This window comes from Hoplias malabaricus, chromosome 18 (genome assembly GCF_029633855.1).
Source record: "Hoplias malabaricus isolate fHopMal1 chromosome 18, fHopMal1.hap1, whole genome shotgun sequence".
In the NCBI taxonomy this organism is placed as follows: Eukaryota; Metazoa; Chordata; class Actinopteri; order Characiformes; family Erythrinidae; genus Hoplias; species Hoplias malabaricus.
In genome coordinates, this window is record NC_089817.1 from 19,021,166 (window position 1) to 19,093,254 (window position 72,089).

Genomic DNA, 72,089 nt, shown 5'->3' on the forward strand with positions numbered 1-72,089 from the left:
AAAATTCCGAGCTGGGCACGAGACTGTTTATTGAAGGCACAGAAGAACCGCGCGGGGATGATAAGTCTATGACGAGCCGCTTCTTACCAGAATATTTTCGAGTGGCAACGCCGATGGGGTTAATTCGGAAAGTAGAAAATGGGGGGGAAGAATAGGGGCCCATCATAAAACCCTCCTAGACTTCTTTGGCCAGAAGAGAAGTAACCACATCAGGCTCCGATTCGGCGGAGAGAAGGTTGGAGGCATGGAACGAGGAGACGGGCAGAACCACCAAACAATTGACCATCAAGGAGATAACATACGAATGCAGGGTCAGGGTGGCGCGAGAGGCAGCTTGCGAGCTCAGGAACGTTGACAGGGGTGGAGAGAAAACGGATCAGTCAGCTGTTACCGAACTTAGGCGGCCACTTGGGGCAGCTTGGCCGAGCGTGGGCTTGAGCGCAGTAGGTGCATACATGAAGGAACCTGCAGGAAGATGCAAAGCAGCCAGCGGAATTGAAATTATTGCAGATCATGGAGCCATTTAGAAAGAACAAGCGTCTACCGCGGGCATCACGGGAGCTAGAACTGGTGATGCGCTGACTGGGGGCCTGGTCAGGGATGAAAGAAAAGTTAGGGCCCGGAGTGGGCGCCGGGGTGACCTGGGAGCATGCAGAAGTGGGATGAGAAGGGTTGCCGCACAACCCACAGGAAAGTGCAGTTCGGCCAGCAAAAATGCGACAGTAGAGCTCCAAGTCGAGTGCACCCCTTTAGGATGGAATATTCCACTGTTGTAAGCGGGCGGCGGCCCGTGCAGAGAAGAGCCGATGGTAGTCATAAAAACCAGAGCCTCCAAAACGGACTGCGAGGTTGAGGACGATGGCGAGGTAATCGTCCAATTCCTGCCTGCGGGCAGGGAAGGAGGAGCACACCACATCGTGATAGAGGGAAAATGCGAGTGCAAATTCGGAAGTTGTGAGGAGCTTAGAAGCTCTGTGCTCTGAAGTCTTCAATGAAAGGGTCACGTCCCCCACGTCAATGGAGCGGGGTGCTGTACAGGAAGCTGAGGGAAGCAATAGAGAGGACAGGTCAACGTCCGCACCTTGGAGAATCTGCTGACGAAGGGTGGGCTGCACCAGGGGTGGATTGAAGACACGAGCATTGGGAGGAGGAGCTGGAGCAGTGGTGAAGAGAGAGAATGTGGCGTCTGGAGCTCGGGGCGCCGGAGCGAGAGGTTGACTTGCAAAACCTGCGGAGAGAGTATCGTTATGATAAAGAACGGGATACTGCAAGCCCGTGAGAGGTAGGGGTTGGGATGATAAGGGTAGGGGGTTGGGATGATAAGGGTAGGAGGTTGGGATGATAAGGGTAAGGGGTTGGGATGATAAGGGTAGGGGGTTGGGATGATAAGGGTAGGGGGTTGGGATGATAAGGGTAGGGGGTGGGATGATAAGGAAAAAACAGGGTAGGTGGAAGAAGTAGTAGCAGGGAGAGAGAGAGCAGGAAGATCAGAAGCACGTAAAAGGAGGGACAAACGAGAAAAAACGGAAGTCGGGGCAGGGTCGGGCCCAGTACTGCAGACAGGAGCCAGATTTGTGGCACCAGCAGGGGGCACTGAGCCGGGGAGGGAGGCCTTCGCGGGGCGTCCTCGGTGCCGTGTCGCAGGTGCAATGACGTCATGGCGCGATGGCGTAGGTTGAGCGGGAAAGACCTCATCCTCCGGGGTAGGAGCTGAAAACAGGGAAAAAAGGGGGTCCTCTTGTTGGCTGAACGAGCGAAGGGGATACCGCGGTCTCGCAGCGCTCTCTGGAGGCCCGCCACGGTCCAGTCGGAGATGGACGGAGAAGCAGGAGAAGCCGGATCGGGCCGTACTCGTCCGGCAGTGAAGGAGGGCTGCCGAACGCGCTGGTCGCGGCGATGAGGTTGCTGGGGAGGAGGAGTAATTGGAGAGGAGCGGCGTCCGCGCGCAGGACCCGTGAGTGTGGAGCGAGAATGACGAGAGCGTGCGGAGGAGCTTGGAGCAGCTGAAGTGGCAGGTGAGGCAGGCACGACGACTGCCGAACGCAGTCTCTTAGTGCTGATGCGGGGTGGCGTTGGGCGATCGAGTAGGGGAAGGAGAGAAGAGCTCGTGGTCATAGGCGAGCAGGTCGAGAGCCATGGTTGCAGTTGGCAATTCAGTGACGCAAGCAGGAAGCGCAAGACTAGCGACTTGATTGTCACGGAGATTACGTGAGGTTGAAGGGTATAAAAAGGCCTGGGGGGAGGAGCGTGGGCGTGGCCCAACTCCCAAAATTCTGTTATAGTATAACTTCAATTCATGTCAAAACTTTATCTTACCAGAATTCTTTGAAGCTGCTTTGTGACAACATCAGTTGTAAAAAGCACTTTACAAATAAATTTGATTTGATTTGATTTGTTGGTAATTTCACAGTCAGTGGGCAAGGCTCATGTTTTTATTAAATACTGAGACGAACAGCATTAGAAACATGTGTTAGTTGTTAAGCTGTAAACCTGAGAACTTCTGGCTGGTGGGTTTTGTATTTGGAAATTTACAGAAACACAGTGCCTTTTTAATTCAGTTTTCCACCAATTATATAACATGATGCAAATAATAAAAAAGTGAATAATAGTTTATTATTTAAATGCTCATTTAAATTATTTGTTTTTGCATAAATCATTTTGATGGTTCAAAATGTGCATGTAGGCTACACAAAAGGACATCATCTGTAACATTAAGAATGCCAACCCAGGAGTTGTGTTTATGGATGAAGTGCTTTATTCCTTCAGCGCACACAAGAAAACAGGCTTAAATAGCACAGGCTAAGACGCATATGGATATAGTGTTTTGTTCTTCAGCTTCTTCCATTATTCCATGCTCACTGTAGAAATCAGTTTAGAGTAGTGCATGTAACCAGGGAGCCAAACACTGACTGGCTAAATATACCAACTGGATTCCAAAAAAGTTGGGACACTAAACAAATTGTGAATAAAAACTGCAATGATGTGGAGGTGCCAACATCTAATATTTTATTCAGTATAGAACACAAATCACAGATCAAAAGTTTAAACTGAGAAAATGTATCATTTTAAGGGAAAAATATGTTGTTTCAAAATTTCATGGCGTCAACAAATCCCAAAAAATTTGGGACAAGGCCATTTTTTACCACTGTGTGGCATCCCCCCTTCTTACAACACTCAACAGACGTCTGGGGACAGAGGCAACAAGTTTCTCAAGTTTAGAAATAGTAATGCTCTCCCATTTATATCTAATACAGGCCTCTAACGATTCAATCATCTTGGGCCTTCTTTGTCACACCTTCCTCTTTATGATGTGCCAAATGTTCTCTATAGGTGAAAGATCTGGACTGCAGGCTGGTCATTTCAGTACCCGGATCCTTCTCCTACGTACCCATGATGTTGTGATTGCAGCAGAATGTGGTCTGGCATTATCTTGTTGAAAAATGCAGGGTCTTCCCTGAAAGAGAGGATGTCTAGATGGGAGCATACGATGTTCTAGAACCTGAACATAGTTCTCTGCATTATGCCTTTGCAGATATGGAAGCTGCCCATGCCACGAGCACTCATGCAACCCCATACCATCAGTGATGCAGGCTTCTGAATGGAGCGTTGATAACAACTTGGGTTATCCTTGTCCTCTCTGGTCCAGATGACATGGCGTCCCAGTGTTCCATAAAGAACTTCAAATCGTGACTCATCTGACCACAGAGCAGTCTTCCATTTTACCACACTCCATTTTAAAAGACCCCTGGCCCAGTGCAAACGTCTTGTGGAGCTTGCTTAGAAATGGCTTCCTCTTTGCACTGTAGAGTTTCAGCTGGCAACGGCGGATGGCACGGTGTATTGTGTTCACTGACAATGCTTTCTGGAAGTATTCCTGAGCTCATTCTGTTATTTCCTTGACAGTGGCATTCCTGTTTGAGGTGCAGTGACGTTTAAGGGCCTGGAGATCATGAGCATCCAGAAGAGTTTTACCTTGACCTTGACCCTTACGCACAGCAATTGTTCCAGATTCTCTGAATCTTTTGATGATGTTATGCACAGTTGATAATGATAACTTAAAAGTCTTTGCTATTTTACGCCGGGTAACACCATTCTGGTATTGTTGCACTATCTTTCTGCGCAACAATGGTGGAATTGGTGATCCTCTTACCATCTTGGCTTCAGAGAGACACTGACACTCTGAGAAGCTCTTTTTATACCAAATCATGTTGTCAATTGACCTAATTAGTGTTAATTGGTCTTCCAGCTGTTTGTTATATGCTCAATTTCCTTTTTCCAGCCACTTATTGCTACTTGTCCCACCTTTTTTGGGATTTGTTGACACTGTGAAATTTTGAATCAACATATTTTTCCTTTAAAATGTTACATTTACTCAGATTAAACTTTTGATATGTCATCTATGTTCTATTACGTATAAAATATTGACATTTGCCATCTCCACATCATTGCATTCAGTTTTTATTCACAATTTGTTTAGTGTCCCAACTTTTTTGGAATCTGGTTTGTATGTAAATATCTATTAAACATACAATTCATTATTGTATTTTCATTACATATTGCATGGCCTAAATATTGACCTACAGAAGATTAGGCACTTGTTTAATTAAAATCAATGCTTTCTGCTCTTAAAGAGCATATTCAAAAATCAGCTCTAGCACTCTATACAGCAGAGAACATTTGTGTATTTTGAGTCTTTAAGAAAAAATAATAAAAGGAAAAAGTGTAGACAAATTTGCCTAGCAGCAAAAACTGCAAAAAGTGTTTATTTACATTCATTGCATCCTTTTAATTTTTTTTCTGTCTAATACAAAAAACATAGCTTCTAAAGTTGCAGATTGTGGGAGTGTTGCTTGAATTGCTAAGGTCATGATTGAAATGCTATATGAATGAGTGGTATAAACTGTTTTTGTTCTCTGCTAGAATGTGTAAAAATCCTAGATATATTGTCCTATTAGATGTTTTATTTTACTGTAAATTATGCATGAGTAATTTTTTTGCACCAATTTAAACTCTTGGGAATCCATTTTTATATATTAAACTTTTGTAATACTAAATATGAGTGGTATGGGTACTCAGAAAAATTGTATACAACAAAATTTATATGGAAACACAACACAGAAAATTGATAAAACAGTCCTCAGAAATCACCAAAATGCTCTCATCAGACCTTTTGTCAGGGTATATAATGGTTTTCCTGTGTTGCTGTCCTTTGCCATGTTGTGAATCACATGTTCAGTTGTTTTCCCTGCCATGTGCCTTTTCTGTAGTTTCTAGCCAAAACCCTCACTAAGTGTTCACAGGTGTTTCCCCTCATGTTTCCCTATATAAGCCATCTCATGTTAGTTTGTCCTTGTCACTCATTTGGTATGTTCTTTGTCTTGTTTATTCTTACTCAGTGTTGTACTTTAATGTGTTTAGTTACTACCCATGTTTGTTTCTGTTTATTAAAAATGACTCATCTCAGCAAATGCTTCTTGTTCCTTGCACCCTTGCTGACACATCTCTGTAGATGGTATGGGTGTGGTCTAGATTCTGATGAACCTGTGTAACTGACAGCTCTGGCAAAAACATATTTGTTTGTTTGTTTTTAATTTTAACTTTATTATAGCAATGCATAGAGGCTTGAACGTTTTTATTTTTTTTTTAAGCTTTTTACTTTGAATTGTGATTGTGATTTTCACACATATTTAGGGTTATACACTGTAACTGAGTTACCAGCTCATTTATAGATATACAACATAATAGGGAATGCTGGGAGGACCAGAATGAACACCAAGGTTACTTGATGTGAGGCTTGGAATGAGAACTGGATTTACTTGATGTGAGGCTTGGAATGAGAGCTGGATTTACTTGATGTGAGGCTTGGAATGAGAGCTGGATTTACTTGATGTGAGGCTTGGAATGAGAGCTGGATTTACTTGATGTGAGGATTGGAATTAATCATGCACCAGGTTGCTCAGAGTGCCACAGTGTGTGGTGCCCTGTTAGCCTTGCATTAGTAGGGAAGACCAGAAACCCACACATACACAGGGAGGGGGACAGTCCTCCCACACAGATGGTAACTTGGAGTGGGACTTGACCCCACAACCGCCAGGTCCGTGGCTTCGTGTGTGGCTTCGACACTTCCTGCTGAGCCATCATGCCATCCCTGATTTCATCAATGATTTATAACTTTTGGATGACATTTATTTTTGTACAGATTATTAATCTCCATTCCTTTCATATTTCTGCATTTTTTTTTGTGTTTGATATTTGAAGCAGATTCCTCATAGTTGTCCAAATTTTACATAATAATACTACTCTGATGGAAAGAGGATAGTTCCAGCTTTCATTTGAGACCTTCATATGGTATCCGCCTTATAGAGTATGAAATTTATGAAGTGAAGAATGCAAGTCTGGAACCATAGAATCATTAACTTTCTGTTCAGTTTGAAACTGTGCATTTCACAGAAAGATAACTATATTCATGAAAATTATATATTTATTAAATGTAACATCATCTGAGTTTTATTTAATTTCCATCCATCCATCCATAACCGCTTATCCAATTTAGGGTCGCGGGGGGTCCAGAGCCTACCTGGAATCATTGGGCGGAAGGCGGGAATACACCCTGGAGGGGACGTCAGTCCTTCACAGGGCAACACAGACACACACACATTCACCCGGAGGAAACCCACGCGGACACGGGGAGAACACATCAACTCCTCACAGACAGTCACCCGGAGCGGGAATCGAACCCACAACCTCCAGGCCCCCGGAGCTGTGTGACTGCGATACTACCTGCTGCGCCACCGTGCCGCCTTTTATTTAATTTTACCTATGTTATTTTGTTTTGTTGTCATTTTACCTGCTTGTGGAATACGAAGCTTATGTGCCTGGAGTATTAATAATAATCTACAATGTAACATATAATGTATTTTTCTGTTGTTGAATCATAATGCCAGATAATATAAAAACATTCCCATGTTCATTATCTGTAATTATCTATATTAATAAACCATATTTTATTTCATGAAACTTAATTTAAAGTGTGGTGGAGAAAATAAGTACAAGTGTTAAGAATTTAAATCTAACAGAGCATTTGCAATCAGAAAGTAGTTTATTAACCTTAAGGTGGTCAACACACAATAGCACAGAGCACTATGTGAATGAGGACAAAGAAGATGTTTTCACAGAGAGTTTATAAAGGTAGTTTATATGTCATAAGCATAAGATAATTACAAAGTTTCTGCAAGCTTAGTTTCCTTAGAGACATCCCAGTCTGATAAACAAGATGTTTTGTTTCTGATAAAGCACTGACCTCAAAACTGACCTGACATACACTTTGTTTCTGAGTTCTGTTAGAAATGAATACACAGACAAAATAAGCAGACAGGGTCTTTCAACAGAGACATATAACAATTTCCATTACAATCCTCCACTTGTCTCTATGGACACTATGGACATACAGAAATTCTAGGATCTGCATACCAAAAAAAATTTGTATTACTACACATAGAGGTTAAAAGAGGAAAAAAAAAATAATATATGAAACGCTTACAGAATATGTAAAAAAAAAACAAGAATTGAATATCCACTATTACATGTTAGACTTTCTGCAACATTTTAATAAATTCTCATATTAAAAATAGTAGTAAAACATTGTAATATCATCACATTTAAACTGAGTTATTTGTTTGTTCAATTTCGATATAGGAGGTGGTTTTAAAGATTTCTGTCTCATATAGGAACCTCTTTGTAAAGTTAAGAAGATGGATTGAAAATGGAGAATGGGAATTAAAATGTTCCTGCATAAATTTACTAGTAAGATTATAACTAATTTGTGTCTAAACCCATCCAAGCTTTATTCACTTCATCATATGTATTTTCAGAAACTGAAGTTTCAAAAGGATCCATACTGGAATGTGGCATTAGTGAACATACAATGCATGTGTGTCATTTGCATTACCAGTTGTCTTCACTGTGAAGTTTGCATATTGCCAGTAAACATTTTTACTGTAGTCTATGAACCTTTCTGTAGTCTCAGGTTTTGCTTCCCTGCATATTTTCACTGTCATCCAGATGGACACTGTCAGAGTGATGCTGGCGAAGATGAATGTTGTCAAATCAAATCAAATCAAAATGAATGTTGTCACCTTGCAAAGGTTAAACAAGACGTAAAATTTTCCTGCCATGGTGATTTTGTTGTGTTTGTTCTGGGGCTGGGGCTCTTTTGCAGTGTGAGATGTGGACCCACGTGTCCCTCTTAGCAATCTTCACTGCGGTGTGAGTAGTCAGGAGCACCTGGAAATGTCCTTGTCAGCGATCTGCTTTCCAGTTCGCCCTCTTGTAGACTTTAGTCAGGATCCAATCCCCGGGCTTCACAGAGTGTCCTGTAACTGCTGGGCTTGGTAGAGATTCTTTCACCCTCCTGTGCACATCAGACAAAACAGAACACAATATTGCACAATATTTTTGTATGTGATCATCTTCCAAGGCCAGTGTTTCTATTTTGGGAACACGTCCTGTATTTGGCGGACAGCCAAACATTATCTCGAAAGGGGAGAGTTTCAACACTCTTTGTCTCATGCACACCAACGGCAGGGCTTCCACCCAATTTAGCCCTGTTTCTTGACACACTTTGATCAGTTTTTGTTTTATTGTGCCATTTGCTCTTTCTACTGCCCTTGCACTCATAGGGTGATAGGCACAGTGTTTGTGTAGTGGCATGTCAATTACTTTGCTGATGTGTGTTAAAATTTTGCTAACAAAGGATGGCCTATTGTCAGAAAAGCTTTTTCCAAGGAATACCAAACCTAGGGACAAATTCCCTCAACAGTATTTTTGCTACTGTTAGTGCATTGGTGAGAAGTGGGGAAAGCTTCTACCCATTTTGAAAACATGTCAACGATCACAAGCACATATTTATTTTTCTGACATGGTGTTAATTCAATAAAATCCATTTGTAGGTGATCAAAAGGCATGTCAGGTTCTGGATGTCCATGTGTGTGTTCATATGAAATGGCACCTGTTGAGTTTATCTTCAGACAGGTGAGACACTTTTTTGAAAAATTTTGTGAGTAATTTGAGAAGCCTTTTACAAACCACTGTTGTTTTACTGCGTCTACCAGTCCTCCCCTTGAACAATGGTCCACTCCATGGGTCTTTTTCGCGAAGTAAGGAAAGTAGCAGGAAGGTAGACATGGTTTGTTGTTTGGTCCCAACCAGATTTAACCATTAAACGTACACCCTGAGTTTCACCATGTTTTCACATCTTTAGCTGTTCTGGTTTTTTGAATTTCCTCAGGTCTAATATCCTGAGGTTCAACAATGATGGCTTGTATTAAAAACACCCCAGGGTCAGATGCTGCGTTCTTAGCTGCAGCATCTGCTCTCACGTTACCCAATGCTTCTGGGTTTTTATCACTTGTATGTGCGCGAACATTTACTACTGCCACCTGTTTTGGTAAAAGAATGGCATCCAGAAGTGTTGACATTAGTATGTGATGTGCAATTGCCTTACCTGATGATGTTAGGAAATTTCTTTGTTTCCACAAGGTCCCAAAGCTGTGAACAACCCCGTAACTGTACCTGGAGTCTGTGTAGATGGTGACTGCCTGTTCTTTGGCTAGTTTGCATGCCTCAGTCAGTGCAAATTGTTCAGCAGCCTGTGCAGAAAAACTGGAAGATAGGCTACCTCTAAGCAAAGTGTCTGTTAGTGTAACAATAGCAAACCCTGTTTTTGTCACGCCTTTGCAGTCTTTGTAGCTGGATCCATCTACATAGAGAATTAAATCAGGATTATCAAGTGGAACATCTTTTAGGTCAGGTCGTGGAGAGTAGACAAGGTCCAGTGTGTGCAGACAGTCATGGGGCTCCCCTTCCTGTTCTGTGGGAAGGAGAGTAGCTGGGTTCAACACTGTACTCCTTTTTACTGTAACATTTGGCATTTCTGTTAATAACGTGTGATATTTAAGCCACCTGGCTGCACTAAGATGTGATGTCTGTTTTTCCAGCAAGATCATGGACACTGCATGTGGAATGTGTAGGGTGATGGTTGCATACCCCACTATCTCTCTGGAAGCTGTGATAGCCTTCTCTGCTGCTGCTACAGCTCTTAAGCAGTAGGGATAGCCCTGAGCTGGAATTTGGCAGGGCTAACACTATTTTTAGATTTACAAACGCCTCCTCCCCTTTGGGGCTCCAGGTTACTTTGGACGAGGCTGTTAGATTCTTTTTATGTACCATGTCATGTAGTGGAGCAGAGGTTTGTGCATAATTTGGAATACAAATTCTGCAGTATCCAGTCATACCTAGAAAAAAGAAGTTGCTTTTTTGTAGTTGGTTTTGGTATGTGTGCAATTTCAGAGACTCTTTTTGCACACAGTGGCTTTCCCTTTGCTGACAAATCATGTTCCAGATATGTGACTGTTGATTGCACAAGCTGCATCTTGTCCCTGTCCACTTTGTGGCCATTCTGTGCTAGGAAATGAAGCAGAGAGACAGTGTCAGTTACACGGGTATTCTGTTCAGGGGAACATATCAAAAGATCATCTACGTGCTGTAGAAGTGTATAAGTACCTGGGAAAGAGAACTTAGCAAAGTTATCCCTTAGGGCTGTATTGAAAAAAGATGGTGACTCAGCGTATCCTTGTGGGACACGTGTGAATGTGTATGATTTCCCTTGAAAAGAGAAAGCAAACCAAATTTGAGTGTCTTTGTGCACTTTTACACTGAAAAAAGCATTTGCCAAATCAATCACTGAGAACCACTGTGAATTTTCTAGCACCTGACTCAGAATAGTGTGCGGGTTTGGAACTTCTAGTGCTCGAGCATTAATAGCCTTGTTTACTGCTTGCAAGTCTTGAACAAAGCACCACTGCTCTGGTTTTCCTGGAGCTGTGGATTTTTTTACAGGCCAAATTGGAGATCTACATGGTGAGTCCAGACATTCTATAATAAACCCTCTTTCCAACAAACTGTTAAAAACAGGGGTTATTCCATCGATGGCCTCCTTTTTCAGAGGATATTGAGTTGTGCACGGCCTGTAATCACTTTTTGGAGTGATTATTAATTCTGGAGCTCCTTTCATATGACCAACATCATATTTGCCTTTGGACCACAGCCAAGGTTCAATGGCGTCTTGAAAATCTGCTTCATGCTGATTTGTTGAGACAAAAGTGACACTTCATCTTGGGCTGAGAATGGCAAATGTACTGTTGTTCTATATGTTTTGATGTCTTTGAATATTCCCAATTTTTAATTTCACTAGGCTGCCAATCAGTGATTTTTAAACAAGCTGAAATGAAATTTGAAATGTCTTTTCATTGTTTATGCAGCCTGCCCATTGCTCTCCAGCAAATAGGGTGGTTGCAGAGACTAACACATTGTCTCTACCTTGGAACACACACATTTGTTCCATATCAACAGGCCAGGTTTCCACACTAGCAGAGCAATGTAAATCCCCTGAGCTTTTGACATTATCATAAATAAATTTTGCCGTAAATTATTTAAAAAGGGTAAACATAGGTTAGATTTTTCTAAACGTCTGTGTCTCTCTTGCTAGCTGGTTCTCAGGACAATTAACAGCAATGTGTCCTATTTCATTACTGTTGTAACACTTGTATTGAGAGAAGTCTCTGAAGCCAGTGACACCTCTTCCACATCCATCTACTCTGAAACCAGCTTTTGCCGCCTCCAGCACAGCACACTGCAGTTGGTGCTGCTCCTTTTCTGTCTTCTGTTGTCCTGTCTTCACGTTCTCATTCATTCTTTTTTCAACATGCAAAGACCAGGACGGTCTGTAGCCTTCCTGTGTCCACTTCCACACAATCATCTCTCACCTTTGTCTGAATGTCGGATTTCAAACCACTTAGGAAGTGTTCTTTTAAGTGGCTTTCCCACGGGCTCATGTTGTTTCCGGGATAGTCAGCGGGTTTCTGAAGTCTGGAGTGAGCTTCGTGGAATTGTTCCGGTTCATGTAGATAATCAACGACAGTCTGTCCTTCTTTCTGCTTGCACTGGGAGTTTGTCCAGATTCAGTCTAACTGGAAACGCTGCTTCGATTCTCTTATAGAGGGCAGTCACTGCGACTTGGTAGGGTGATCCAGGGTGCCCCCCCATGTCTTTGGGAAAAGGAAGATTCCCTTGTACTTTTGGTGGAGAAAATAAGTACAAGTGTTAAGAATTGTAATCTAACAGAGCATTTGCAATCAGAAAGTAGTTTATTAACCTTAAGGTGGTCAACACACAATAGCACAGAGCACTATGTGAATGAGATCAAAGAAGATGTTTTCACAGAGAGTTTATAAAAGTAGTTTATATGTCATAAGCATAAGATAACCACAAAGTTTCTGCAAGCTTAGTTTCCTTAGAGACATCCCAGTCTGATAAACAAGATGTAGGACAAAATGGTTCTGATAAAGCACTGACCACGAAACTGACCTGACATACACTTAGTTTCTGAGTTCTGTTAGAAATGAATATACAGACAAAACAAGCAGACAGGGTCTTTCAACAGAGACATATAAAAATTTCCATTACATAAAGATGTTTTTATAATCCATTAAAAATAAAATACAATCCCCTACTCCATGTTACATTTTAATGCAATAACACAGTATCCATACACATCTTTAATTTCACACAAAGTGATAAATGCGTTTCCACGAAGAGGCCAAGTTTGGGACTTTTATATTAACTGTAGGGTCCTCTCAAGAGCAGGCGGTCGCTCAGAATGACCCTCACCCATGAGGTGTAAAGTTTGCTTCTTGTGTTCAAACTGAAAATGAAGAAATTATCAGTTTTTTTTTCATTTCTCCAATTCTCCATTCAGTCCAAGAACCAAACTGATTTAATGTACATGGACCCTGCCACCACAACCAGTTCAAAACAAGACGCAGCAGACCACGCATGCGCACTATATCGAATTGATTGGCCATCTACTCTACGCATCCAGTCCAGTGATGTATTTTTTGACAGTGTTTTCTCACTTTCCAATTTGTGTTATCTAGAAGCGGTACCTGTAAAAATTCAAGTCATATGCGTAAGTCTTTATAATTGTATATTTTGAAGTCGTGTTCGTAAAAAAAGCACACAAACAGACTTTTGTTTACAAATTAAATATATATATGTATGAATGTAGATGAACATGCAAAAGTTTATTTTTGACAGTAATCTTACTCCATTCAATATCCTATACATTAGTGCACTTTTGCCACCATCAGGTGAAAGAAAAAACTGCCAAGTGCCAGCAGGCCACTAATGAAGTTTTCTTTAAAGTGGAGCTATGGACCAATTAAAATCTTACAGTGGGCCACATTTGGCTCAGGGGCCGGACTTTGTTTTTTTAAATATACTTTTTAACAGCAAAATATCACACTACTAACACAGCACAATATCAGCAAAATATCACACTACTAACACAGCACAACAAAACAGTATGCTTTTTTTTCTTTTAACATATAAGGACAGTACATGCCATATAAATTATATATTCCAAAATTCTATAATTTTAACAGAAACCATGGATGTTTGTCTTTTGTTCTTCTGTCCACTATTCTGTCTTTTCATTTCACACAAGACCTGTTTAAAAACAACTTCTGCAGGAATTTCAGTTTGATTTATAACCATTTTACATCTGGTCTTCCAGATTTTATTATTAACTATACACAATATAAGCCAATAATTATCTTTTACTTTTTTAAGGAGTGTATCACCAAACATGCCATACATTCAGGTTTTACAATAAATATCTACATTAAAACCAATATCTTTCATTCTAGTCCATATTCCAGCTGTCCATCCACATTCAAGGAACAGATGTTCTATTGTTTCCTCCGAGTGACAGTCAGAAACAGGGCAAATTGTTGTAGTCACATAACAGTTCCATTTAACGACACATCTCGGTGCTAATCTACCAACACTTATCAACCACATCACATCTCGAACATTTTGTCTTTAGTTTGGAGATTTTTTATTAAACTTTTACTCTCTGTAGGGTTTAGGTGCTTGTGCTGAAATTTACCTCCATAGATGTGTTCATTTATTTTATTGTAGTGGAGTATAGATCAAATAAAGAAATGAAAGGTTCTGAGTGGGGAACTCTCCACTCTAATAAGGATTTTGTTTGGGACAGGACCCTGCATTCCACAGACTGCGTGTGTGCAAAGACTCTGCACTCCCCCACACACACACATCCCCTCACACACACACATAAGGTCTGCATCAAAGGACTGACCAGGACGCCTGTCCATGACCCCCTCATCTCCTCCATGAATGAAAGATAACAAGCCAGTTTATTATGCTTTTAGGTAAGAAGGAGATAAAACAAAGTGAGAGAATGGAATTAACGAACCCAGTTTATGACCCTCGACGTCAAGATGGCGAAACCTTATCTCGTGTGGAAATCAACAGATGGCAAAAACTGACTGACCTCGGTCTGAACTCCTGTTAACCCATCCGCACAGGACGAACAGCATGAACCAACAGCGGCCCCAAGTGGACAATTGCGAAATCGCGTTTCGCCCTGTTGACTCCTAAATGCATACCGAGCGCAACGAGTGTTTATGAACATGTTTTATGCAAATATGTATTAATGTCAACCCCTTTTGTTGTCCTCAGATGAACGTCTACCAACCAATGAAGTGATGTGTATTATTGTTTCAATCATGAAAGAAAGTTTCTGTCTCTGATTAAGAAAACGAATTAGTATCTTCTAGCATAATATTGTAGTGGGATGTAATCATAAAATGCCCAAGATATATATACGTAGATGTTTGATATTAATAATCCAGGACACTCATGGTGCTATATCACAAACATGTATAAGTAATTTTTGTGTATACGTGAATCTTTCCTCTCTCTCTCTCTGAAACGTGAAACCAGTCACGTGAGCCTCAGACCCAGGATCCAATCAAAGGAAGGACACCTCCCAATTGGGCGTGACCGCGCCACCTTTGAAAAGAGAGTGCCCGACTCATTTCTTGCTCTCTCTGACTTCCGACTCTCTCTAACTTCCGACTTACGCTCTCAACTCTCTCTCGCTTCCTCTTCGGCCGCTTTCCGGCGACATCCCCATGTTGCGCTCAATTTCTCCAAGCGCGACGCTCTTCTTCTCCCTTACGCCGACAAAACAAAGACTCTGAAAGGACCTCACTCTTAGACCCAATCTAAGTTTAATCTCACGACTGATCAAAGCAGGTGAAACTTATTCGTGGCCAGAGTAAGAAACACCGCAGAGATAGAAGAAAATCGTAAGTATAAGCCTATTGACTCGATTTTCAGTTCTGGATCTGCAAGAACCAGCGAAACTTTTCGTCCAAAACGTCCATATGGTTGGAACTCCTACTCAGGACAGTGAGCCAGAGGGAATCCTGTCGTCTGCGTCACCACGCTCTGAGTACGCCCGAGGCGACTCGACCCGCGAGTGACTAACTCCATGCTGACCCAGCCTGAAAACTTCCAGACTAAAAGTCTGAAAATCCTGAAAAACTCACGTAGTGAGGACAGTATTCATTCTCTAACTACTTGTTAATGTCTTAATTATTTAAGTCATAAAATTAATAATTATTATCATTAGTCAAACATCAGTAATCATAAGAGTTTGAATAAGGTCAAACGCTACAAACACAATATATAAATATATATAATATATATATTTATATATATCACGGTGTATACACAACATACACTACATTATTATAAATACTTTTGCTTGTAAGAGATACTCAGTCAAGGTTTAATTGCTTATATTTTTCAATAAAATCTCTGTAAATTAACTTGAAATAAGGAATGCCATGTCTGGCCCTTCCTCTTTTTTGGTCCATGTTGTTACATTGCCGGGCTGTATTCTTTTCATAGCCTGTACAACATTTTTACAAAAAGCATTTTTAATTTTAAACCCACATCTACTGCGCCCAAAACCCCCAGTTGTTTTGATTTATACAAGACCTCTCTTTTTGTCACCTATCTAGTGGCACCCCATACAAACCGCACACACATTTTATTAATCCGTTGAATACATTTATCTGTGGGTGGTTGTATATGGTTATCAACCAGCCCTGTTCCTTTGGGAGGACACACCCACGGACATCCCAGCACTTGACGAATGGTTTTGCAATAGTAGCAGGACATGGGAGATGGCACATGTCCACCTGAGATGAGCAATCCGAACTCAGCAGGACTACGCCAACCATCGCCGTAATCCCACCCTGGTATTTCACCCCGGTCAGCGTGTCGGGCTATCCACACACGACATGAATCTTAAACTACCTTGTAAGAAACTCAATTCACGGTACATCGGCCCTTTCAAGGTACTACGATAGGTCAACCCTGTGTCCTACCGGCTACAACTACCACCCCGATATAAAATGAATCCTATCTTCCATGTTTCCTTATAGAAACCTGTGTTCTACAGTCCTATTTCTGCAGGTGGAACCGTTCTCCACTCTCCTCCACCCCTGGACGTCGGAGGTCAACCCGCATACATAGTGCGGACATTACTGGACTCCCGCAGACAAAATGGACACCTCCAAAACCTCGTGAACTGGGAGGGTTATAGCCCAGAGGAGCAATGCTGGGTCCTGCTGGGGATATCTTGGACCCTGCACTCATCAACGACTTTCTTGCAGATCACCCAGACCGTCCAGCACCTAGAAAGCGAGGTAGACCAAGGGGAGGGCATTCTAGGGCATCGGGAGCTGCCTGTCGGGAGGAGGGTACTGTTACGAACCACTCACGCTCCAGCTCACCTGAGAATTAATCAGTTACACCCGCACCTCATCAGCCACTCCCCTTGTGCAGCCTTTAAGTTTCCTCTCTCCCCTCTCTTCCTTGCAAAGTATTGTTTTCTCATGAGACTTACTGAGCATTTAATTTTTCCTCTCAGTCTTCTTGTGTTTCGACCCCCCCTAGGATCCGTCTGTCACCTAACCCCTTGGATAATCTCTGGACTCGGCTTCCCCAGTGTGACCCACACTTTCCCTGACTACGCTTCCTGGAATAAACCCATCTCGGCCGTTCAAGTTTGTTATTCTCTTAGTCCTGTCCTGTTAATTTACCTTTCTCAATCACTTCATTAAAACATTTCTCCAATAATCCAACAAATCCACAGATTTTATAAAATTTTGCAGGTACACCGTCAGGTCCTGGTGATTTCCTTATATTTAAGCTGTCTATTGCTTCTAGAACTTCTTCTCCACTTATAGCGTCACATATAGAGCAACATTAATGTGCTGTAATTTCAGTAAGAATTGAGTCATTTTTTCTTGTCAAATATTTATTTTCTCATAGGCATTCCTACACTGTAAAAAAACTGAATTTTATGGTGGAAAACTGTAAAACCATGACAGTAAATAACTGTAAACTCTTGTGGTGGAAAATTATGACAGAAATTAAAAAACTGAGTCTCTGAATCTGCATCAAATGAAAGAACAATTTATTTGAAGAGAATGCTACGCGTAGCACCTTTTCCTCGTGTCGATATGCTGTTATTTGAAACACACACACACACATAAGCCTGCTGTTCATATAGATAATTGAGGAATAAAACAATTTCAGTTACACAAGCATACATGGTTATTGCTGATTAAAAATACCTCTACTGATTCTACTTTGATTCTAATCAATCATTTTTACAGATTAACTTCAGCAATCCAATGTGCCTATGATGGCCAGCAGACAGCCCAGTCCTACTGTCATCATCATTAGCTATTTGGGTTTGACCATCATTATCACTCTTAAGTCTTCAGGTGAGTTGGAGCTTTCTTGCAGTGAGTATGGTGTACCCATGTCCCCCATCGTTCCACTTTCACGGCCGAGTGGGTCACTAGGAGCACCTGGTGGGGTCCAGTCCACTTGGGTTGGTTCCACCTTCGTCTGCGGAGGTCTCGTATCAGCACCCAGTCACCTGGCTTGTGGTCGTGGAAGGGCTGGTTAGCTGGTTGCGGTAGCACTGCCTTCGCCTGCTTAGACACTCATATAATGAGACGCAATACATTGTGAGAGAGTGGTCAAGCAACTGATTATTAAGTGAAGGTGGACATTTCCCTTTTCAGTGGTCTGGTCCAGCTTTGCCAGAGTACTAGAGGGAGGCATTTAACCCAATTAAGACCTGTTTGTTGTGTCAATTTTTGCAAGACCATTTTTAATACTTCCATTAACCCTTTCTACCAGCCCAGCGCTAGCCAATCTGCCAATGTTGGAATGGCTCTGTCGCTGGAGGGTGACCAACATGTTGTTGTGACAGGGGTTGTGTTTGCCAGTGTGTGTTTTGTGCACATGTGAGGCATGCTGAACAAAAATTTTGGGTGAGTGTAGAGTCCAGGTGCATACCAATGCCTAGCTATCATATTCATTATCCCCCTTTGCTCATGTGACCTCTCCCATGAGCAATAGCTATTTACCCTTGGTCTGTTCATTGTACCCATACATTGCTTTGCTTAATGCACCATGATTTGGACCACTCTCTGCTCCAGTGGCAGTGGATTGAATATCCCACAGGGTGGGTTTCTCATGATCTGTTACAGGAAGTTGTGTGGCGGTGACCAGGGCTGTGCATGTGTGTAGCAACTGGCAATCATGTGGTTCCCCATCTTTTGGGGTGGGCAAAAGTGAGGCTGGGTCCGAAGTGCTGCAACGCTGCTCTGTGACATTGGGCATGTCTAACAGGGCTGTGTGATAGCGCAGCCACTTCATCAAAACAAAAACCTCTCACTGTGCTGAGTGGTGTGCAACCTTTTGATCTTGTAAAATGAGTGTGGGACCTTGAGAGTGTCTCAGCTGCTGCCACTGACTTTAGACACACTGGTAGACCCTGAGCTACGGGGTCTAATTTTCTGGAGAAGTACGCCAGTGAGCGTAACTTATCCCCATGTTTTTGAGTGAGAACTGATGTCATGTACACTCCCTTAGCCTTCTCCATCTGGCCAAAGGGCTAAGTTGGGTTAGGTATGCCTAAAGCTGGCATGTAATGCAACGTTAAGTTGTGTGAAAGTCTCCTTTGCCTGTTCTGTCCACTGCTGTCTTGAAGTGCGTGTTCCCTTATTTGGGATGATGTCCCTCAGGGGACCTTCTTTTTCAGCATAAGATGGAATGAATGTACGACAGTAAGAACACATTCAAAAAAAAAAAAAAAATAAATGCTTCTTTGTCATGGGTTTTGAAATTTTGGCAAATTGCCTGAATTCTGTCTGCTGACATACATCAATTTAATGTGGGAGGTCCATCCATCCATCCATTATCTGTAACCGCTTATCCAATTTTTAGGGTCGCGGGGGGTCCAGAGCCTACCTGGAATCATTGGGCGCAAGGCGGGAATACACCCTGGAGGGGACGCCAGTCCTTCACAGGGCAACACAGACACACACACATTCACTCACACCTACGGACACTTTCGAGTCGCCAATCCATCTGCAACGTGTGTTTTTGGACTGTGGGAGGAAACCGGAGCACCCGGAGGAAACCCACGCGGACACGGGGAGAACACACCAACTCCTCACAGACAGTCACCCGGAGCGGGAATCGAACCCACAACCTCCAGGCCCCTGGAGCTGTGTGACTGCGACACTACCTGCTGCGCCACCGTGCCGCCCAATGTGGGAGGTTTCATGGCTAAATTGAACCAGCCTGGTGGCCAATCTTCATTAATTGCACATTTCACCAGTAAGAGCAGAGTGTGAAGGTTCAATTAGCAGTAAGAACACAAGTTTTGCTCAAAATATTGCAATGCACTCAACATTATGGGTGACATACTAGAGTTCAAAAGAGGAAAAATTGTTGGTGCACGTATTCCTGGTGCATCTGTGACCAAGACAGCAAGTCTTTGTGATGTATCAAGAGCCACGGTATCCACGTTAATGTTAGCATACCACCAAGAAGGACGAAACACATCCAACAGGATTAATTGTATCCAAAAACATAAAACCATGGCTGCCCAAATCACGGCAGAATTAAATGTGCACCTTAACTCTCCTGTTTCCACCAGAACTATCCGTCGGGAGCTCCACAGGGTCAATATACACGGCCAGGCTGCTATAGCCAATCCTTTGGTCACTCATGCCAATGCCAAACGTCGGTTTCAATGGTACAAGGAGCGCAAATCTTGGGCTGTGGAAAATGTGAAACATGTATTGTTCTCTGATGAGTCCACCTTTACTGTTTTCCCAACATCCTTGAGAGTTACGGTGTGGAGAAGCCCCAAAGAAGCTTACCACCCAGACTGTTGCATGCCCAGAGTGAAGCATGGGGGTGAATCAGTGATGGTTTGGGCTGTCATATCATGGCATTCCCTTGGCCCAATACTTGTGCTAGATGGGCGCGTCACTGCCAAGGACTTCCGAACCATTCTGGAGGACCATGTGCATCCAATGGTTCAAACATTGTATACTGAAGGTGGTGCCATGTATCAGGATGACAATGCACCAATACACACAGCAAGACTGGTGAAAGATTGGTTTGATGAACATGAAAGTGAAGTTGAACATCTCCCATGGCCTGCACAGTCACGAGATCTAAATATTATTGAGCCACTTTGGGGTGTTTTGGAGGAGCGAGTCAGGAAACGTTTTCCTCCACCAGCATCACGTAGTGACCTGGCCACTTTCCTGCAAGAAGAATGGCTTAAAATCCCTCTGACCAGTGTTCAGGACTAGTGTATGCCATTCCCAAAATGAATTGACGCTGTATTGGCCACAAATGGAGGCCCTACATCATACTAATAAATTATTGTGGTCTAAAACCAGGTGTTTAGTTTCATTGTCCAACCCCTGTACGTCTGTGACCTGCAGTGAGAATGTGGCAGACTCACAAAAGACTTGACAAATCCGTGTGAAAGTATATGCTTTCCTCTCAAAGGAGAAAGCGAAACAAAACCTGTTATTGGGATGTACCGGTACACTGAAAAATGCATTTTTCTGTGGGTATCCGAGACAAAATAGTGTGAGCGTTTGGTACTTAAGATTGTTAAGCTTGAACTGCAGCATTTACTGCCTGTAGATCCTGAACAAACCTCCACTATTTTTAAACCGCCAGGCTATTTTTTAGAAGAAATTTTAAAAAAAAACAGTTTTATACCCTCTAAGGCTTCAGGGTTCAGAAGGGTATTGATGATGTTTAGGCCTATAAGTGGATTTTGGTGTGATGGATACTGGTTCACAGTTTTTAATTAGTCCCACATCATAATTATTAGAAGCCCACAGCTGAGGAGGAAGTGAAGCAAGCAGTTGCTCTTCTTCTGTGAGTGTTGTGGCCAGTGGGGGAGGGCCAAACAGCTCCACTGTTCGCTCCGCTCTCAGCCTGTACTGAAAAGAGCACTTCCACGTTTTCGTGGAGGAGTTGTACTGCATGTTAGAGCACTCTGTATCAGCCCCATCATTAGCCCTGGCCACCCACAAGGCCCATGGCCCGATATTATGCCATGGGAGGGTAGGTTTAAAGCTGGCCAGGGAGATGTTGGGGTATGAATTTCCTACTGTGAATAACGCATCCTGCTGATTTGTTAGTGAAATTAGCGCAGTCGCCATTTTATCGCTCCATATGAGTGCTGTAATTGACATGGGGTTCTGTCCCTGATGTGAGAAAATGTTTTTCATAATTTTCAGGGCCTTGGCTAATATGTGAGGTGCAATGTAAATTGCCCTTTTTCCACTGCAAAAGATTTAACACCATTTTCTCAGCTTCTGACGGAAAATGACTTAAATTTCCCCCCGTTCATCAACACAGCGCCACATGTATGTGTACCCCGGAACTCCTGACGCTACTTGTACCATGCATGGTTGTAACCCCTCAGGGGAGCTGATCAGAGTACACCCCGGTTTACACATTAAATCTCTGGCCAGCAAAAAACAGAAGACATCAGAAAGCAATGTGAAAAAGTTTTCCCCTCTAAAGAACATTGGGGGAACAGACACCTTCTCTCTAACCACTTCTCCCCCTACTCCCATTAATGCTTGAGATTTTCCTTTTTGTGTTTCACAATAAAATTCATTAGTTCTGATTACTGAATGGCCTACCCCTCTGTCTACCAGAAATGTTAAGGTTTTACCCTCTACAGTTAGAGTTATTTTAGGCATACTTAATGGGAATGTTGTAATTTGTTGCACTAAGGAAAAATAGGGAGAAGAAGAGGGTACTTCCCTTTTCACTGTGTCAGTGGGTCCCATTTCACCGTCCTGCCCCTCCACCGCCTGTCACTTTCCGTTGTGTTGCTTCTGGCCTTCCGTCCTCCTAAGTATACTGTTCTGGGCAGTCCCTGACAAAATGCCCATGTTTGCCACAACTGTAACATCGATTCACCCCCGTGTCAACCTGGTCCACATTTGGCTGGAAAGCTGGCATGTTGCCTGCAAACACTCTTCCTCTGCCTCCTCCATGTGAAACGTTGGTGGGGAGGGTCGCAACTTGCTGTGCCATCATCAACTTGCCGTTTTCTGTCGTCAACTTGCTGTCCCATCGTCAACTTGCTTGATCCAAAGTGTCTGCCCGCCTTTTTATTTTCTTTCTTTCTTTTTTTCCTTATCTTGTTCTCAGTCAGGCGACATCACTTGCAAAAATCCTCCAATTCTTCTCCGAACTTCCGTCCCCCTACTTGTAGGGGGTCGGACAGACCAGAGGCAGCATCAATCATGTCCTTTTCAGTCCAGTATCCAGTATCAAATAACAGGGGTTTTTCTGGACCAACCACCTCTACCATGGGGAAGGAGCCGCTTGGGTTCTTGAGTATGGCCATCACCTGTCCTTGGTTGGGCTCCCAGAGGGCGGGAGGAATCGTTCTCCCCCTTCAGTTCCACCTAAAGTCTTGGTTCGGGTGGAGAGTGAAAGCTGGCCCCCCCTGCTCTCTGTAGAATACTTCGATTTCCTACTGCAGATTGACATAGGTGCCAATCTGCAATCTGGGTACTGGATGCGGGTCCACCATGGCCTGGTGCTCCAGTGGGTTGTATGGTGGAGGTGGTTGCACTGCCACTTGCTTGGGTGCTGCTGTGGCTTGGTTGTTCTCTGGTGCCGTTCTTTTCGGCGAGGCGGCATTGAGGTCAGGATCGGCTGTGACTGAGAGACACTAGTTTAGTTTTACCCCCTCCTTTTTTCTATCTTCCTCTGTCTGCGCGTTACATATTTTCTCTATTATTTTTTTCCTTTCTTTTTTTTTTTTTTTTACAATGTTTAATCACCGCCCATGGGCACCCCACGGGTGGTTGTTTCACCCTGTCCTTAAACTTATTTAAATATTTCACACTGAGGTTCCCAGTAGTTGGGAATCCAAAATATTTTATCCACAGGCTCATCTGATTAAAAAGATGAATCTGTGTGAATCTTTAGGTTAAAGTATAATTTTTTTTCTGTTAATTGGAAGCCCATCTTGTTCTCTTACTTGATTTAGTGACTCCAAGAGATTTAGCCCCAAAAACAACGTCTCACCTCCCTTTATCTACTTATTCAATTGGTAATGTGATGAAGTCAGTGAATTGGCCCCATCACCAAGACTGGAATTTACATTAAGGAATGTATGCTGGTATTATTACTTACCTTGTGTTTCAGGTCCTGTTCCTGGCGGCGAATTTCCTGTCTCTCTTTGTGCTAGCCGAAGGGCCCACGGTGAAATATAGAGAGCGGGAGGGAAGAGCTGGATCCGGGAAACCTGTGAAAGGGAAAAAGCAAATAAGTAAAAATACTTACAAACTAAACTAAAGTAACTTTGTTACCCCTTTGCCAGAGTTGGGTTAGTCCAATTAAGAGAAGGGTGGGGCTAAGTCACTAAAAGAAGGGGGATTTGGCTGCGGTAGCCAGTGAAGGTAGATGGGACTGCAGTATGGACAAACTAGGTCTGTTTAGTTCTAACTCACTGTTTTTAATTATTTTCTTTTCTTTATTGTTACCTCTCTTATCGTGACGTCATCGGTCCGAGTTCCCTCCACTGCAGTCTGTTGCTCATCCTGCCGACTACGCCAAATTGTGGTGGAAAAATATGACAGAAATAAGAAAACTGAGTCTCTGAGTTGGCATCAAATGAAAAAACAAATTTTTTGATGAGAATGCTATGCGTAGCACCTTTTCCTCTCTCCCTGACCGTTTCTCAACCAGAGTCTTTTATACCTGTTATTCCCCCACCATCATTCCCATGGCACCCTTTGAAGTTACAATTTGTTTGCTATCAATCACATTCCGATGTGTTGTGTTCTCAGTATGGCTACAAGCCAAATTACCATTTGTTCACTTTCTTTTGGTTTCGGTTATCTCCTCTATGTGGCCCGGACAAAAGGAGTTGATTGAACGGAAGGTGTTGATATGCTGTTATTTGAAACACACACACACACACATACTGGTTTCCATGGTTGATGGGGACCAGCTTTTTGAACATCACTTGTGGGGACCACCCTTTCTAAAGGTCCTAGGGGTATGAAAAAAATCAGGTACACTAACTATAGATTTGTGAGCATATACATGTCTTTAAACTTCAGAAAAGTTGAAGTATTTGTTCTGATCTGTTCTGATCGTGCTAAATGGGGACCTCAAAAATATCAAGTCAACATAACTGATGGGGACCTCATATACATATTATTTGCATAATTCACACAGATTTCCATTTGACTTGTGGGGACCTTGTAACAAAATGTTATTAATGAAAAATCACGTGCTTTAAGATAGCAAATGCTAAGAATAATGCATTGTTCAAATATCAAATGCATCAGAAAGCATTTTTTAAAATATTTAATATTAAAAAATTGTAAATTGAAAGAAAATTTGCAATATTTGCAACAATAGTTACATGTCTTTTAAGTTTATTTGCTTAGTTGGTCATTTGTAGAAATGTAGCATGAAGTCAGCAAATGGTGCTAGTGATAGAATGCATCACTCATGTAATCATATTAATCACATTGCAGAATTTGCTTTGATTAATACTGATTTAATAGGAATACATCTATTAAAGATAATATTGAAAGATAAATAATTGAAAGAGTAGTGAATTACTGCCTAAATTGTTTCCACCATGTGCAAACCTTTTATTTTCTACTGCGAGAACAACTCTTTCTGAAATTTAATATTTTTAACCAGATTTTAACCATTACTCACATGACACTTAACACTACAATAAAACTACTACCAACTAATTTAACTTCAGCACATTAAACTCACATTTAAATAGCAGAATTCACCTTTTAATTTTCAAATTTTCAAGCAACAATTAAACTCTGTGCCTGGCAAAAATAAAAGGATATTCTTCTTACAATAAACAGCAAAAAAAAGTGCTACATTTAAATGCATGGTATTTTAATTATTATTAAAAACAATTTGAAGTAAAATCCAAATGCTTTTTAAAAGTTAGGAAATGAAGAACTACATTCAGTAGACTTTTCAGCCATGTGCAGTGTGCGTTCCTGTGACGTGTATGTAAACAAATAAATGCCATACCAGATACTTCGTGATCTTCACACTATTTATTCTGAAATTTCCTTTTGTAGACTGTAATTGATATATGAAGGTAGAATTTCCGGTTCTGCCAGCCTCAGTTTTTAAGAGCGTCACGTTCTTCTCACAGTTTGATGGTACAATACAAGATGAGATGAACAGATTGTCCTTTCTGCTATCTGTACATCTGTCTGTTGCCAAAGTGTTTTCTTCTTCCAAGAGGCTTTCAGTACCTGAAAGAGGTCAGATCAGAATTGTAATTGCAAGTAGTTGTAGAGATATGACTAGATAGAGCTGTAGACTGGTGGCTGGATATAATGGTTGAATAAGAGATGGCAAAAAATATGGAGTATCAATGTTGATCAAATGCAAAGAGAAATATGGATCAGTATACCTGTGAATTAACACATGGAAGACTGCAGGTGAGCACAGCTGACATTTAGGCACAGGAGTGCATGTCTGTATACCTGTGAATTAGAAACAGAGAAATATGGGTCAGTATGGCTTTTGATTAGACACTGATCAGAGAGAATCTGTACAGTTTTGAATTAAGCACACAGAAGAGTGCAGGTCAGTATGGCTGTGGATTAGACACAGAGGACTGAGGGTCAGTGTGGCTATGGGCTGGACAGGAAGGACTGCAGGTCAGTCTGGCTGTGGATTAGACACACAGAAGAGTGCAGGTCAGTATGGCTGTGGATTAGATACGAAGGACTGCAGGTCAGTATGACTGTGGGCTAGTATGGCTGTAGATTAGACACACAGAAGAGTGCAAGTCAGTCTGGCTGTGGATTAGACACAGAGGACTACAGGTCAGTGTAGCTTTGGATTAGACACAAAGGACTGAGTGTCAGACCTACAGTACCGAAGAGACCAACAAAGAGTTTAGGTAGATGATATAGTGCAGCGCTAAACGATACAGGACAAGTTGTGGGACTAAAAGCTGAACTGCTGAAGGCTGTTAATAGCAGTGATGCATAGTGTTTGACAGGAAAGCTGAAATTGTGGTGTCTGCAGTTTGGCTTACTGCTTCGTATTAGGTGGCCAAGTGGCTAGGGATGCCGCAGTGTTTAAGTAGCGTGGCATGGTATTGGAGAGGGATACTGAAGCTACCACTCAAGTTTAGTTGAAGAATTTAAATGTGCTTAGGTGAGTCGTGAGATGATTTTGTCAGGATTGAAAGTTGCAGTGGTAAAAGCAGCAGCGCAAATCATAAAAGCAGGAAGGAAGTGGAATCCAAAAGTGGCCGTCCAGGTAGCCAGGAGCTCATTAGATCTAAAGGATGTGATTGGCCAAGTACAATGCGGAAGACCAGGCCTTGGGTCAGGTGATTCATGGAAAGCTTTTAGTAAGGCCACATAACCAGAGAGAAGTCAAAGGATGACTAGTTTTATTTGTGAGCAGGAGGCGGCGGGGTGTGCAACAGTAGCGTCACTGCCTGCATTCACACTTCGAGAACAAAACAGGCCTTGTGGGGACCTTCATCACACAACAATATGGTTCCTTATGGGGACCTGTCTCACACATCAATACGATACCTTAAGGGGACCGATTCTGTGTTATAGCTCTCATAGATTCTACTCACACACAGATTGAATGAAAGTGTGTTGTGGGGACGACGTAAGTGTCCAGAATAGAGTGACAATTTACCAAGAAAATAGCCTCAGTGGAGGATAAAATCTGCCCTCTTCATTCCTCTACCTTTACCCTTCCAGGTGCAATACCGTAAACTGACTAGTGTAATAATTCACACTAAAAATCATCACAAAAAGCTCCTTGCCTTTTTCTATCTGCCTTAAAAAAACAACAAAAATAACAAAAACATGACAAAGGCTGTAGAATTACATCAGAAGTGATTAACGTCATTTTACCGGTGAAGAAATGTTGTTTGGACGAGTAGCGTCATGCATTTGGGTCTCTGAGTGGAGAGAGGGACAGGAGTCATCCTCTGCCATGTTATTAGCTGCAATACTGGTCGACTGAAAACACATATCATGAGGACAATATGTTAAAATACAAAAAACAGAAGAAACACATGCTCAATTCAAGCTCAATACTGCATAACATGCAAATAAACTGACCACTTGGTCATGTAACATATCTAAGATCAATTTTCAAATGAATTTAGATTTGAGTACAACATTTACTGATTACGAATAGCTCCTGGTTGGACACTGGTACCTGCTGGTTAGTTTTCCTGTTGTGCTCATCAGTCTAAGCCTTTAAATATACAGGCTGGTTGGAGCTCTTAACATCTCCAGTGGCAGTTGTTTCTTCAGTTACCTGTGAACACATTGTTCATAAATAATTTGCCTTCTGATTTTATAGGGATTGTATTTACTTAATTCTATGCAATATGATGCAGTATTTATTGTGTAATTTAGTCTGTAAACACTAAGACTTTTCCACCATAATTTGTAACATGTAAATTTATTATAAAGATATTAGAAAAATAAGTCATTATTACTGCTGTGTTCTTTAACATTTAACCAAACCTTCAGTAGCTTCTGAAAACATATGTGACTTTGATTTCCTGTTTAATAATAATAATACATTTTATTTCATAGGTGCCTTTCTGTCACACAAGGACACCTTACTAAGAGTACAAAGTAAACAATAAACATAAATAATACCGAAAAACACACAAGTATACAGTATTGGGAAAAAATAAACAATACAACTGAGTCATTTTAAAGAAAATGCAATCTTAAAACAGGTGGGTTTTGAGTGAAGACTTGAATTGTGGGAGTGAGTTTATGTTCCGTATGTCGGGGGGTAAATTGTTCCAAAGCTGGGGAGCAGAGCGGCTGAAAGCTTTAATTCCCATGGAAGTGAGACGGGCAGGGGGAACAGTCAAGTGAATGGAGGAGGATCTGAGGGTTACAACATGGAGGAGATTGGAAAGATACGGTGGAGACAGATAGTGGATGGCTTTGAATGTTAACAGAAGGATCTTGTAATCAATGCGTAACTTGACCAGAAGCCAGTGGAGCTGTTGCAAAACAGGAGTGATGTGGTGGATGGAGGGGGTTCTAGTGATGATACGGGCAACTGAGTTCTGGACCAGTTGAAGCTTATGAAGAGATTTGTGGGTAATACCCAAAAAGAGGGAGTTGCAGTAATCAAGGTGGGAAGTGACAAGACTGTGGACAAGGATGGCAGTGGTATGGGGAGTAAGGGAAGGGTGGAGACGGTTGATGTTACGAAGATGAAAATAGGCAGACCGGGTAATGTTATTGATATGAGATTGAAAAGAAAGAGTACTGTCGAGGATGACACCCAGACTCTCTACTTGTGGGGAGGGGAGAAAAGAACAATTGTCAATGTTAAGAGAAAAGCTGTCAGTTTTGGATAATGTTGATTTAGTACCAATGAGAAGAACCTCAGTTTTATCGTTGTTGAGTTTAAGTAAATTTGGGGAAAGCCAAGATTTTATTTCCATTAAGCAGTCAGTAAGGGAGGGGGGAGGGAGGTTGGAAGTGGGCTTACAGGCAAGGTAGAGCTGGGTGCCATCCGCGTAACAGTGGAAATTGATGTTGGCCATATTGATATTGAAATATGACCAAGCAGAAGAAGATAAATGATGAAGAGGAGGGGCCCCAGGATGGAGCCCTGGGGCACACTTGAAGTGACAGGAGTGCGGCTGGAGAGGTATGATTTGAACCAGTTTAGAGGGATCTGAGTGATACCAATGGAGGATAGTCTATTGAGGAGTGTGGGGCGACAGATAGTTTCAAATGCTGCACTCAGGTCCAGGAGGATGAGGATGTAGAGTAAACCAGAATCAGTTGCCATTAGGAGGTCATTGGTGATTTTTATCAGAGCAGTTTCAGTGCTATGGAGAGGGCGGAAGCCAGATTGGAACTGTTCATACAGTTTGTTTTGAGATAGAAGAATATATAGTTGAGACCCTACTATTTTCTCAAGACTTTTGGAAATGAAGGGTAAATTTGAGATTGAAATTGTTAAGATCAGCACCAGGTTTTTTTAGAATTGAAGTAATTACAGCAGTTTTAAAGGATGGAGGAACAGTTCCAGTGGAAAAAGAGGAGTGGATGATGGCAGAGATGAGAGAGACTAGAGAAGGAAGACAAGCTTTAACCAAAACTGTGGGGAGAGGGTCCAGCTGACATGTGGATGGCTTTGACTTACGGATGATATTTGAGATTTCTGAAGTGGAAGGAAGCTGAAAGAAGGAGAACGAATGAGCAGGAGGAGGAAGTTCAGAGTTGATACAGGAGATGGGTAGTAAACTGAGATGCTGAATGAGATGTCCCTTGCTCATGAGTGAGCGGATGTTGAGCAGACTGAAGTTGACGGTGGAGTTATCACATTTGGCCGGAGTGTTAGCCGACCGGGCTAGGTGGGCTAGCACACTATGGTCAGCGACCCGGCAAGTGTGACGTGAGGGTCGATGAGAAGTGGACCAGATGGATGTTATTGTTTTCGTTGTGTCTTGGTGATAAGTTCGGTGAGATCTGCAGTGGACATATCTCCAGCGTGGCAGGCAAGTTATGTCCGGATGGGGCAGTAATGAAGCCGGCAGAAGTGCAGACAGGTGGTGAAAACGCAGCCGGAGAAGCTCGATAACAGAGTAGTGCAGCAGACCCACCAAGGGTTGATGAGTCAATGCCAAAAGAGCCCAGAGAAGCACCGACCAGATATGAATCTTGCCGATTAACATTGTCGGGCAGCTTGGACAGGTGAGCAGAGGCAGGAGGGCCTTGATGGCCCGAGCAGAACAGGTAAGAAATAGTCCGTATACTCCAGTCAATGGTGTTGGGTAAATCATTGATCTTGTTAAAAGACGATGGTTGATACTGTCTGATAAGAACAATCGCAAAGTCCTTTAGACCGCTAAGCTAGATAACTACAAGTTTTAAAATTACCAGCGAGCAGTGGCAGCAAAACGCACCAGCGTTCACTCTGTCCAGTTGCCAGATGTTCCCAGATCTAATCCCTGTTTGTGTTGCGTTTCCTGTGTTAGATGATTGTTGTTTAACTCGGTGTCACTTAAAGTTGCAATCTGTGATCAGCCCCTAAGACAATCTTATACCACCTCATTGAAATTCTTTAAGTGTCTTAATTTTTATTGCATTTAATTGAAAGTGTAAGATTAATTAAACTATAAATTTGTAATAGTTTCAAATTTGAATCCATTGAACTACAATGTCTCATACATTCAATACATAGTGCAACATTGAGTCATATGGTACACTGTGTACTATGCAACATACTTGTTTTCGCCACGGGCAGTCTTCACCTCCATAGTCATAAGTGACGTCGTCTCCTCCTTTAATGTCATTCCCGGCAAAAAAAAACAAAGGTGTGCATTCCCATTCTGGTCAATTTTCTTCATCCTGCAGTTTGGACGTCCATGGCCATTATTAACTAGTCGTCCAAATGATCCATCTCCTCTACAGGCATCGTTACTTATAAAGATAGAAACATAAAACAACTGTAACCCCTTTAAATAACAGATGAGAATCAAATGTAAAACAAAAACATCAAAGTCATATGATATTGTGTTATTAAAAACCCATGGGGGTGTCTACCTTGCAGCATGGAAATCATACCCTGAGGGTCTGACACCTCTGTCCTTTAATGGCTGTATAGTCTAGCTCCTGACTTATCTATCATGTCCGCCTTAAACACTTCAGGGTCACTATCTATTCAGCATATAGCTGTGAAATAAACTATGGAAGTTTCTGTTCTTGCTCTTAAAAGCGTAGTGAAATAAATGACACTGAAACTGAATTACATAATCAACATTGTCCACTCAGAAAACAGAAACTAAACTGTTAAATATCTTGTGCAATGCTAGCTAACGTTAGCTTTAAAGGTAGCACAGTTTCATTGCCCATAGCTGCTTGAAGTAAAACTTATATCAGCTTTTCTTTATAAAACCTCGAGGCTGAAATGGCGTCCTATCAACCCGTTTGGTTCGAATTCTTCCGTTCCACCTTAAACGGGCACAGCTTACTTTAAATGTCTATGCTTGATATGCTCTATGTTTAATTTCTTTGAATGTAAGCGTGGAAAGGTTTGTAGTTTTATGTGTTAACTATTCAAACGGCGCGACATAACTGCACCTTAATTTGTATTTAACAGAAAAATTCGAACAAAAAGTGAGTTAACAGGGCGCCATTTTCAGCCTCGAGCTCGGAGCAGGGCTGGCCTTTAAATCCCTGAGGCGTCATACCGTTCTAAACAGCGCCTAAATAGTCCACTGTTCTTTATTTAGTGTATTTAACAGAGGCAGTGGACACTTACTGGACACCTTTCAGCACCTCACCGCCCCGCTGTGCTCTGACGGAGGTTTAGAACTCTAACTAGCTCCCTGGTTAATTGTGAAGGGACAGTCGTCCGGCGCTGATTCAAATTAAAAGCCTCCAACACAATCCGCAGTCACGCAGAAAAATAGTGTTTCATATTTTAGTGTTAGTTTAAATGTAAACATTTGCAATTTAAACACATTTACAGACTTTTGATTTAAGTATTTAACAAGAAAAAAATATATATATTATATAAAATATAACAAAAATATATAATATATATATTATATATTTTTTTCTTGTTAAATACTTAAATCAAAAGTCTGTAAATGTGTTTAAATTGCAAATGTTTACATTTAAACTAACACTAAAATATGAAACACTATTTTTAAAATTAAATTTATGATGTTTGTTTTTGTTTATTTAATCCCAGTCCACTCCCTCCCTCCTCACTTTCTTCTTCTTTTTTCACTCCCTTCGTCTTCACTCCCTCACTTAAACCATATACCAAGGGCAATGTTGTAGGGTAAATATATTGCAGTGGCTCTTTATTTTACATAAACCCCTTCACATTGATTTGTGTGCTACTATATAGTATTAGTCATAATATTACTAAAGCTAGCTAGTTGGAAAATTTCGTAAAAAATAGCTAACTATTCATTCATTATTCATTCATTAATTATCTGTAACCGCTTATCCAGTTCAGGGTCGCGGTGGGTCCAGAGCCTACCTGATCTTGAAAATTAATTAGAGCTAACTAACCAAATCTGAGTTCTGAAAACTGGTTATAATGCTTATGTGCTTACCCTGTGCTTTACTTTCGCTCCTCTGCACTTGCTCTTAGCTCCTTAGATGGCATCCCCTGCAAATAATCTTCTTTCTTGTCCATCAAATTAATTGCCATGTTTTACACTGAAAATGTCTTCTGTCCAGATGAAATCATTCCTAATGGGGACCCGGAAGTGGGCGGTACCCGACCATATATGTAAGAAGTGTGTTTTCAGAGCATAGAGTGCAATGACAATGGGGACCTATAAGGGGGCGCTATCACAGACTCACACTGACGGATAAACATGTGTTACGGGGAAACTCTAAAAACCACACGGGGCCACTATGGGCAGCTCCTACATTCGTTTAAAAGGGTTAAAGGGTTTTCCTTATGGGGACCTGATTTTTGGTCCCCATACCGCAAGAGGTCCCCACGACGTGACTGTGTAAACAGTTTTTTGTCCCCATACAGTGGGGTTTACCAGAACACACACACACACACACAAACACACACACACACACACACACACACACACACACACACAAGCCTGCTGTTCATATAGAGAATTGCGGAATAAAACCATTTCAGTTACACAAGCATACATGGTTATCGCTGATTAAAAATACCTCTACTGATTATGAATCATTTCAATAAACAAATTCCATCACACTCTAAAACATCTGAATACAGTTTCTGTAACATTGAAATACTATTTCAATAGTTAAATACTTAAATACTTTCATCAGCCAAAATACATTTTTTTTACATCTTTTTACTGTATAAAATACATTATTTTACTGTTAAGCACAAACCATTAGGGGCAGTACAAATGTCCAAGTACTGGGAGGAGCTGAGACTCATTAGGGAGCTCCCAGCATGCCTTGCTTCTCCATATTTTATGTAATTTTCAGAGTTTCTTTGTTTTTTTCTGTCTTTGAGACTTTGATTTTGGGTTGCATTGGGGTGATTATTTTATTTATTTGTGTGTGTGCATGTTTGTGTTACTGTGCATGTTATGACGAGATGTGTGTTGGTCAGGAAAGTTCACCATGTTCGCCTGTGTTCCAAGTGCTGGAGTGTGGCAAAAAAAATAGGGAATGTTCTTCCTTTCAGTGCAATTCTGTTTTTCTTAAATAAACAGAGCGCAAAAATATCACTCAACACAACTTAAAACGAAATCTCCTGATGTAGAGGGCTGACAAACCATGATACAACAAGATTAACACACCACAGGAAATACTGTAAACAGTTTCAAACTTATTCTGTTTTTCAAGTTGAACAATACAATAAAATAATACTAAGAATAAGGAATCTCTTCCCTTCAGTGCACTTCTGGCTTTAAACAAAATAAAAACAATAAGTGAAAATTAAATAAAGAATGTATAAATAAAGAGAGAATACGTCAAGAGCCCACAGCTACACTTTTTTTTAAAAGAAAAGTACTATAAACAAAACAGTCCTCCTATTTTTAATTAAGTTACATTTCATAGGCTACCATTATCTCCCAATAAATGTTTTTACCCCAATTAAAATGCTACCCTTATCTCCTAATGATGTGAGTGTAGGTTTTTAAAAAAATACCTCGTATCATGCTGTACCAGGCAATCCCATGCTGTTCCGTACGCCATTCTCCTTTTTTTTCTACAGAGTTCATGCCCGAGTCATAAACTCAGGTATCCCTTTGCACATACCATGACCAATTTAATATTTTTTGCCATAAAACTCATTTGTTAAAAAACAATCTCATGTCTCTATATTATTTGTTTATTACAATCACATGTTTCTATATTATTTGTTTATTACAGTCACATGTCTCAATATTCTTGCCTCTGGGGAAATGTCCCATGCCTGACCTATGAATAAGTGGATCTTTATACTCTTCATATGCTCAATTATTAATCTTTTTCCTAATTTTCCATCACTCCATTAAGTACTCAGTTTTATAACTCAAAACTTTTATAATATTTGAAACATAAATTATATCTATATACGAGTTTTAGTCAAAACACGCAAAGCCAACATCGAGAGGATAGAGCTCTCTAAATGAGTCCTTTAAACTGCATTTCTCACATACCCGTTTCAGTTCTTGCCTTCTCTTGTAATAGTTGAGTTACTGTCTGCAATCCTGTCATTCATGCCTGTAATGTTGTTAAAATCACCACATAATAGGTTTGGAAATCCTACACATCATTATTTTTATTATGGACGAACCGGGGTATATAAGGGGGTCGACTTCTCCCAAGAGCCGTCATTCTGTCACAATGGATAGCTGCCCGCTTTGCGAACAAGCCATTGCCACGGATCTGACTTTTCACCTTGTCGTCTTCCATCAACTCGGACTGGACGACGTAGCCTTCCTCCAAGAACTGGACCGAAGCGGGGAGAATTCGTCACAGCTCGACTGCCCTCTCTGCGGTTTGCCGTCTCTCTCTTCGCCGGCTGATCACCTGGGCTCGGCACATTCCCTCTAAGGCCTTGCCCTTCGGATCGCTCTTTCTGCCGCTCGATGCCTTCGCACCATCCACCTTCTGCGTCGCCAGCAAGAGGCTAAGCTGTTGAACTCTCCACCGCCCTCGGGATCCTGTTCCCCGAATTCAGCCTCGCTGCCGGACCCAAGCACGCTGGACCCAGCCACGCCGGATTCCTGCCCGCTCTGCGAACAAGTCATTATGGATCTGACTTTCCATTGCACCATCTTCCACCGCCTTGAACCTGCCGACATTGCCTTCCTCCGAGAACTGGACCGAAGCGGGGAGAATTCGTCACAGCTCGACTGCCCTCTCTGCGGCTTGCCGTCTCTCTCTTCGCCGGCTGATCACCTGGGCTCGGTGCATTCCCTCAATGGCCTTGCCCTTCGGATCGCACTTTCTGCCGCTCGACGCCTTCGCACCATCCACCTTCTGCGTCGCCATCAAGAGGCTAAGCCGTTGAACTCTCCACCGCCCTTGGGATCCTGTTCCCCGGACCCTGCCTCACCGGAACCTACATCGCCGGACCCTGCCTCGCCGGGCCCAGCCACAACGGGCCAAGCCACGCCGGAGCCGGTCGACAGCGACTACCAACCGAGGGAGCCTTCCCCTGCCGAATCCACCTCGGGCACAGATTCGGAAACCGAGCTTGCACGGCGAACCTCCCGGGGGAAGCAGCTCGTGGTCCCGCATTGGTTTCGGGACACCTACGCCAGCCGTTTGGTAGACGAGTTCCAGGACTTCTACCTCAGGGCAGACGAATCCCCGACAGACGTTGAAAACTCTTACCAGCGACGGGGCCAAGTTGTCCGATTCCTGCTTCACTGCGCCCCGGCCGGCTGCGAATTCACAGACCTGTCATTCGTCCATCACTCCAGAGTCTTGACTTGGGTCCAGAGCCTGCAGAAGCTGGGATACACATCGACCACCGTCAAGTGCTATCTCCACAGCGCCAACTCATTCATCTCGCATGTGGGCGCCTTCAGCCTGGAGGTCTCTGGGCTCAGCCCCGAAGAGCTCCAGAGGATTCATTTGACCTTCGCCAAGGCAAATAGGGACCTTGCTCGCATGATTCTGGGCCACATTCAACGCGTGAAGCGGGCCAAGTTAAGTCGCTTGCCACCTCCGTCGGATTTCAGGGTCTTTCTAAGCCACGCTAAGACCCGAATCCCTCAGCTGATCGAAGAGGCCCAGGCGGGGGACACCGCCGCCTGTCGCCACTACGGATGCTCCAGGGCTACCTCCTCGGCCTGTTGTCCGTGCTAACAGGACATTGGACGGTGGTATTTCACAACATGACCGTGCAGGAGCTGAGGCAAGCCAGCGCCACGGATGATGCCGGCTTTGTGATCTACGTCCGCAACCATAAGACCAGTGCCTCGTTCGGTGATGCTCCGATCGGGTTGTCCGCCACCGAGCTCTCTTGGTTGACTGCTCTCACTGACTTACACGGGACCCAGGACGGGTTCGTGTTCTTGGACCGGGGGGGGGAACCAGCCGCATAATGCAAACAACCTTCTTCGGCTCGCGTGGCAAGATGCAGGCCTTGGAGGCGCGGTGGCCTTCAACCTCATCCGCACGGCTGTTTCGAATCAGGTGAGTGTCGCACTTATGTGGCTCTTGACCCGGCCCGGCCTTCCTACTTTTCTGACACCTCGTCTCTGTTCCAGATTTCGAACCTGCTGGTCGACGATCGAGTTCGAGTGACTACAAGCATGTGTCATTCCAACATCACTGCCTGGGCCTTCTACCAAGCCGGCCTCTCTGCGGCCGATGTGATGCGGGCTCGTGAGAACCATCTTTCCGCCCTCGAAGCGCCCTGAACCGGACCTCTTCAAAGCGCAACCCAGCCGGGATTCACTCCGTGTTTCTGCGACCCAATTGGGCTTATGTTTTGTGTGAAATAAATAAAATTTATTTCTTAATCTACAACCAAAGTGTTCCCGTGTGGTACTTGCTTCGATTGCAGACAGAGGGGGGGGTGGAGATTGGGTGATCCTCCCAGAGGGAGACTTTACGAGGTCCGACCGACCTTGTCTGAATTAAGGCTGTAACGATCAGTGGTTAAAGGTTAACTTTGCCGGCGGGCGGCCCGTTCCACCGCCCCGCAAGTGGGCAGTGGTCGGAGGCCTATCGACCTTAGGCAGTGCCCGGGGGTGGGTAAACTACCTTTAGGCACCCGTCGAATTGAAGTAGGAGACCATTTGGCTTTTTTGGCCCCGGAAACCAGCCACTTCTCCGGGCATATATAGAACCAATCCCCCCAGGAGGGGTTGGAGCTAAGGTCATGGAAGTCATTTTAGACCTCCAGAGGAGAGGCAACCCAAACCATCCCCTTAGCCCAGAGGTGTGCCACTCCTCGGGCTTTAAATTCGCAACACCTCGACTGTTGTCTCGACTTAGTTATTTTAAACATCCAGAGTGAAGGCCGGGCTTACCTCCACCTTAGCCCAGAGGTGAGTCACTTATCGGGCTTGAAATACGCATCACCGGGGTCTAATGGAAAGCTGGACTTAGTTATTTTAAACATCCAGAGTGAAGGCCGGGCTTACCTCCACATATAAGCCCAGAGGGCGTCACTTCTCTGGCTTTAAATACGCATCGCCGGGGTCTATGGATGTCTCAACTTAGTTATTTTAAACATCCAGAGTGAAGGCTGGGCTTACCTCCACATAAGCCCAGAGGGTGTCACTCCTCGGGCTTTAAATACGCATCACCGGGGTCTACGGATGTCTCGACTTAGTTATTTTAAACATCCAGAGTGAAGGCCGGGCTTACCTCCACATATAAGCCCAGAGGACGTCACTCCTCGGGCTTTAAATACGCATTACCGGGGCCTATGGATGTCTCGACTTAGTTATTTTAAACATCCAGACTGAAGGCCGGGCTTACCTCCACATATAAGCCCAGAGGGCGTCACTCTTCGGGCTTTAAATACGCATCACCGGGGTCTATGGATGTCTCGACTTAGTTATTTTAAACATCCAGAGTGAAGGCCTTCTTGTTTTACACATCCCTGTAACACTGTATAAAGTGTTCAATTGACACAATTGTCACATTCAAGTGACAGTTTAGTAACTGTATTTCTGAGTGTAAGGGACTGAACTCTCAGTAAAGTTGCCAAAAATGCAGCTCCTTTAAGAGGTCCATTAAAGAAGCTTCAGTGTTTAAAAGTTGCATCATACCACACTTGAGGTTTACCAGCCTTCTACAACATGCCCAGTTTATGAAGCATGCTTCACTTATTTTCACATCAACACACAAATGGCTACTTGATCACCTCCATGCTTGAGGAGAATTTCCTTTTCCATGAGATTACCAACATGGTGTAGGGAATTAATAACTTACAATTTATATGAATATTTTCATTGCAAGTAAATGGCCTGAGTCTTTATTGGCCCATGAGTGGTCAATCTGTAAAAAATTACTGACATGATGGGTTTGGACAGGACTAAAATCAGTGCGATACACTGATAATTACATTTCCCTCCTCCATGTGTAAAACCAATAAGGAACTTTAGTTGGAACTGTTTTGAAGGATCGTTTGCATTTTAACATAACAAACCAATATATATACCGATATATATCTATATATGATATATATCTAGACATATGATATATATATCTATTTTTGACAACACTACTGTACATCAGAGTAGTATTTTATCAGAGATGTTAAAACATTTTTTTTGTGTATGTGTGCATTTTAAAGTGTATAACAGACCCATGGAGCAGGAACAGTACCCAGTGTATTGGGTGTCTGCGAATCTAAGAAGAAAAGCTGCTACAAGCGTCAAAAAACGGCTCTTGGAACTGGATCAAGAGCAGGATGTTTTCTATGAATGCAATGAAAATGTTTTAGATGGCCACGTGTTAGGTGATAGTTTTATGGAGAGAGTGAGTTACGGTGATGAAATTGCAGAGTGCATGGTTGGAGAGAGTGATGGTGTTGAAACTGAGCATTGCAAGGAGGGACAGCATGATGTTGAAAATGAGGAAGATGTTGCTGAGCCTTTTTTGGATGCATGGGAGCATGACATGAGTGATCCTGAGAGTCATGAGTGGCAACCTGACCTAGCGCAGTCTTTGGCAAACTGGGCAGTAGAATTTGGGATTAAGCTTGTAGCACTTTCAGCCCTGCTTGTCCTTTTGAAACCCTGGCACCCCGACCTACCAAAAGATGCAAGGACCTTGCTTAAAACAAAGACAAATTATCAGGTCTCACAAATTAAAGGAGGGATATTCTTCTACTTTGGAATTCTGAACTCACTGAACAACATGCTAGCTCAGATCTGGAAAAATGTAAAAAATGGTCATGTATTCAAGATACAGTTAAACTTTGATGGGCTTCCTTTGTTCAAAAGCTCCAATATTCAATTTTGGCCTATTCTAGGGTTATTAAAAGGATACAAGTCTGCAAAACCATTTGTAATTGGTATTTTAGTGGGGTTAGCAAGCCAAAATGTTTAGAAGAATATCTAAAAAATCTTGTGGAAGAGTTAAAAAGTTTACATTCTGGATTTAATTTCAAGGGTAAAACCTTCTTCATAACAGTCTCATCAGTAATATGTGATGCACCTGCTAGGGCATTTATTAAAGGCATAAAGGGCCACACTGGATATTATGGATGTGATAAATGTGTGACACGTGGCAGACAAATCAATCACAATATTGCTTTCCCTGAACTAGATGCCCAAAAGAGGACTGATGAAAATTTCAGGTTGTGTACTGATGAAGAGCACCACACAACAACATCCCCTCTGACAAATACATGCATTGGCATGGTATCAAAATTCCCACATGATTATATGCATCTATCATGTTTAGGGGTGATGCAAAAATTAGTGGTGCTGTGGTCAAGCGGACCCCTTAAAAGTAGATTACAACCAAGGGACCTAAACAAAGTGTCAGAAAATCTTAAACAACTGAAGGAAAATATACCCTCTAAATTTGCACGTAAACCAAGGGGGCTGGATGAGACATTTAGGTGGAAAGCGTCAGAGTGGCGCCAATTCATGCTGTATTCAGGACCAGTTGTGCTGCGAAATGTACTTTCATCAGCCCTTTTCCAAAACTTTATGTTGTTTTCCACTGCCATGTTTATCTTAGCCCACCCATCTTTGTGTAAGGACTTGAACGACTTTGCAAAAACTTTGCTTCTGACCTTTGTTTCACATTTTGGTGAGACCTATGGAATGCAGCACATATCATACAATGTTCACGGTCTCGTGCACCTTGCAGACGATGTCAGAGAACATGGCCATTTAGATACAATATCTGGGTTTCCATTTGAAAATTATTTGGGACAGATGAAAAGACTTGTCAGGCATCCACAGTTCCCTGTAGCTCAAATTATTCGTCGTTTATCAGAAAGGGACAACATAATAAAAGAAAGCATCTGTCAACCATTTTCACACTCTTTGAAAAACGAACACAATCGTGGTCCTGTACCTCTTAGTATGAGTAATGCTATCCAACAGTACAGTGAATTAACTCTGGAGAGTTTTTGCATTAAAACTTTTAAAGGTGACAATTGTGTTTGCATTGGTGATGCAATAGCTCTGGTTAGAGACATTCTTGATGTTGAGGGCATAGTGGTCTTGGTTTATAATGAATTTAACACAAAATCAAATTTCTTTGATTATCCGTTGACTTCTACTCATTTGGGGATATTTCTTCTTTCTGATCTTGACTCAACCTTGATGTACACATCTGCAGTTGATTCCATTTGTAAGTATGTATTGCTTCCAGTTCAGGATAAGTTTGTTGGAATTCCTCTGCTTCATGCATAAGAGTGGAAGTGGTTTGAGGGTTGTCACTTGTCAGACAACATACAGTACATTAAAAAGTAAACATGTTTTAATGTGTTGTGTTGCTGTAAAAGGATTTAGTTGTAAATCACTTGTCCTGTCGATTAGACTCTGAATTCCAGCTAAAGTGCATGTGAGATTACTGCTTGTCATCGAGTTTGTGAATATGTTGCTGATGTTCTGTTTCTCCTCCAAATTCGTAGTCCAAGTTCACTCCACTCAAAAATGTTAGTTCTTGTTCCTACACAAATCTTTTACAGTTTTAAAATAACGTGTGCAGGGCTGAAGCAAAAGTTCACTAACCCTGCATGGTCAGTACTTAACACCCCATTTGGCAAGTATTACAAACTGTAAACACTTTTTGTATCCAGAGTCTTTAAAGTTGTTTGATTTTTCACCAATTGGGCCTCTATGGCACTTTTGTGGGCTGCATCATTTTTTATCATTAGTGGGCTTTGGGCTGATTGAAAGCTGCATTGTAAGAGATATTGACTTGTTCATGATGATTTGTATTACACTTTGATACTATTGTAGAAGTGGAATGAAAACACTATCTGAAATAAAATGGTGAAATACAATGAATGGACATAACAGAAAAGTGTTTGTATTTAATATAATTTCATTTTATTTTGCTAATTTTGCAATTGTTAACAAACAAACACATGTAATGTCCTTAATCTATTTTAAGTAAATATTTACTTTGTGTATTTTTTTCCCAGTTTTTGTCAGTTTCTTTTAAAGATATAAGCACAGAAGCACAACAGACTGTTACACTGAAATGTAAGTGACTCGTTTAAAATGTTTTTTTATAATGAATACTAGAGAGAGACACTTCTTGTTTAGTTATTTAGAGCTAAAATGTTCACATTATAATAATAAACAAAACAATTTCAATAGAGCCGTTGTTTTCATTGTAGTTTTCTGTTTTTCCACTACAGGATGTTTCACATTGTTGAGTTTGCAGACAAAAAAGTTGCCGTAGTCCCGGCTATTTGGGTTTCTAATGGAATGTGTAGCTGGCCCCCATGTAAAAATGGAAATGAGATGAGCAAAGCAGTGAAAAAGCAAGAAATCCCAAATCCAGATTGGCCAAAATATGCTGTCATAGTGAGATGCACAAAAAGTGTGTAATATCAACATTCCAAATGGTCTTTTTGTCTATTCATAGCATTCTCATGAAGTTTTTCATGCTGCAGCTTGTATGATTTAATTAATCACTTGTTGTTTGAAAAATATGTGCAACCGTATACTATGAATATTTAATTCCATGTTATACCACATTTAGTTCTGACCACAGACTGATTGACACGCTCGGTGAAAACATTTATATGCACATGTTAATTGGGGTGACTATATTTCTTGTCTTATTTGTTTTTTGTTTAGATGCACATTTGAAACCTTGCACTTGGCACTATTTTCAAGCATATATTTAATGAGCATTGTAAGAAAATCTCAGCCAATCAGACTTGAGAATGCAACTGAGCTGTTATAAAATGTTATATAAATGCTTCCGTCTTTATTTTGTCATCAGATACATATAATGCTATATGGCCTAAATTAGCACTGGCTGAGCAGCAAAGTGATCTGCAAACAGAGAGTGAAGATGACACCATGCCATCATATAATAGAAGGAAAAGAAGGTAAATTCCTTATTAAGAACTACTTACCAACAAATGATTATTAGGACTAATGGGACAATATGGACAATTACCCAATCTTGCTGTCATCTGTAGCTCTATTGGGAAATACTAATGTCAAATCTAGACTTAATTTGAGAAGCACATTCTTTGGATTCAATAGGGGATTCAGTAGAAAATATGCTCAGTCTGAGAGTGACGATGATGTTGAAGATGATCACTATTTTGATGATACAATATCGGATGCCAATTATCAGCCAGATACTGCCAGTGGTAAGGAAATTTTATTTTTGTATGGTAAAATCTAACAAGCACAAACCGTAAATAATCAATTAATGTTAGTAGACGAGCATTGCTCAGGCATACAACTTGCCTCTCCCACCTTGGAAAATCTGAACACCTTTCTGTTTTTCTCCTCTCCAAGTACACTCCCATCATTCTAGACACTTTAGATATCTGCATATATAGTGCATTTCATTCTGCCATTTGCAGTGTTCTATACTTTCACCTTATACATGGTACCTCATTCTGGTCCTTTGCACATCAGTTGCACATTATGTTCGCTACTTTGCATTTCTGGTTACATACTAAATGCATTTTGCTGGCTTGTACTTTTCAATGCCAAAGCTGAATCTAATCTAATCTAATGTGCACTTCAACAAGCACTTTTGCTTTTCCTCTTAGGTAACGCACCACGAGTAGAGCTTCCACCACCACCTCAGTCCCAAACAATGTTGATGGTAAATACCCCAAGAAGGAGACAAAAGCAGAATGAGGCAGAAATGTGTAAGTAGTTTTAAATAAAAAAAATGCATATGTTGGTAAAAAAATAAACTGAAGATTGTTTTACGGATTGTGATCCTCCAGCTACTAGTCAACCAACTGATGCTGCAACATCACCAGCCAATGTGCTAGAACAAACTCGTCATTAATGTTAAATGTTTTCTGTCTTATAAAAATTAATGTAAAATTTCTTGTGTGGTGCAAAGATTCTGATTTATTGACTATACTGCAGTGTTAACAAGGTCACTGGTCATCTTTCTATAGGCATCCCACCACCCCCATTTCCACCACCACCTCAGCTCCAAACAGCCTTGATGATAAATACCCCAGTAAGGAGACAAATGCTGAGTGAAGCAGATGCATGTAAGCAGCTTTAAATTCAAACAAATGCACAAGTTGGTAAAATAAACCAGAGGCTGTTGTACTGATATTATTAGTCAACCAACTGATGATGTGACATTACCACCAAATGTTCCAGAAAGAAGTACATCATTATTGTTACACTTTTCTTTCTTACACTTTTTTTTACTCCTCACTATAGATGCATAACTTGCAGTAGGTTTTTGCTTTAGAGTGTAATGTTGATTAACCTTCCTCTTGTGTTAGGGTCTTGACTGACCCGTATTCAGGCTTTAAATGCATACAAATACTCCATACATTTGTTTATTGCATCAAGATGTTTGGACTTTGTCAGGAACTTCTATTTAAACAAAATAATAAAAACAGTTTTTATAACTAAATTATAAAATGCTATTGTTAAAAATTGATGGCTTTTCAGTTGTTAGGATCAGTTGTGACCCAGGTATAATTTTAAATCATAAAACAAAAACAAGTGCCAAATCTGCACTCATAAACACACTATACACCAACAGCCTACAGCTAGCTCCTCCTACAACCACTCGAACTTCAGTTAGGGGCTTCTATCTTTGTCTGTTTCACAAAACAAAGAAAGACAGACATATAAGGCCCAGTCAGTTCAGAGTTTGTGTTTTGTAGAGTATACGTCTTCAGTTTACAGTGTGCAACAATGAAAAATTAAAACCAATCCTTACATGGATAAGGAAGAATAACAAGGTCAACAAGAGGTAAGAAAAAAATTGGTTGATAATTAATTGTTTTTAGGGGACTTTATCGCTGAATTAAGACATGGGTCAAAACCGACCCATTAACATAGTAGTATAGTAACAGAAAGCTAACACAGGAGAAAGGTTAACTTAAAATCTGATTTACTGACTAAACTGCAATGCAAGCATGATCGTTGGTTATTTCCATAGGCATCACACCACCACCATCTCAACTACAAACACCATTGAGGGTATAAAGCCCAGTAACGAATCGAGCCACATGTAAGTTTCTAATTGAAAACAGATTCTAAGGAATGTATAATATTCAGCAATGAGCACACTTCCATTATCTAGCTTAAAATGTAATACACCGCAGTGTTTGCTGGCACATCCAGCAGGCCTAATTGTAGGGTCAACACTGATTCTTTGTGGGGCATGTGCTAACAGCCCCAAAATCTATTAATATATTAATATTTTATAGCTGTGCAGATTGAAATTCTCACTCAGCTCGAAATAATAAAACAGCAACAGGCCCAAATCCTGCTGTTATTACAAAGAAAAAACTCTGCAGCGTCAGGTACAGACCAGACAGAAATGGCAACAAGGTTTCCCATTAAGGACAGAAATGGTCTTACTTCACTGGAGCAGGAGCTCCATGAAAGCCCAGACATAAAAAAAAAGCAGTGAGTAAACACAACACAAGGGTGGGCAAACATTTTGGATTATATTGTTATTATTTGTGTTTTGGTGTTTATTTTTAGATTCCAATCTGATCACCACTTTTATTCCTGTTTAAAAGAATTGTAAATTAGTTTACAAATATCTCAGCTTATTGCTGTTTTGCTTTAGATAAACTACTTCGGCATCATCGGGGGTACAAGCACAAGAGACACAACATGGCGTATTCTGAAAAATATGCTATCAAATGACATTGCCAGGTCTATGAATTGGAAAGGGTCCAATGGAAAGGTCTCCTTCTCTGATTCGTGTTTACGGGAAATAGTCAATGGTAAGTAAACCAATTAATAATCAGATATAATGACAGTGCTGTGTTCGAGGGACAAACTATATTTCCCATAAGAGCATATCCCAGATACCCATAGTTATGCCTGTCCCCTGTGCATATTGTACAACTCAATATGCAACTGAGGAACAGGTGGGACCTATAGAAATTTCTTGCCCCTTAGTGGAAGAATCTGAATATGAGGACTCTCTTAGTTTCAAGTATTTTCTTTAAGTGATGACCATTTGCCTAATGTGTCAAATTTCTCTATTTTAGATTCTGGCAGAAAAAATGTTCTGTGTGCAGAAGCCACAAATGTAGCCATCGAAGCAGTTGTTAAACGATGGCTGCATCTGGCTCCAGACCGAGATGGAGGGAGAAAGGAGAGGGCAAGGAGAAAGGAGGAGGTAATTTGCCCATTAAGTAACTTGCTACTATAACTTTATTTATTTATAAATCAACCAAAATTTCTTAAACAAAAAAAAAAGGCAGCTCACCACCAGTCAAAAGCTAGTCTAGGTTGGTATCTGTACTGTCCACCACATGTCCTCCCTGCCTGGTATCATCAGAGGTGTCAAGTAATGAAGTAATGAAGTACAAATACTTCGTTACCTTACTTAAGTAGAAATTTTGGTTATCTATACTTTACTGGAGTAATTATTTTTCAGCTGACTTTTTACTTCTACTCCTTACATTTTCATGCAATTATCTGTACTTTCTACTCCTTACATTTTAAAAATAGCCTCGTTACTCTTATTTAAAGAAAAAAAAAATAATTTGATTATGGTTGTATGAGAAATATAAACATATAACATTCTGACACCCTGTTGGTTTGTAAGCGACCCATCGCACCTGCACAAGTCACGTCACACTCCAACAAGGACATAGCAGACGTATGTAGCCTAGTATGGAGATGTCAGTGGCAGAGACTCAAGAGAACTCAAGCGAAATGGCCCAACTAAACACCAGCGAGGAGGTTGGTAGCCAGGAAGACCAGCCAACCCATATACATCCCTGGCCGTACCTGGAAGAAATTTTCGAAATGATTGGATGCAAAAAATTGTAGTAGCCTAGTGACGTACTAATGGTAAATTTGCAAAGTTTGCTATGGCTAGGTAAATGGTTTGCTTGCAGGCAGTAGGCTATGATTGAATGTTGCAAGTTTGTTTGATGGGCTCTGTGTGAGATTTGAAATTCGACTTTAGCCAAAATTTATCTAAGCTTATATCATTGCTATATGAAATATTTGTAAGTTAAATGTGCAAAGCTATAGTCTACAGTTGGTTGATAAAGCATGTACTAAGGATAAGCGTGATCCTGCCCAACTACCAACTATCACCCAAATGCAATTTAAAATGAATTCAAGTCGGACTATCTCATCAATAATGCTACTTTTCAGCCATGCCAGCAGCTGCTTGTGTATGGAAGCAAATCTGTCTCATCAGATTTTGAACTGAATTATGTTGCTTTTGAATTTATGTCTTCAGATATTCACCTCTGAATATTTTGCTTCGCAATTATGCATCTGAATATAATTGCTCTTGAACTCATTTGTTTAGTTTATCATTTGGTAGCTAATGCTCCCCCATAGATAAAGGCGGCAGATCCGGGGGGTCCATGGACACAGGGAATTATAGTAAACTGAGACGCTGGTGCTGTCGTCCCGCCGCTTCTCGCGATCACTCAGGTTTGTTGACGGTGGAGCGGAGGGATGCCAGTGTTTCAGGATGCTCCCGTGTCTGTGTGTCCTCCTGGTTCTCTCCTTTTAGTTAATGCTGTCATAGTCAGATCTGCCGGAGTCATTAGCCACACTCTGGAAATTTTCATATTTTCTACTTTACAAACACAAAACAGTTCAAAACTAATTCCATCCCTTTACATCTTTCCGAGTAAATGACTGCCCACCTGTCTGTCTGGACACTGATGGATGACTGTCGAGATCCTCCTCCACGCTTCAGACCAGCTGCCCACGCTCCAGCAACCACCAAGTGCCTTGAAGCTGTCCCTACACTGAAGTTCTCATGGACTACTAACTATCATCACCAGTAGATTGACCAGAGGAGGATGGGTCACCCCTTGTGAGCCTTGGTTCCTCCCAAGGTTTCTTCCTCAGCTGGGGGAGTTTTTCCTTGCCACTGTCGCCCCTGGCTTGCTCACTTGAGGGCTTTACATTTGTTTTTACATTTCATGTCAAATCTTTGTCTTACTGGAATTCTGTGAAGCTGCTTTGTGACAACATCAGTTGTGAAAAGCGCTATATAAATAAATTTGATTTGATTTGATTTGATTTGAATTGAACTCGTGAATTTTCAAGAACACGTTTTCACTGTTATTATTCAAGGTTATTAAATTCAGATAAAAAAATTCAGACAATATATTTTGAAGTTGCTCAAATTCTATAGACCAAATTCAGATGCCAGAATACGAGTTAAAAAATTCAGAGTACACATCTGGGGTACAAAGGATAAGCCATCGATTCTGTCTCCAATCGAACCAACATCCAACCATGTAAGATGCATAATTGTGAAGCAAAATATTCAGAGCTGAAGACTTAAATTCAAAAGCAACAAAATTCAGATGCATAATTTCAGTGCAACAAAATTCATTGCTACAAATTCAAAGGTGGTAATATTTCAAAATCTGATGAGACAGATTTACTTCTATAGTTGTGGTCCTAAAACAGCTTTAAGTGGCAAAGTGGTCTGCTCAACATAATTGCATAGACAAGTGAAACTGCTCCCTAACTTGTAGTCTCCCCTTTATTCATGAGCATGACATTTATTACAGCAGAAATCTTAGATAGTCTGAGCTTGTGGTTTGAGAAAAATATGAATCTCAATCTGTGCCTGTGCATTATTTTTTTCCACAGAAGAAACACCCCACTTTTCTAGAGAGGTACACGCATCTTACATCAGCAGCCCTTAAAAAGAAGTCATCCACTGAAAATTCTTTGGCCCCACCCTCCAAACAAACCAAGCTGTGGGAGACTCGAAGAGTGTCCCAGGCAAGTGTAGATAAAGTCATCCTCAAATTCATTTTCCAAGGTTTGCACTCAGCACACATTGTTCAGCAACAGGGCTTCATTGATCTTGTGCAACATCTTCAGCTAAATACAAATGTCATGACACGCAATGTTGTAAACGAAATCACAAAGCACTCTGTTGAAATGAAAAGAAAACTGAAAGCTGCCCTTAGTGAAATTCAGTTCCTAAGAGACTGCTGGACGGCACACCCTCGCAGTTTCATTGGTGTCACTGCACACTGGTTTAACCCCCAGACTATGCAGAGATCCTGTGCTGCACTGGCATGCAAGCAACTTAAAGGGTCACATACCTTTTCTGCCCTGGCTGGTGCCCTAAATGATATTCACACAGAATTCAATATCAGAGAAAAGATTGTTCGCACTACAACTGACAATGGATCAAACTTCCTAAAAGCCTTGAGAGTTTATGGGCAGACTGATGAGAACAACAATCCTGTAGGAGAGGGTTATGGAGAAGAGGATGATGGTGTCCAAAATGATGAATATGATGAACAAGAGGAAAGCGTTGAGGGTGTTGAATTTGTTGATGCCGGAGCCCTGTTGGATGAAGATGACTACTTGAAATACCAGCTACCCAAGCACCATCGCTGCGCCTGCCACCTCCTCAATTTAGTGTCTACAGCCGATGCTTCAAAAGCCGAGGTCAACCCATTGTACAAGCGCGTGTCAAGGTCCACATTTGCCAAATGCTCTAGCCTGTGGAACAAAAGTTAAAGATCAACCACCGCATCTGAAGTAATCGAAGACCACTGCAAACTCCAACTTGTAAGGCCTGTAGCTACAAGGTGGAATTCACTCTTCTCAGCTGTAGAAAGAATAGTGAGAATAACGAGAGAACAAGGAGAAGGAGCCCTTGCAGCTGTCTGCAGTGAACTAGATACACCTAAGTAAGTGTTTGTTTCTGTCTTTCAGTTAATTAAGTGTTTAACAATAGGTTAAGTCAGTTTTATACTTTGAATGTTGTAGCACACGTTTACACTATGCCAATATGCAGTCCCTATATTTACTATGGATGTGATTTGTAGCAACACAACAACATTTCTGAAAGTCTCAGATGACAATATTTTTCCTTGTTCCTCCAGTTGAAGGTGCTACATCAAGTAGGCTAAATGTTCCATGTTGTGTTTTTCTTTTCTTCGTGGTGCAGGCTTACCCCAGTGGAAATTGCATTTAACATCATTACATCCAATATGTAAAGATAATGAGCCCAGTTGCAAAGGCACTTAATGTTCTTCAGGGAGAAACCAGTGCGCAGATGTGATGTTTGGTCCCCACCATAACTCTACTAAGGACTAAGCTCCAGCAACTTCACGTCACCTCCGTTCTGTGAGCCTTTGATTGCTGCCTTTCTTTCAGGCCTTGAAAAACGCTTCGGAGAGATGCTTGCAGATCCAGAGCTGATAGCCGCAGCCATTCTAGTTCCCAAATTTAAGACCTGCTGGACAAGTGACGAAAATATCCTCAAACTTGGTAAGTTCTCAAAGTTCTCACTTCTCAACTTACCGTTAATACGTGTAATTTCTGAATGAAATGAGTTTGAAATGACATTTAATGACACACACACAATTATAATACTGTAATATGATCTAAATTATTTTGATTTTTGTTTTTTTTCCCCATAGGTCTTGAGTATATCAGGAGCCACTTGGACAGTCAGGCAGAGAATCACATCAGTGAGGGCTTTTTTTTCTTTTTTTTTTTTTTTTTCTTTTCCTCCTTGAAGAAGACTGGCCTTCTAGAAACGACCCAGCAGTTGGATGCGTACCTGGGGTGCCCAGGAGACACAGTAGAGGTACTGAAGTCCTTCCCAGCTGTGTGCCAGTTATCACTTAAGCTTAATACAGCACTCCCTGCCTCAGCAGCCTGTGAAAGAATGTTTAGTGTTGCAGGGCTGAACTTCAGTCCAAGAAGAGCATGCGCTGGCTCAAAGAACTTTGAGAACCAGCTGCTTTTGCAGCTGAAGAAAGCCTATTGGTAACTCTTTGTTGCATGTTCTGGGCATGACTGATGTAGAAAGTGTTCGTTACATCTACTTAAATTTTACATTGTTGCCATTAGCTATGGAATTGAGCATAGTACATACCAGGACAGTATCAATCAGGAAGGTTTGAGGTAAATTTAATTTTTTGTTTTTTTGATCAATCACTTGGATTAATCATTCATTTTGACACGAATGTCTGCTGTATGTAGACAACCATACAAGGATAATTTTTATTTTTGCCCTGGGTACACCAAATTTTGTGTCCAGTTTTCTTATCTTACATCCATTGCCCTCACAGATACCTGCAGCTAAGCTTGGATGTACATTTACATTCCAATAAAGGTTATTGATAACATGCCTCTGAAGTTTGACTTTTTCCACCATTACAATCCTTATAGGCAACTACTCATCATATTTTCCGCTCCATGAAACGCATGTTAATGCTCAGTAGTACGCATTTATGGTCCTTTAATAGATTTGATATTACTAAAATGCATTCATTTTCAATGGGTATATATGCAGCTGGAACAGGTTGCCTAGTGCATCCCAAAATGTTTCAACATTAAAATTTTAATATAACATTTATAGTCATTATGGCTTTTAGAAAAATATTTTTTTGGGGAGGTGGGATAGTTCACTTTAGGCCCCTGTGGCACGGCCTAAGCTTTTGGCATTTGTTTTCCTTACATTACTTTTATACTTTAAGTAGTTTTGAAACCAGTACTTTTACACTTTTACTTGAGTAAAAAGCTTAAGTTGATACTTCAACTTCTATAGAAGTCTTTTTAAACCCTAGTATCTACACTTCTTCCTGAGTAATGAATGTGAATACTTTTGACACCTTTGGGTATCATAACCCGCTAATGCTACAGACACTTCAAATTTCATGTTTAGCACAAGTCAATGTGACATGTTTACAACACAATTACAGACATAATGCTAAAATTATAGATTAGATAAGATTTATTGTATCTATTAACAAAACTGATTCACTGCTCCTGCATTTTACAGCTCCAGTGAAAGACAATAAATACTGGTAAGTTATATACCTTGTCAATCTCACTCCTGAAAAAATTGAGCCTTTGAGAGCTGCTCCTGGCTATCAAAACCTCCGACTGTCTCCCACATGATAAACCAATTAAAAATTAATTTTGCTCTTTCTTTTCTCAGATGGAAAGAAGAGCAGCATTCATCGGACCCATCTCACAATCATTTGATACTCGTTCACAGATATTTATTTTAATTTCAGTTTTCTATTTGAAGTGTTTTAGTAATGTATTTTTAGTACATGTATTTATTGATGTAAGTTAATGTTAAGTTTGGTGTAAATAAAAACTGGAGCTTAATTGTAAAATTACCACAAAGATTTATTGTTTCTTGTACAAAATCTCACATTAATTTCACACTCAACACAGTCTTTCTTGAGGTAAGGTTCTTGCCAAAAATATCAGTGTTATACCGCAAACCTGAATAATTAATGGACAATAATATGTATAGACATGCATGAGAGTCTTCAATGCAGTTACTCATAGTTTGCATTGTAGAAGTGCTTGCAATTTCACACTGTATTTATTCCTCCGTCAGTGAACCATGGCTGTGTACTATAACCTGATAATCTTGCCGTATTTGAAGTTCTGTAGTTAATGAATTTGCATGCATAAGCAGTTTAAAGTTTTACATTAAAAAAAGATTTTTAAAGATAATATATTGAAGAGAACAGAACATGTACATAATCTCTCTCTGTTTAATTGTAGAGCTGGAATTCAACAAGGAGTAATCCTTGACTACACTTGAGCGTTCTTTTACTACACTGCACATCCTGAAGATCCCTGTTGTCCAGGCTTCCAGAGATGAGGATACGACTGATATTTCCATCATTGCTGAGGACAGTGAGGTATTGACAAAATGTGACAACACAGCAGAGGCTTGCAAACTGTTGATGTGATATATGCCATGAATCTGAGCCTAAATATCAAATGTGTGCTTCCATTACATTAAAACAGCTGTTTTGTGTGACCTTGTGCTTTTTAGACCCAGGCCTCTGGAGAAGGGACCAGCCACAGCTCTGCAGAATCAGGGATGAACTGTTGGGTGATTTCTAAAGCACAAATGCTGTCAATGTCCAAACCATGGCCTGATAGTGTGGAAGAGGAGATGCAGCTCTATAAACAGGAAAAGTAATTTGTTTGTATTTAAATTTAAAGCTCACAGTAGGGGTCATCAACAAGGAATATGTGAGAAGGAAATTCTGTCCCCACGGTTTAGCAATCCATCCTCTAGGTTTATAATCTTTACCTACCGATTTGTAATACGTTTTCTGGATTTGTTTGTAAACAACACATATATTTGTAAACTGTAATCTCTAATTTAAAATCCACAACCGCCGATTTTGTAAACTGTGGTGTATTGTGGTGGTGGTGTGTTGTGCTGGTGAGAGTGGATCAGACACTGCAGCAGGTAGTGTCGCAGTCACACAGCTCCAGGGTGACTGTCTGTGTGGGTTCGATTCCCACTCCGGGTGACTGTCTGTGAGGAGTGTGGTGTGTTCTCCCTGTGTCTGCGTGGGTTTCCTCCGGGTGCTCCGGTTTCCTCCCACAGTCCAAAAACACACGTTGGTAGGTGGACAAAAAAAGTGTCCGTAGGTGTGACTGTTGTGTCTGTGTTGCCCTGTGAAGGATTGGCGCCCCCTCCAGGGTGTAATCCCACCTTGCGCCCAATGATTCCAGGTAGGCTCTGGACCCACCGCGACCCTGAATTGGATAAGGGTTACAGACAATGAATGAATGAATGAAGAGTGGACAGTGAGTAGACTGATTCACTCACACATTACAATACACACAAACACACCTCCACAACATCAGCGTCACTGGAGTGCTGACAATCATCCACCTCCCAAATAATACCTGCTCTGTGGGAGATCTGATCACTGAAGAGCAGCATAAAAACATACTTAACATAATTGAATAAATGAGGATTTTTTTAATATTGGTTTTGTAAGTACAGGCATTGGCTGATGCAAATGATCTCAAAATGGTATTAATTGACCAGTTGAACCAGTCAAATGCTAATTATACATATCTGTGTACAGTTTACAAAATCGGAAGTCATGGATTTTAAATGCAAAATTACAGTTAATAAAATGAGTATGAATTACAAATTCATGGGGAGGTACATTTTATAAACTGAGAGAAGGAACTCTCCAAACATTATCTTGGTAAAAAAAACAAGTGTGGCAAGTAAAACAATCTTAAAAGTAGGTGACACAGGCACCCAAAGAGCAGCTCTCTCTCCAGAGAATGTGAACTCGTCGTAAATAATTTGAAAATGTAAATGTCAGTGACTGTTCAGGGCATAAAAGTCTAAATAGTGTAATTTATTCAGATATTAGTTTAAAACATTAACTGTTCAAAGAATGATATATACAGTGATTTTTTTTTTCTTAAAGATATCATTCTGTTGAAATCCATTTTGATATTACAATCAGGCTGTTTGATTATTATGCTTGTGTTTTACTATGTCAGCATTCTTCCAGTACAATGTTTTCTTGCTGTCAAGAGCTTGAATAGTGTATATTGTTTAATGTGAAGAGTGCATACTGCAGTTAAAAGAAGTGCTACTTCAGGGGTGTGCAAACATTTTTTCAAAAAGGGCCGAACTGGATCATATTAAAATTATTTTAGTCTCTCTTTCCAAATATATTATTCCTAAATTATTTATAACAGTATATTCAAAATATGAAAAACACAAATGTACAAAACAGTTTATATACACTACTGAATTTCATTTTAGAGTATTAACATCTGCAGGATTTCAGAAAAGTTTAAAATCCAACATTTTTCTGCAGATTGTTTAGGCTGAACATTTTCTTTAAATCATTTATGCATGACACTGCATGTTTAAAACATGTCAATTATATAACTGGTGCAATAATTCTATATATTTGTGCACTGCTGTACAAATGGAAAAAAACCGTCAAGGGCTGGCGGGCCACTAATGATTTATTCTTAAGCTATGGGCCAATTAAAATGCCATTAAAATGGCTCATCGGCTGATCTGGCAACCCGTTTGGCTGTTCCTGTACCCGTTTAGAAGCTGTTTTGATCGCTCGGGTTTTCCTGTTTACTCGTTTCCACTGTTATTTCTATATTTATATCTGTTTTTATAACCTACTAACCATCCATAGATCTATCTTTTAGATTGTCTCAGCAGGAATATTCATTACAGAGGCACTAAAACTGCCACCGGACCCTGGAGTAACGTTCTTGGTGTAAGTTATTAAAATCAACTAAAAGCGGTAAGTACCTGCAATTCCATGGCTACTACTGGCTGTTTTGACTGCTCAGAGTGTGGCATGTTTAATTTAACCCCCTTTTCCACCTCTAGCGATAAAGATAGTGGTTGTGTTTGTACTAAGTGTCAGCTAGTTAGCTCTCTGGTAGATAAAGTGTACCAGCTAGAAATGCGCATCCGGAGCTTATTATTGTTAAGGGATAAACAGCGAGATTCAGTGTTAGCAACTCCGGGTGCCTTAGGGAGAGTTAGCACCCCCACGACTCCGGCGTTAGAGCCCTCACAGCGGGGTGAATGGGTGACGTCTCGGCGTCATAGCCGGAAAGCTAAGGCTGATGCTAACGCTGAGGCCAAAGCTAGCCCATCGGGACACCACGCTCCTCCGATTCGCGTGTCAAACAGGTTTGCCATGCTCAGTGAAGCACCCGCTGAGGAGCCTGTTAAGAGTGCTCTGGTTATAGGAGACTCTATTGTTCGACACGTGAAATTAGCTACTCCTTTAGGGGCGCCGGCAGTAACACTTAGCTGTTTATCGGGAGCCAGAGCGCCGGATATTAGTGGCAACGTTAGACTGTTAGCTAATAGGAGATATTCGAGGGTAGTCATTCATGTAGGGGCCAATGATATTCGTCTGCGGCAGTCTGAGGTAACTAAGGGTAATATTACAGAGGTAATTAAACTGGCCCAGACGATGTCCGATGCCGTAATCTGCTCTGGCCCCATACCAATGAGGCGTGGCGAAGAAGCTTACAGCAGACTTTGGGCGTTAAACTGCTGGATGTCCAAGTGGTGTTCCAAAAATCAAGTGGGCTTTATAGACAATTGGTTATGTTTTGAGGGCAAGCCTGGTCTTATAGGTAGGGATGGTATCCACCCCACGCGGGAGGGTGCTGCCTTACTTTCTTGCAGCATAGCACATAGTCTTTTAGTTAGTCAGCAGAGTAGTGTAGATAGCTGCTGACAATCCAGAGCCGGGACCAGGCCGCAGACAGACAGGCTAAACCGACCGTCTGCGAACTGTCTTGAGGCGTCACCCAGGTTCAACTGTATTGAGACTGTGTCTTTCCCCTGAACTAAATGTAAAAGTAGAAAAACAAAATCAGCCTGTTTCAGCAACCTAATCAATATTAAATCATACACAACACCTAGCAGCAACACCTCAGAACTAAAATTTGGGTTACTCAACATAAGATCACAAAACTCAAAAGCACTCATCGTAAATGATATTATAAGTGATCATAAATTCAATGTTTTCTGTCTCACGGAAATGTGGGTTAGACCAAATGAATATTTAGCACTAAATGAAGCCACCCCCCTAGGCTATAATTATGCACATAGCCCAAAAATATCAGGCAAAGGAGGTGGAGTATGTGTAATTTACCAAAATACCCTAGAAATTATTCTTAAACAACGTGACACCTTCTCTTCTTTTGAGGTTCTCTCCACTATTATTACAAATCCGGTCACAAAAAAAGAACGCATTTTTATTATGCAACATTTACAGACCACCAGGGCCTTACTTAGAATTTCTGAAAGAATTCAGCGATTTTGCTACAAACCTAGCGGTGTGCAATCATAAAGTTATAATTGTAGGAGATTTCAATATCCATTTTGAGAAGGAAAGTGACCCACTAAAAAAGGCATTTAACTCAATCTTAGACTCTATTGGTATTACTCAAAATGTAACAGGGCCTACACACTACTGCAGCCACACTTTAGACTTAGTTCTGACACTAGGTCTTAACATTGACAAAATTAATATCTTACCGCAATCCTCAGCAATCTCAGATCATTACTTAATTTCATATGAGCTACGTTTTAGCCATAATATATGTAAGAACCCTTGCTATTCTACAAAGCGTATAATAAAACCATCTACCGCCCTACAATTTATAGAAAACCTACCAGAACTATCGACCCCAGTTCCAACTCCATCAGACCCAATGGACCTAGATGTACTAACTGATTACCTAGAAAATACCTGTCGATCTACCTTAGAAAAGGTAGCACCACTTAAACATAAAAGTATAAGACAGAAAAAGCTCACACCATGGTATAATGATAAGACCCGTACTTTAAAACAAACATTACGAAAACTAGAGCGGAAATGGCGATCAACCAAGCTTGAAGTGTTCCATTCTGCCTGGAAGGAGAGCCTTATAGAGTATAGAAATGCCTTCACTAAAGCTCGCTCAACATATCTGGCCTCGCTGATCTCCAATAATAAAAGTAATCCGAAAGCACTGTTTAGTGTGTTTTCTAGAATTACAAATAATCAAGCAGGTTCTGAACAACTAATTCCAGCAACTCTCACCAGTAAAGATTTTATGGACTTTTTTAATAATAAAATTGAGAATATTAGACAACAAACTCAAGCCACAGGATCAAATCCATCCTGGCTGCCACCCGATTGAATGATATAAAACATAATGTAACTGTAAAAGAAAGACTTGAAACCTTTTACCCACTCCCACAATTAGAACTAGAGAAGATTATCACCTCTGCAAACTGTACAACTTGCACACTTGATGCAATTCCCACAAAGTTGCTCAAAGAAGTACTACCAGCTATTATTGATCCTCTTTTAACTATAGTAAACTCATCCCTTAGTCTGGGCCATGTTCCCAAAGCTTTTAAACTAGCAGTTATTAACCCAAACAACTCTAACCCCGCAATGAGCGGGGTAGAACACACCTTATATAACCAGCTTTGTAAGTCTTGAATGTCTGAATGCGTCTGTGAGCTCCGTAAACCATTAAAAAGCGCAGATCCTACCGTTTCTAATAATAGCGCTCTCATCGCGGTGCTGTGAAGCCTCTGGGAGTAATCCAGTGTGAAAAAACACCTAAAAACCAAGGTGCTCCTTCAAAATTTTTGTGTCATATTCGTCATGAAATGGTGTAATTATACTCGCTATTATCAAAAAAGACGACGCTGCAAAGGAATAAACAGACGGCGTTTACTTTCAGTTTCGTTTTGACTCAAGTGACGTCATCTCACGCTGTCTCTGGGCAGAAAACTGAGTCATCAGCAAAAACATATTCCTATTATTGATTTATAGGTTTTCAAGGGGTTTTTTTTGGTTTCACATCAAATAATAATGCATTAGATCAACAAATATAAACTAAAAAGCTTAAATAAATCTTCATTGTGTATTTTTATCTTTAATAGCTATATGCATAGGGTTCATTAAACCTATGATCAAGAAACCAAATCTTGATGCTAGTACACTGTCTAATTACAGCCCTATTTCTAATTTGCCATTTCTGTCCAAGATCTTAGAAAGAGCTGTGGCCCAACAACTTAGTTCATATCTACATAAGAATCATATATATGAAAAATTCCAATCTGGATTCAGGCAACATCATAGTACAGAGACAGCTCTAGTCAAGATAACAAATGATCTTCTTCTTGCCTCTGATCAAGGCCACGTATCCCTGTTGGTGCTTCTTGACCTAAGCGCAGCCTTCGATACAATAGACCACAATATTCTCATAGAAAGGTTAGAAAACATGGTTGGAATCACAGGGACAGCCCTATTATGGTTCAAATCTTACTTAACGAAACATTATCAATTCGTAAAAGTAAACAATCTAAATTCAAATTATTCTAAAGTAAGATTTGGAATTCCACAAGGCTCTATTTTAGGACCATTATTATTTACATTATACATGTTACCGCTAGGCACAGTTATAAGAAACCATGACATTAACTTTCACTGTTACGCAGACGACACACAATTGTATATTTCAGCCAAGCCCGATGACAAACACAGATTAAAGAAAACAGAGGACTGTGTAAAAGACGTGAAATGCTGGATGTTGCGTAACGTCCTCCTTCTAAACAGCAACAAAACAGAGGTCCTGCTTTTGGGTCCAAAAGTGGCAAGAAATAAATTATCAGATTTAATTTTAAATCTCGCTGACTTTCCAGTTAAACCTGGTTCAGCAGCAAAAACTCTTGGTGTCATAACTGACCCGGATTTATCATTTGATCAACACATAGGTAGTATCACTAGGACAGCTTTTTTACATCTTCGCAATATTGCTAAGATTAGAAATGCCTTATCCTTTCAGGACGCAGAAACATTAGTACATGCCTTTATTACTTCAAGGCTTGACTACTGTAACGCACTACTGTCAGGATGCACCAGCAGCAATTTAAGAAAACTTCAACTAGTTCAAAATGCTGCAGCTAGGGTTCTCACTAAAACTAGAAAATTTGAACATATGAGCCCAGTTTTATCATCACTTCATTGGCTGCCTGTTAAATTCCACATTGACTACAAAATTTTGTTATTAACATATAAAGCTCTACATGGGCTTGCTCCTGATTATCTTCAAGATACAGTTCCCTATTATGAGCCTCCACGTTCACTCAGATCACAGAATACTGGATTTTTAACTGTTCCCAGAATTCAAAAGGCCTCAGCTGGGGGAAGAGCCTTTTCTTATAAAGCCCCCAAACTCTGGAATGATCTTCCAGAAAATGTTCGGGACTCAGACACAGTCGCAATCTTCAAATGTAGATTAAAAAGTCATTTGTTTAGTTTATCTTTTGGTAGCTAATGCTCCCCCATAGATAAAGGCGGCAGATTCGGGGGGTCCATGGACACAGGGAATTATAGTAAACTGAGACGCTGGTGCTGTCGTCCCGCCGCTTCTCGCGATCACTCAGGTTTGTTGACGGTGGAGCGGAGGGATGCCAGTGTTTCAGGATGCTCCTGTGTCTGTGTGTCCTCCTGGTTCTCTCCTTTTAGTTAAAGCTGTCATAGTCAGATCTGCCAGAGTCATTAGCCACACTCTGGAAATTTTCATATTTTCTACTTTACAAACACAAAACAGTTAAAAACTAATTCCATCCCTTTACATCTTTCCGAGTAAACAACTGCCCACCTGTCTGTCTGGACACTGATGGATGACTGTGGAGATCCTCCTCCACACTTCAGACAAGCTGCCCACGCTCCAGCAACCACCAAGTGCCTTGAAGCTGTCCCTACACTGAAGTTCTCACGGACTACTAACTATTATCACCAGTAGATTGACCAGAGGAGGATGGGTCACCCCTTGTGAGCCTTGGTTCCTCCCAAGGTTTCTTCCTCAGCTGGGGGAGTTTTTCCTTGCCACTGTCGCCCCTGGCTTGCTCACTTGAGGGTTTTACTTTTGTTTTACATTTCATGTCAAATCTTTGTCTTACTGGAATTCTGTGAAGCTGCTTTGTGACAACATCAGTTGTGAAAAGCGCTATATAAATAAATTTGATTTGATTTGATTTGAATTGTTACAACCGATAATGAGCCAGACCTGGGCCGAGTCTAGCACTTAAGGCGCACTTATGGCTCAAACTCGGCCGTAGTCTGGTTATCGCGTTTTAGTTATAGCATGCCGGACTAGGGCCGAGTCATTTGAGCCGCGACTCAGCCACAACACTCGGCCGAGTCTGGGCCGAGAGTTTCCCAGTCTCGGGCCAGAACTATCGGCCCACTCTACGGCCGTACATCACGGCCGACACAATGCCGACTCCGCGTGCCGGCATCAGGCCGAGTATTTTTGTTCCGGCGTGCGTGATTCGGCCCGAGTGTGGGCCCATACAATTTTGCTAGCTGGGATTGTTTAGAAACGCGATCTCTCTCTCTCACACACACACACTGACAAAAACATGTACACGTGCTTGTTTACAATCGCGATCTCTCTTTTTCTCTTTCTGACACTGACAGATGCTTGTTTATAAACGCGATCTCTCTCTCTCACACACACTGACAAAAACACGGACACATGTTTGTTTACAATCGCGATCTCTCTCTCTCTCTCTCTCTTTCTGACACTGACAGACGCTTGTTTATAAACGCGATCTCTCACGCCATCTCTCTCTCACACACACTGACAAAAACACGACACATGATTGTTTACAATCGCGATCTCTCTCTCTCTCTTTCTGACACTGACAGGTGCTTGTTTGTAAACGCGATCTCTCGCGCACACACACTGACAAAAACATGGACACGTGCTTGTTTACAATCGCGATCTCTCTCTCTCTCTCTCTTTCTGACACTGACAGATGCTTGTTTATAAACGCGATCTCTCTCTCTCACACACACTGACAAAAACACGGACACGTTTGTTTACAATCACGATCTCTCGCGCGATCTCTCTCTCTCTCTCTCTTTCTGACACTGACAGATGCTTGTTTATAAACGCGATCTCTCTCTCTCTCACACACACACACTGACAAAAACACACACGGACACAAATGCTTGTTTACAATCGCGATCTCTCGCGCTATCTCTCAGACACAGAAACACGTGCTCACGTCTGTTTACAATGTCTCTCGTGCTAACACGTTGCATTCTGGGAAATTGCATAAATTAAGTTCCCGAAATAAACTCATTTAAAGGTCAATATCTTAAAAACAGAGGCCCCTAGGAACATGCCGTTTTCTGTGTTGGGAAGTACACAGACTTCTGCATATCATGAATGTTTTGCCTCAAAAAATGAAAAACTATTAACCTTGAATCAAAGGTGTTGTGACAAAATTGACTCAGGTTAATTGAGCCGGGATTAAATCAGAAAGAGGGGAGTGCTTAAGGTAGTTTGTCTTCCTGATCTTAAAGGTAAGGATATAACTTACGTATGCAACCCCTTGAGTGCCAAAGCAGTAGAAGCCTGGTAACTTTCTGAAAATTTCTTTGGAATCGTAGGAAAGGTATCCGCTGCCTTGGACATCAGCCCAAGGCCACCAGGATGTGAAGTATTGTATACTTGCTCACTCTCTGGCCCTTGGTGTGAACTACCTGGCAACGGGTGGTTGGGACGGAGGTTGTAGAGGTTTGTTTTGGGCTTCTATGACCTAGGTCCAGCTTAGCTGGAGTAGGTCCCCTATCTAAAGCTGCTGGAAACCTTGCGGTGTTAACAGAAAGCATGCTTAAAAGTGACTGGGTTTGGGTACTCTGGGAGGCAGCGATCCGTTCGCGGCTGGCCCTGGGTACTTGGACTCTGGTATCACTTCTAAGCTGCTGGAAACCTTGCGGTGTTAACAGAAAGCATGCTTAAAAGTGACTGGGTTTGGGTACTCTGGGAGGCAGCGATCCATTCACGGCTGGCCCTGGGTACTTGGACTCTGGTATCACTTCTAGTGCTATTTGTGATTTTTAGCTTTGTATAGACACATGCTAATTATGTTGTTTTTTTCTTTCCTTTCTAGTTCAACATTCAAACATGGCTTTGGAGCAATGCCCGATTTGCCAAAAATTCATCACCTGTATGTCACAACATCTTAGGGTGAGCCACGGAGTGGTGAACAAAAAGGAGAGAAAACTGCTCTTGCAACTGGTGTCGGGGAAAGTTTACATGCGGACCGGCATCTTCCCTGTTGCAGGGTGCAACACCAAAACATCGCGCATGGATCGACACCTGAGAACACATAATGAGCTAAGTAAGCCAATGCAGACGGAGGTCTTGAATTCTTTAAAGAGGAAGATGGTGCTGAGGGGTCTATCAGAGCTGAGGGAGTCACAACCAGATGTCTCCATGGCTTCAGTTCTGGATATTGAGGAACAGCAAAGGCAGGAGGAGCTCTTGGACATTTCCGTTGGAGCAGCTGCTGAGGATGTTCCATGTCCTCATGAGGAGGAGGAGGGAGAGAAAGTTTTGTGTGAAAATCCTCTGTGCGTCAAGAGGGACTCTCTTCTTCAGATGCTACAAAAACAAATTAGCGACCTCACAGATACAAACGGGAGCCTAACCAAAGAAGTTCACCTTTTACGGCGACAGAATAGGCTCCTCCATAGAAGAGTCATGAAGAAGCCTCTCATAAGGATGCATGTCTCACATGCCGCACAAGCTCCTCCTCATCCTTGTGAAGGCAGTGATGTTGGTCCTGATGTGAGTTTGCATGGCAAGTTAATTTGTTCACATTAACTATTAATTGATGGGTTATTACTGTTATTACTGTTAACTAATATGTAATGCTGTGTTGTGGTTTTTTTTTTTTTTTTTTTTTTTTTTTATAAATCAGATTCCATGCCAGAGGAATCTTCCATGGCACAGGCACCTTCCCTGGAAAAGGCACCAGAGTCGAAGTCAAAGCTGCAGTTCCCCTTTCCTGATTACATACCAGAACTCAGTAAGTGTGTGTGTGTGTGTTTATTATGGCAGTATTTTCTATATTAATTCTGTGTTTCCATTCTGTAGATGAACTCATTGCTAACTTTCAGCACCACCAAGAGGGGCTTGACCCGTCTACCAAGCTCAAATATAATGTGCAGTGCAAGGTGTTTCGTATACAGAAATTTAAATGTTTCATGGCTCATCAAAAACGAATTTGGCATCCTTGACATTTTTGGACAACGTGTTCAAAATAAGAGAGTGAGTGACTTCTTCTCTCTGAAATGCTGGTACATGTTTAAGGGTTACAAGGGTTGTTTGTAATTATGTTCTGTTTTTCTCACTGCAGGTGGTTTCTTCTGCTGTCTGCCGGAAAAATATTGCCTAGCACCCTTTCACAGTACTTGAAAGACGTTGCATTGTTTATAAAATATGTTAAGGAGACACCACCCCCATCCTGCCGATTTGAGCAAGAGGTCTCTTGTAAACGTACAAAGAGTTCAAGGGAATTATTAAAAAACAAAGAAGATCTTTGGTCGTCCACCAACTTCGTGTAAAAACTGGAAAGAGCAGCAGCGCCATCTCAAAAGAAACACTTCTAAACTGCAGAGCACTTGCAAAAGTGCAGATCTCCAGGATTATTGGTAAATACTTAAGACATTTGTAAGACATTTGTATTTGATATGGAATATTTGTTGTTATTAATTTATATTTGTTTTTGTCTTGCAGAGCAACTTCAACTAAACCGATCCATCAAACTCCAGAGAGAGTTCTATGGATATGTCACAGCGTACTTCTCGTGCATTTATGGACATAGGACGGGCGTCTATCAGAACATGAAATTGGAGGAGGTACAGAATGCATCCTACGACGAATAAAGGGATGTTTATTTAATTGGTGTAAGTATTTTAATGTACCTTTGTAAGGCATCAATTCACTTAAACCTTCAGTATATATTCATGACTGTTCTTTATTGTCTGAGCAGGTGGAGTGCCACAAGACAAATGAGGCCTTTATTCCAATCCGGCAATGTCTAATGGGTACCAACACATCTCCATATTATTTCTCAACATCAACGCCAAATTCGTGCAAGAATCTAAAAGTACATGCAGAAAGCCTGGTCACAAATGAAGCTTCCTGGAAGGCCAAAGTTTACAGATTTTAGGAGCTCCATTGCCACCCACGTAAGTGATGCTACACTTCACATTTGATCTTTATGTACCCCCAAACAAAAGCCTTATGCAATTTTGTTTGTTTCTTTGTTCTCATTCACAGGCTAGGAATGAACTGGCTCCAGGGGACAGGTTGAAGGTGACACGTTTCATGTGCCATGATGTCGGCACAGCTGATACATTCTACGCTATGAATTTGAATGCAAAAGAAGAAGCGGATCACGGGGCGTTGTTTGAGAGCCTGGTGCATGCTTCGGAGGAGCAGCAGGGACCAGCTAGTGCAACATCCACAACCACACCTGAACCGCCGTCTAAACGACGCAAGAGAAAAGCTACACTGATGGAGGCAGACTCATCTCAACGACCCAGGACCAAACCAAAGCAGAAGGCAGAGTCGTCAGAGACGAGTGAAGAGGATATTGCCGTTCCTTATCAGGAAAGTGGCACTTCCTTGGAAGAGGTATGTTATTATTCCCTCTTATTTTATTCCTATTCACATACTACTCCCAAGCACAATGTTCTCATTGTAAAATGTTTTTTTTTTTTTTATTTCTTTTTTTTTCCTAGTCTCTTGGATCAATGGAGGAGGAGGAGCAGGGGGAGGAGCATGAAGAGGCTAAGCCTTTACCATAACCTAGGAGGCGGCCGTATGTGCTTCTTCACAAATCAAAACTGTTATCTCCTCTCAAGTTGAGGTCTGCGTCACCTCGCCGGCATGGTGTGGTTGAAATGGCGCAGCAAAAGGGCAAAAATGAAAAAATCAGGCGTGTGGTAAAAAGGGCACTGAACCTGTAAAACGTATGTATATATATATATTAATATTTTTCTTGTTAATTCTTAATATTTATACTTGTTAAAATTTATTCTTGTTAAATTTTAGAATTGTAAATTTGTGTGTTGTTAAAATTTATAATGTTTTTAATATTTTTCTTCTCAATTCTTAATATTTATACTTGTTAAAATTTATTCTTGTTAAATTTTAGAATTGTAAATTTGTGTGTTATTGTTAGAATTTATAGTGTTTAATATTTTTCTTGATAATTCTTAATATTTATACTTGTTAAAATTTATTCTTGCTAAATTTCAGAATTGTAAATTTGTGTTATTGTTAAAATTTATAGTGTTATTAATATTTTTCTTGTTAATTCTTAATATTTATACTTGTTAAAATTTATTCTTGTTAAATTTTAGAATTGTAAATTTGTGTGTTATTGTTAAAATTTATAATGTGTTTAATATTTTTCTTCTCAATTCTTAATATTTATACTTGTTAAAATTTTTTCTTGTTAAATTTTAGAATTGTAAATTTGTGTGTTATTTTTAGAATTTATAGTGTTTAATATTTTTCTTGTTAATTCTTAATATTTATACTTGTTAAAATATATTCTTGTTAAGTTTCAGAATTGTAAATTTGTGTGTTATTGTTAAAATTTATAGTGTTTTTAATATTTTCCTTGTTAATTCTTGTTAAACTTTATTCTTGTTACAATTTATTCTTAATATTTATCTTGTACACAATTGTAATTTTGGATGTTTTTTCTTTAAATAAAATAACATTTATTTAAATTCTTGTGGTAATTTTTGCTTAATTTTATGGGTTGTGGATGGGATCCCATTTTCAATTTATTTGACATGGTTCAAATAGACCGGAAGTGGGATCCCACAAAACATCTATTTCACATTGCTGAAATAGATGTCTTGTGGGATCCCACTTCCAGTTTATTTGGATCATGTCAAATAAATTGCATTTGGACACCATCCCACTGTCAATTTATTTGACATGGTTCAAATAGACTGGAAGTGGGTTCCCACAAAACATCTATTTCACATTGCTGAAATAGATGTCTTGTGGGATCCCACTTCCAGTTTATTTGGATTATGTCAAATAAATTGCATTTGGACACCATCCCACTGTCAATTTATTTGACATGGTTCAAATAGACTGGAAGTGGGATCCCACAAAACATCTATTTCACATTGCTGAAATAGATGTTTTGTGGGATCCCACTTCCAGTTTATTTGAACCAAGTCAAATAAATTGGAAGTGGGATCCCAATTCCAATCTATTTCAGCCAAGTCAAATACATCTTTCGTGGGATCCCCCTACCAGTTTATTTAAGCTATGTCATATACATTGCTGGTGGGATGTCCTCAAAAAAAGCAAGTTGTTTTGGGGAAAAGCATTATTTTATGCCACAGTAAATATTTTTCTACACAAATCAACTCATTCTGAGTGCATGCCTGTATTAACAGTTTTAAAATTCCTCTGTCCAAATCCCATGTATAAACTTGACTTGAATAAATTTGAAATGGGACAGTCAGATCTCAGCTTTAATAAGAAATATGAAACAACAAATAACACCATTATCTACGTATCAGCCTCCTTAATTCAGGGTGTGAGTTTGAAGAAGATTGCATGAAGTCAAAAATTTGCCCTAAAAATCTCAAAGGGGTACCCCTTTGACTTTTTTGGGGTCAAATTTTTGATATATTCCAATCTTCTCCAAAATCACACCATGATGTCAGCAGACCCAGACTTAAAGAGGAGTGGCATTAATATCATAATATGATGTCCGAGACCTGAGATCTCACTGTCCCACTTCCAATCTATTTCAGCCAAATCAAATACATCTTTCGTGGGATCCCACTTCCAATCTATTTCAGTTAAGTCAAATAAATTGGAAGTGGGATCCCAATTCCAATCTACATCAGCCAAGTAAAATAGATTGGAAGTGGGATCCCACTTACATGTATTTGACATGACTGGAATAGACTGGAATTTGACCAACATCCCACTTACAATCTATTTGCCATGACTAAATTTGGACCAGCATCCCACTTACAATCTATTTGACATGACTGGAATAGACTGGAATTTGACCAACATTCCACTTACAATCTATTTGCCATGACTAAATTTGGACCAGCATCCCACTTACAATCTATTTGACAGGACTGGAATAAATTGGAATTGGACCAGCATCCAACTTACAATCTATTTGACATTACTGGAATAGACTGGAATTTCCCACTTACAATCTATTTGCCATGACTAGATTTGGACCAGCATTCCATTTACAATCTATTTTACAGGACTGGAATAAATTGGAATTGGACCAGCATCCAACTTACAATCTATTTGACATTACTGGAATAGACTGGAATTTCCCACTTACAATCTATTTGCCATGACTAGAATTGGACCAGCATCCCACTTACAATCTATTTGACAGGACTGGAATGAATTGGAATTGGACCAGCATCCCACTTACAATCTATTTCAAATGTGACTGGAATACATTGGAATTGGACCAGCATCCCACCTCCAATCTATTTCAAATGTGACTGGAATACATTGGAATTGGACCAGCATCCCACCTCCAATCTATTTCAAATGTGACTGGAATAAATGGGAATTGGACCAGCATCCCACCTCCAATCTATTTCAAATATGACTGGAATACATTGGAATTGGACCAGCATCCCACTTACAATCTATTTGACAGGATTGGAATGAATTGGAATTGGACCAGCATCCCACTTACAATCTATTTCAAATGTGACTGGAATACATTGGAATTGGACCAGCATCCCACCTCCAATCTATTTCAAATGTGACTGGAATACATTGGAATTGGACCAGCATCCCACCTCCAATCTATTTCAAATATGACAGGAATACATTGGAATTGGACCAGCATCCCACCTCCAATCTATTTCAAATGTGACTGGAATACATTGGAATTGGACCAGCATCCCGCCTCCAATCTATTTCAAATATGACTGGAATACATTGGAATTGGACCAGCATCCCACCTCCAATCTATTTCAAATATGACTGGAATACATTGGAATTGGATCAGCATCCCACCTCCAATCTATTTCAAATGGGACTGGAATACATTGGAATTGGACCTGCATCCCACCTCCAATCTATTTCAAATGTGACTGGAATACATTGGAATTGGACCAGCATCCCACCTCCAATCTATTTCAAATATGACTGGAATACATTGGAATTGGACCAGCATCCCACCTCCAATCTATTTCAAATATGACTGGAATACATTGGTATTGGACCAGCATCCCACCTCCAATCTATTTCAAATATGACTGGAATACATTGGAATTGGACCAGCATCCCACCTCCAATCTATTTCAAATATGACTGGAATACATTGGAATTGGACCAGCATCCCACCTCCAATCTATTTCAAATGTGACTGGAATGCATTGAAATTGGACCAGCATCCCACCTCCAATCTATTTCAAATGTGACTGGAATACATTGGATTGGACCAGCATCCCACTTCCAATTTATTTAGGTTGGCATCCCACTTCCAATTTATTTGAATGGCATCAAAATAAATTGGATCTGGGACCTCCGCTCGCCACCTGGTGCGGGAGGGCCGAACTGCGGCAAAACGGCCAGAACTTTGACTATTTTTAGCTCGGAGGGTACCTGACCCGCCCCCGGGCCCGACAAAAATTCGTGCGCCTCAGCGCACGGCGTCCGCCAAACGACGTATAATAAGCTGCTTGTGGGACGTTGGGGTATTAACTCTAGACTGTAAAACAGCAGGTTGATCACCCACCTTTCGGGCCAGTAATATCCCCCCTTGTTTCAGGGTTTTGTCCAGTATTACGGCTGTGTTAGCTGCGTCCTGAAGTGGGTCGAACATTCTGTCACGGAGAGTGGGGCGGACTGACGGATGCGGACGCACACGCTAAAACACAGATAAACTTTATTTACAAAAAGTAATAACAAAACAGATTAGGACTGGGGCACAAACCAAAACGAGGGAAAGTAGAAACAAACAGACGTGAGACTAAATGACGACAGGAAATACACAAAACAACAAAACTAGGAAACAAACACGACCTGACTAGAAATGGGAGATAAACAACACGACATGACTTGGAAACAAACGAAGGTGAAATGTTCAACAAGAGGACGTGAGACAAGGTGGCTTAAATACAAAACATAGACGAGACGCACCTGAGACAGATAACAAGGGGGCAGGGTAACCAATGACACAGACGAGGAGGCGGAACCAAAGGTGTCAAAAGTATTCACATTCATTACTCAGGAAGAAGTGTAGATACTAGGGTTTAAAAAGACTTCAATAGAAGTTGAAGTATCAACTTAAGCTTTTTACTCAAGTAAAAGTGTAAAAGTACTGGTTTCAAAACTACTTAAAGTATAAAAGTAATGTAAGGAAAACAAATGCCAAAAGCTTAGGCCGTGCCACAGGGGCCTAAAGTGAACTATCCCACCTCCCCAAAAAAATATTTTTCTAAAAGCCATAATGACTATAAATGTTATATTAAAATTTTAATGTTGGAACATTTTGGGATGCACTAGGCAACCTGTTCCAGCTGCATATATACCCATTGAAAATGAATGCATTTTAGTAATATCAAATCTATTAAAGGACCATAAATGCGTACTACTGAGCATTAACATGCGTTTCATGGAGCGGAAAATATGATGAGTAGTTGCCTATAAGGATTGTAATGGTGGAAAAAGTCAAACTTCAGAGGCATGTTATCAATAACCTTTATTGGAATGTAAATGTACATCCAAGCTTAGCTGCAGGTATCTGTGAGGGCAATGGATGTAAGATAACAAAACTGGACACAAAATTTGGTGTACCCAGGGCAAAAATAAAAATTATCCTTGTATGGTTGTCTACATACAGCAGACATTTGTGTCAAAATGAATGATTAATCCAAGTGATTAATCAAAAAAACAAAAAATTAAATTTACCTCAAACCTTCCTGATTGATACTGTCCTGGTATGTACTATGCTCAATTCCATAGCTAATGGCAACAATGTAAAATTTAAGTAGATGTAACGAACACTTTCTACATCAGTCATGCCCAGAACATGCAACAAAGAGTTACCAATAGGCTTTCTTCAGCCGCAAAAGCAGCTGGTTCTCAAAGTTCTTTGAGCCAGCGCATGCTCTTCTTGGACTGAAGTTCAGCCCTGCAACACTAAACATTCTTTCACAGGCTGCTGAGGCAGGGAGTGCTGTATTAAGCTTAAGTGATAACTGGCACACAGCTGGGAAGGACTTCAGTACCTCTACTGTGTCTCCTGGGCACCCCAGGTACGCATCCAACTGCTGGGTCGTTTCTAGAAGGCCAGTCTTCTTCAAGGAGGAAAAGAAAAAAAAAAAAAGAAAAAGAAAAAAAAGCCCTCACTGATGTGATTCTCTGCCTGACTGTCCAAGTGGCTCCTGATATACTCAAGACCTGTGGGGAAAAAAAACAAAAATCAAAATAATTTAGATCATATTACAGTATTATAATTGTGTGTGTGTCATTAAATGTCATTTCAAACTCATTTCATTTCCATAGAAATTACACGTATTAACGGTAAGTTGAGAAGTGAGAACTTTGAGAACTTACCAAGTTTGAGGATATTTTCGTCACTTGTCCAGCAGGTCTTAAATTTGGGAACTAGAATGGCTGCGGCTATCAGCTCTGGATCTGCAAGCATCTCTCCGAAGCGTTTTTCAAGGCCTGAAAGAAAGGCAGCAATCAAAGGCTCACAGAACGGAGGTGACGTGAAGTTGCTGGAGCTTAGTCCTTAGTAGAGTTATGGTGGGGACCAAACATCACATCTGCGCACTGGTTTCTCCCTGAAGAACATTAAGTGCCTTTGCAACTGGGCTCATTATCTTTACATATTGGATGTAATGATGTTAAATACAATTTCCACTGGAGTAAGCCTGCACCACGAAGAAAAGAAAAACACAACATGGAACATTTAGCCTACTTGATGTAGCACCTTCAACTGGAGGAACAAGGAAAAATATTGTCATCTGAGACTTTCAGAAATGTTGTTGTGTTGCTACAAATCACATCCATAGTAAATATAGGGACTGCATATTGGCATAGTGTAAATGTGTGCTACAGCATTCAAAGTATAAAACTGACTTAACCTATTGTTAAACACTTAATTAACTGAAAGACAGAAAAACAAACACTTACTTAGGTGTATCTAGTTCACTGCAGACAGCTGCAAGGGCTCCTTCTCCTTGTTCTCTCGTTATTCTCACTATTCTTTCTACAGCTGAGAAGAGTGAATTCCACCTTGTAGCTACAGGCCTTACAAGTTGGAGTTTGCAGTGGTCTTCGATTACTTCAGATGCGGTGGTTGATCTTTAACTTTTGTTCCACAGGCTAGAGCATTTGGCAAATGTGGACCTTGACACGCGCTTGTACAATGGGTTGACCTCGGCTTTTGAAGCATCGGCTGTAGACACTAAATTGAGGAGGTGGCAGGCGCAGCGATGGTGCTTGGGTAGCTGGTATTTCAAGTAGTCATCTTCATCCAACAGGGCTCCGGCATCAACAAATTCAACACCCTCAACGCTTTCCTCTTGTTCATCATATTCATCATTTTGGACACCATCATCCTCTTCTCCATAACCCTCTCCTACAGGTTCAGGATTGTTGTTCTCATCAGTCTGCCCATAAACTCTCAAGGCTTTTAGGAAGTTTGATCCATTGTCAGTTGTAGTGCGAACAATCTTTTCTCTGATATTGAATTCTGTGTGAATATCATTTAGGGCACCAGCCAGGGCAGAAAAGGTATGTGACCCTTTAAGTTGCTTGCATGCCAGTGCAGCACAGGATCTCTGCATAGTCTGGGGGTTAAACCAGTGTGCAGTGACACCAATGAAACTGCGAGGGTGTGCCGTCTAGCAGTCTCTTAAGAACTGAATTTCACTAAGGGCAGCTTTCAGTTTTCTTTTCATTTCAACAGAGTGCTTTGTGATTTCGTTTACAACATTGCGTGTCATGACATTTGTATTTAGCTGAAGATGTTGCACAAGATCAATGAAGCCCTGTTGCTGAACAATGTGTGCTGAGTGCAAACCTTGGAAAATGAATTTGAGGATGACTTTATCTACACTTGCCTGGGACACTCTTCGAGTCTCCCACAGCTTGGTTTGTTTGGAGGGTGGGGCCAAAGAACTTTCAGTGGATGACTTCTTTTTAAGGGCTGCTGAAGTAAGTTGCGTGTACCTCTCTAGAAAAGTGGGGTGTTTCTTCTGTGGAAAAAAATAATGCACAGGCACAGATTGAGATTCATATTTTTCTCAAACCACAAGCTCAGACTATCTAAGATTTCTGCTGTAATAAATGTCATGCTCATGAATAAAGGGGAGACTACAATTTAGGGAGCAGTTTCACTTGTCTATGCAATTATGTTGAGCAGACCACTTTGCCACTTAAAGCTGTTTTAGGACCACAACTATAGAAGTAAATCTGTCTCATCAGATTTTGAAAT

The 72,089-nt window shown here is 41.0% G+C and overlaps 1 long non-coding RNA gene and 1 pseudogene across 1 annotated transcript; both read right to left on the minus strand.

The window, feature by feature from the left end:
- LOC136675194 (uncharacterized) overlaps positions 1 to 2,115 on the minus strand; it is a 3,356-nt pseudogene extending 1,241 nt beyond the window's left edge.
- A 15,136-nt stretch (positions 2,116 to 17,251) lies between these two features.
- On the minus strand, positions 17,252 to 31,734 carry LOC136674252 (uncharacterized). The gene is made up of 9 exons (XR_010796028.1): positions 31,657 to 31,734; positions 30,621 to 30,815; positions 27,565 to 27,666; positions 27,255 to 27,362; positions 25,778 to 25,850; positions 25,387 to 25,616; positions 23,853 to 23,916; positions 23,503 to 23,614; positions 17,252 to 23,025 (listed from the first exon to the last, which is right to left on the minus strand). It is a non-coding gene; the product is annotated as an uncharacterized lncRNA (long non-coding RNA).
- Positions 31,735 to 72,089: the final 40,355 nt, after the last annotated feature.